Source organism: Dendrobates tinctorius, unplaced genomic scaffold (genome assembly GCF_039654945.1).
Source record: "Dendrobates tinctorius isolate UK_male_01 unplaced genomic scaffold, ASM3965494v1 ptg000197l, whole genome shotgun sequence".
In the NCBI taxonomy this organism is placed as follows: domain Eukaryota; kingdom Metazoa; phylum Chordata; class Amphibia; order Anura; family Dendrobatidae; genus Dendrobates; species Dendrobates tinctorius.
Window position 1 is genome coordinate 1,554,596 of NW_027361864.1, and position 72,089 is coordinate 1,626,684.

General features: G+C 47.2%; 1 long non-coding RNA gene across 1 annotated transcript; it reads right to left on the minus strand.

Annotated features, from left to right (window-relative positions):
- Nucleotides 1-2,675: 2,675 nt before the first annotated feature.
- LOC141056353 (uncharacterized) lies at nucleotides 2,676-53,908 on the minus strand. Its single transcript, XR_012221622.1, has 3 exons — nucleotides 53,565-53,908; nucleotides 20,291-20,356; nucleotides 2,676-4,052 (listed from the first exon to the last, which is right to left on the minus strand). It is a non-coding gene; the product is annotated as an uncharacterized lncRNA (long non-coding RNA).
- Between the last annotated feature and the right edge of the window lie 18,181 nt (nucleotides 53,909-72,089).

The window sequence follows — 72,089 nt, forward strand, 5'->3', positions numbered from 1 at the left end:
ACGGGGTGTAAGGAGCGGAGCCGTGTGTGTACGAGGTGTACGGAGCGGAGCCGCGCGTGTACGATGTGTACAGAGCAGATCCGCGAGTGTACGATGTGTACAGAGTGGAGCCGTGTATGTAAGAGGCATAGAAAGCGTGTATGAGGTGTGCAGAGCTATGCGTGTACAAGGTGTATGGTGGGGAGCATTCATACCTCCCAATCGTCTTGATTTTGAGAGAGAGTCTGCCCGGGTCGGGAGCTTACTTTTCCCGCGGACACAGGAGTACATGGCAGAGCCCCGAGGAGCACTTTAAAATTTTCTCGTGACGTTCCACCGGAAGTGACGTGCTGGAAGCTGACCGGAAATGTCGGAAATGACTCGGAGATGTCGGAGATGTCAGCCATGTGAGCGGATCATGATATGACCTTCACGGGAGGCTCAGGTGGGCACTACAATGGGAGCCGGGCTGCCATAGTATCCTCATAGAATCTTTCTTTCTCTCTCTGTTCTTTCTTTCTCTCTGTTTCTTTCTCTCTCTCTCTGTGTTCTTTTTTCCTCTCTGTTCTTTCCCCTCTTTCTTTCTCTTTCTGTTCTCTTTCTTTCTAATCTTTCTTTCTCTCTCTAATCTTTCTCTCTCTCTCTGTTCTTTCTTTCTTTCTCTCTCTCTGTTATTTCTCTCCCTCTTTGTTCTTCCTTTCTCTCTCTCTGTTCTTTCAATCTCTCTGTTCTTTCTTTCCTCTCTTTCTCTCTCTCTGTTCTTTCTTTCTCTCTGTTCTTTCTCTCTCTCTGTTCTTTCTTTCTCTATAATGTAGCCCCGTTCATATGGTATAATACAGCCCCCCCCAAAGAATATAATGTAGCCCCTTCAGAATATAATGCAGCCCCTCTCATAGGGTGTCATGCTGCCCTCCCTTATATGGGGTAGCATGCTGCCCCCCAATGCAGGGTATCATACTACCCCCCTCATATGGGGTATCATGCTGCCCCCATCATACGGTGTATCATGCTGCCCCTTTCTCATATGGGATATGTCATGCTGCTCCCTCATACGGGTATCATGCTGCCGCCCCCCCATACCGGGTATCATAATCATGCAACCAGGACTCACTATATAAATTTTAAAAAAACACACTATACTCACCTCTCCTCCTCGCTCCCACTCTGATTTCGGCGGCGGCTCTGCTCTGATGTCACTAGCTGCGCTGCAGTCACACCGGCACACAGCAGGGATGTGATGAAGTAACGTCATCGCGCACCCGCTGTGTGTCAGAGGAAGAGGGTAATGATGGGAGAGGGAGCGTCATGTGACGTTCTCTCTTCCATTATTGCGGCGCACACTGAGGGGCCACGCTGACGCTGCAATAATGGAATATATATTATTTTTGGCAACAGCGCGGTCATCTGCTGAGGTTCTCTGGTTAGGGGCCCACTCAGAAGTTTCGCCCCCCTTGAACCAAAACCCTAGCTACGCCTCTGATTCAACTTTTAAATAATGACCACAGAACAAAAACCCGTTAGGTGTGGCTGAATAGGTGGTCCAAGGGGGAGACCAGCTATGTCTTGCAGCCCACCCAAGACCAATATTTGACGTTTGGAGCGGGTCCTCCACATTGCACTAAGGACACAAGAAGATACCCCGGCTGAGAGAGTATCAAAGAGACTACCTCGACTAATCTTGATTGTATTTAACAAAATTGTTCTTATTAGTGTTGAGCATTCCGATACCGCAAGTATCGGGTATCGGCCGATATTAGCTGTATCGGAATTCCGATACTTAGTTCCGATACTTTTTTCATATCGAATACCGGAATCGGAACTTCCCATAATGCTAGGAGCCCGCTCAATTTGATTCAGCCAATGGGGATCCTCAGAAGTGTGGGCATATCCTGTTAGGCATGTAGGCATGTTAACTACTGGCATGGCTGTGATTGGCTGCTGAAATGATGTCATGATGCACTATAAAAAGCGCTGCAGCCGCCATTTCTGGTCACTCTGCTGTGAATTCAGTTAGGGACAGGCTGCTGTTGAAGACTGTGAGGGACAGTTAGAAATAGCGATTCCACAAAACATATAGTGCTTTAACCAGGCTACATAAACCACCACTGTAGCTTGCTTTTCCCTAACAGCGCTGTTTTCACAGCTGTCTGCAAGGGCTGTGTGAGTGCAGACCCACGCTGTGTAGTGTGTCCTGCAGGCACGTCTGCTTGTAGGCCGGCCAGCGTGTGTCTCTGCCTCATACACATTTTTCTTTTATTGCTGCTTTTTTTTTCTCCTGTATAGTGTGCTTCCATACGTATCCATATACGTTAGTTGCAAACACTAAAGGAGTGGACAGCGGAGCCTTTCAGCAGCCTTTCAGTGCTATAGCCCATTTCTCTGCACTGTTTTTGGCTGTCTGATAGGTCTCTCTGTGTGTGAGTGCAGCTCACGTTGCAGTGTGTTCTACAGCCACCGCTAGCTGTAGTCCGCTCAGCGTGCGTCACTGCCTCATACATAGTCCTTTTTTTACCATATGCACTTCATGGAAAAAATCTCTTACTCACATAAATACAGCTAAAATCAAGATACAATCACTTGGTAGCATTGTAAAGCTGGAGCAAAGAGATATATGTAAAATGGGACAATATTGAGAAAGTCGCACAAGAAATTAAATATAAGAAAAAACAAACGACCAAAAATCTCACTAGAGAATATAATAATACAAAATATAATTTATTGGACAATCAATAATACCAGAATATGTCAAAAAACACAGTAACAAGGAAAATCCAAGTCTAATTGTACATGCAGAAAAACACCAAAGGACACACACATGTAGTGGAAGGGGGAAAGAGAAAAATATAAGGCACATATAATGCCTAACAGCAAAGATAGATATAATTACACTTGCTCATAGCAAAATTGCACATCCCCAAATAAGCCTCATAAAGTCCACATCACCAGACATGTGTCCATGATGGGTGACAAAACATAATAAAATTGTAGAATGTTAAAGTCATACCTGATAGAGATAGGAGGCAAACCGCCGTAGTGTGTGTCCCCCCCGACGCGCATTTCGGCGTGAAATGCCTTTCTCAAGGGGTGGTGGGAAAGGGGAAGTGAAGGGATTTAAAAACGCTAAGTCCACCAATCACAGGCAAGTATGACAGTCATGTGACTCAATTGACCAATCAAAGCCACGTAATAGCGTCTATGTGGATAAGAATCCCGGTTACCATGGAAATAACAATGTGTCCCAATGTATCCACGTCATAGCCAGGCCGCCTCTACTGACGCATGCGACACCATAGCAACCGCAGACGCCAGGCGGCGTCGGCGTCAGCTGACCGGCGACGTCACAGAAGGTGTGACTATCACCAGATCAACAAAGACGCCGAGAGACGCCGGGCGCCACGGAAGCACAGGGCGCATGCTTACCGGCGGTCGGCATGAGATGGCATAATGATTAATGATAGCTCAAGACGGGGAAATCATTGTTAGTATTAAATGCTAGATACATTATCTTTTAGATGTATATATGTAAATACCACCTAGTTTGTATAAAATAAAAAAATTATAATCTTGTGACAGAGATGAGAATACATAATCAAAGATATTGGCAATAAAACATGCAAGATAAAAAACATAAATACGGCACTCGCAATAAGATACTCATAGTACTATTCAAGATTTCAATAGATTAAGATGGGATAGACACAATTATGACTAAAAATGCATGGATACACAAAAGAGTGAATAGATGGATAATAGCAGATGATAGTCTAATGTATACACAGTATATTGAGAGATACTTATAGAAGGAAATAAAATTATTTCCATAGTAAATGTCATTATTTACCACCATGAACATAATAATCGTAATACCACATACATAGAGTTCCCATATGTCAGAATATTACAATGTGCTCACAAATGTATTTAATATCACTTGCATGAGATATCATGTATCATAGAATAATACAATACAAAAGAAAAATAAGACACACAGCATAGCAAAGATCTTGATATCACATGGCGTATCCAAATCCACCGACGATTCATGCCTCGTGAATTGCAGATGGTGAGCAGAGCTGAATAATAAAAAGTTAAAATATAAACATAAGAAATAAAAACACCACATAACTGCAATATAACAAGAGACTATACATGTGAAAGCCAGTCAAGATGTTATAAAAATGGAACAAAGCTGTTTGATTCATTTAGGCCCTTAGGGTGAACAGTATCTAGTGCCCAGATCCATCTTGTCTCGGATTGAGATAATTTTTGGCTAATTTTTCCCCCACGGATACTTGGCTCAATAATATCAATGCCTCTAATCTTGAGTAATGAGCCATCACATCCATGGTATAATTTAAAATGACGGGGAAGTGTCCTAAGCGTGGTTGGATCGTCATGGTCGGCTGCCGCCTGGATGCCCAGAATATGTTCACGGGTACGTACTTTTAACTGACGAGTCGTCATACCTATATAGATTAAATTGCATGGGCACAAAGCAAAATAAATCATATAACGTGAAGTACAGGAGATATGTCCCCTGATGTTGTATGTCCTAGTGCCGCTGGAATTGAAAAAGGAATCAGTACGTTCAATGTTTGGACAGGCAACACACCAACCACAAGGAAAACAACCACGCCTAGGACCACCACTACCAAAAATGTTGGGCTTCGGTTCACCATAATAGTGACTGTGTACTAGATAATCTCTGAGGTTTTTAGACCTCCTAATGGTTATACTAGGTGCCTCAGGGAGAATTTGCTTCAAAACCAAATCGGTTTGGAGGATAGGCCAGGCCTTCTGAATACAATATCTCATTCGTGCAAATTGAGAATGGCAACTAGTGATGAATCTAATTTTCTGAGATGATCTTGGTACTTTTTGGCTATACAATAAAGAATGTCTTGTGGAATATTTTGCTCTATTATAAGCACGCTTTATGGATCGTCTGCTATAACCTCTCTCACGGAATCGAGTTGAGAGATCTAGAGCCTGTTTTTCAAAATCATAATCATCAGAACAGATTCTGCGTAGACGCAAAAACTGTCCAATAGGGATGGAATTAATAAGTGACCTTGGATGTGCAGAAGACGCATGAAGTAACATGTTGGTTGATGTTTGTTTCCTAAAGATAGTAGTCTGAAGGACATCATCAGAATTGCGCCATATCGTAACATCCAAGAAGTCAATTCTGTCAGTATGTACTTGATAAGTAACATGGATGTTGCGATCATTGGAATTGATGCCATCCATAAATTCACTAAGCTGTAAAGAGTTTCCCTGCCAGATTAGGAAAATGTCGTCAATGTACCGCACCCAGAAGGGGATGCGGTCCATTGACGACCCCCAATCAGACAGGGGGGAGGTCCCTCTCCCACAGCCCCAGGAACAGGTTGGCATATGATGGGGCAAAGGATGCCCCCATAGCTGTACCCTGGAGCTGTAGGTAGAAGGACCCCTTAAAAATAAAAAAATTATGTGTGAGTGAAAATTCTAGGAGTTCCAGAATTAGGTCGATGATCCCCACAGGCAAATTGGACATGTTCAAAAAATATTTGGTAGCTACTAGAGTTGAGCGATACCAGCCGATACTTGAAAATATCGGATCGGAATGGATCGGCCGATCTTAAAAAAAAGTATCGGTATCGCCGATTCCGATACCGGGAACCAATGCAAGTCAATGGGGCCAAAATATCGGAATTAAAAAAAAACCTTTCTTTCCTTGTAGGTTAATTCTACATGAAGAAAAACAACTAAGAATAATGTAGAATGTATTGTGGGAGGTGGAGGAGACATTAAAGCCATAGAGGTTTAGCCCAATCAAATGGAATAGCAGGAATTAAACTTTTTTTTTAAAGATGTTAGGAGTTACAAAGATATTGACTATGTTAGCCTCATTTATATTTTGCCAGACATGTATGTCTTCTTCTTCTTTCTTCTTCTTTCTTATTCTTCTTCCTTTTTTTTACCTTCTTCTTCTTCTTATTCCTTTTTTTACATTCTTCTTCTTCTTCTTCCTCCTTTTTTTACATTCTTCTACTTCCTTTTTTTACATTCTTCTTCTTCCTTTTTTTACATTCTTCTTCTTATTCCTTTTTTTACATTCTTCTTCTTCTTCCTTTTTTAAATTCTTCTACTTCCTTTTTTTACATTCTTCTTCTTCTTCTTCCTTTTCTTACATTCTTCATATTCTTCTTATTCAACAATTATTATTCTACATATTCAACTTCTTCATCTTCTTCCTATTCTTCTTCATCATATTCTTGTTTGTGTCAGGCATTCCTGTAGTTGTTATCTGGAAAAGTTAGAAGTTTACACCTTCCGTTCTGCCTGTCACAAAAGATTTACAACAGGATTTGTCCGCGTTCAGTTTGGCCTGCAGCAACAGGCCTTTTCCAGGGGTACCACGAGGAGGAACGGACTCACCCCCATACACTGCTTAGTCTTCTTCTGCTTATAAATAAGATAATATCATTTGCTCAGAGTATTAGTCTTATGCTTAATGTTCTTCTGCTTTGTTTTTTTTATGCTTCTTGGTCTTCTCTCTCTTGTTGTTCTGCATCTTGGTGGTTGTCTTCCTGTTCTTTGTCCTCTTGAACCAGCTGACGGTACTGGCACCGGGAGGGGCAGCAGAAGGAACAAGAGCCAATGGCACTACCGAGGACCAGCTGACGGTGCTGGAACCCGGTTACTAAGCAGGAGGTACCTGTGCTACAAAGCACTACCAAGGACCAGCAGACGTTGCCGGAACTCGGATACCGAGATGGAGGCACCTAGGCCAAAGGCTCTGACGAGAACCAGCTGACGGTGCTGGAACCCGGAGGGGTAGCATAAGCTGCAAGAGCAAATGGAAATAGCGAGGACCAGCTGACAGTGCTGGCACCCGGAGGGGCAGCAGAAGGAATAAGAGCCAATGGCACAACCAAGGACCAGCTGACGGTGCTGGAACCCGGTTACTAAGCAGGAGGTACCTGTGCTACAAAGCACTACCAAGGACCAGCAGACGTTGCCGGAACTCGGATACCGAGATGGAGGCACCTAGGCCAAAGGCTCTGCCGAGAACCAGCTGACGGTGCAGGAACCCGGAGGGGTAGCATAAGCTGCAAGAGCAAATGGAAATAGCGAGGACCAGCTGACAGTGCTGGCACCCGGAGGGGCAGCAGAAGGAATAAGAGCCAATGGCACAACCGAGGACCAGCTGACGGTGCTGGAACACGGTTACTAAGCAGGAGGTACCTGTGCTACAAAGCACTACCAAGGACCAGCAGACGTTGCCGGAACTCGGATACCGAGATGGAGGCACCTAGGCCAAAGGCTCTGACGAGAACCAGCTGACGGTGCTGGAACACGGAGGGGTATCAGAAGTTACCCCTGAAAAGCAAAGTTGGCATGCCGCAAGCTGGCCGCAGTTACCGAATCACACAGTCCTACAGGGGGTGCTTGTCCTACTGGCACTATGGAACAAGCCTTTCTTACCAGAACCCGCAGTCCACATAGGAAGCACCTAAACTGCTGGCACCCTAGCCTCGGCTAACCCAACCGCAACACGACATGGCAACTTGGGGTGGCAAACTGACATTGACACTTCCCGGAAACAGCAGGCAGGGCTGGAACCAAGCTGGGCAGGAGGGAGTACCCGTGCCAAAGTCAGTTATGAGCAGCAACTGGCGATGTTGGAGCCCAGGACAAGCACTTAGCAGGCTGAGGCCTGATGTGCTGTCAATTGGGAGGCAGCAGGACAGATTGCCATCAAAACAGCAGGGGAACAGCTGACGTTACTGAACCCCACAAACACAGGAGCTAGTGTTTTACTCTGTGAAGACGGCACTTCCGAGCAACAACTGGCTGTGTTGAAGCCCAGGGACAAGCACGGAGCAGGCTGAGGCTGCATTGAAGAAATTTTAAGATCGGTTGTAGACTACTAATTTGAACCAAGCTCCACTTAGGCCTGTGGCTTCACTGATTTTCGTATTTCCCCTGTCCTCCAACCCCGCCAGTTACAGCTCCGAAGTGGCGTCTGCACAATCCACACTTGTTCCTGTGTTACAGGTGTTCAGTCCGGTCAGTTAATCCCCTGATGTGTGTCCGGCAATGTCGCCTGCTCTGTCCACATTCCCATAATGGGAATGTGGACAGAGCAGGCGACATTGCCGGACACACATCAGGGGATTAACTGACCGGACTGAACACCTGTAACACAGGAACAAGTGTGGATTGTGCAGACGCCACTTCGGAGCTGTAACTGGCGGGGTTGGAGGACAGGGGAAATACGAGAGACAGTGGAGCCACAGGTCTAATTGGAGCACGGTTAAAAATCAGTAGTGGTATGACTGTGTAGGCAGCAGGAGACTTTGCCATCTACACAGCAGGGGATCAGCTGACGTTACTGAACCCCACTGAGACACGGGAGCAAGTGTCTCTTTCCGTGTGGACGGCACTTCCGAACTACAACTGGCTGTGTTGAAGCCCAGGAAATAGGAGGGTGTAGGCAGAGGCCTACTGTATTTTGAAAGAGGTGACAGCAGGAGAGACTGCCATCCACAAAGCAGGGGATCAGCTGACGTTACTGAACCCACTGAGACACGGGAGCAAGTGTCTCTTTCCGTGTGGACGGCACTTCCGAACTACAACTGGCTGTGTTGAAGCCCAGGAAATAGGAGGGTGTAGGCAGAGGCCTACTGTATTTTGAAAGAGGTGACAGCAGGAGAGACTGCCATCCACACAGCAGGGGATCAGCTGACGTTACTGAACCCCACTGAGACACGGGAGCAAGTGTCTCTTTCCGTGTGGACGGCACTTCCGAACTACAACTGGCTGTGTTGAAGCCCAGGAAATAGGAGGGTGTAGGCAGAGGCCTACTGTATTTTGAATAAGGTGACAGCAGGAGAGACTGCCATCCACACAGCAGGGGATCAGCTGACGTTACTGAACCCCACTGAGACACGGGAGCAAGTGTCTCTTTCCGTGTGGACGGCACTTCCGAACTACAACTGGCTGTGTTGAAGCCCAGGAAATAGGAGGGTGTAGGCAGAGGCCTACTGTATTTTGAATAAGGTGACAGCAGGAGAGACTGCCATCCACACAGCAGGGGATCAGCTGACGTTACTGAACCCCACTGAGACACGGGAGCAAGTGTCTCTTTCCGTGTGGACGGCACTTCCGAACTACAACTGGCTGTGTTGAAGCCCAGGAAATGGGAGGGTGTAGGCAGAGGCCTACTGTATTTTGAAAGAGGTGACAGCAGGAGAGACTGCCATCCACACAGCAGGGGATCAGCTGACGTTACTGAACCCCACTGAGACACGGGAGCAAGTGTCTCTTTCCGTGTGGACGGCACTTCCGAACTACAACTGGCTGTGTTGAAGCCCAGGAAATAGGAGGGTGTAGGCAGAGGCCTACTGTATTTTGAAAGAGGTGACAGCAGGAGAGACTGCCATCCACAAAGCAGGGGATCAGCTGACGTTACTGAACCCCACTGAGACACGGGAGCAAGTGTCTCTTTCCGTGTGGACGGCACTTCCGAACTACAACTGGCTGTGTTGAAGCCCAGGAAATAGGAGGGTGTAGGCAGAGGCCTACTGTATTTTGAATGAGGTGACAGCAGGAGAGACTGCCATCCACAAAGCAGGGGATCAGCTGACGTTACTGAACCCCACTGAGACACGGGAGCAAGTGTCTCTTTCCGTGTGGACGGCACTTCCGAACTACAACTGGCTGTGTTGAAGCCCAGGAAATAGGAGGGTGTAGGCAGAGGCCTACTGTATTTTGAAAGAGGTGACAGCAGGAGAGACTGCCATCCACAAAGCAGGGGATCAGCTGACGTTACTGAACCCCACTGAGACACGGGAGCAAGTGTCTCTTTCCGTGTGGACGGCACTTCCGAACTACAACTGGCTGTGTTGAAGCCCAGGAAATAGGATGGTGTAGGCAGAGGCCTACTGTATTTTGAATGAGGTGACAGCAGGAGAGACTGCCATCCACACAGCAGGGGATCAGCTGACGTTACTGAACCCCACTGAGACACGGGAGCAAGTGTCTCTTTCCGTGTGGACGGCACTTCCGAACTACAACTGGCTGTGTTGAAGCCCAGGAAATAGGTGGGTGTAGGCAGAGGCCTACTGTATTTTGAAAGAGGTGACAGCAGGAGAGACTGCCATCCACACAGCAGGGGATCAGCTGACGTTACTGAACCCCACTGAGACACGGGAGCAAGTGTCTCTTTCCGTGTGGACGGCACTTCCGAACTACAACTGGCTGTGTTGAAGCCCAGGAAATAGGAGGGTGTAGGCAGAGGCCTACTGTATTTTGAAAGAAGTGACAGCAGGAGAGACTGCCATCCACAAAGCAGGGGATCAGCTGACGTTACTGAACCCCACTGAGACACGGGAGCAAGTGTCTCTTTCCGTGTGGACGGCACTTCCGAACTACAACTGGCTGTGTTGAAGCCCAGGAAATAGGAGGGTGTAGGCAGAGGCCTACTGTATTTTGAATGAGGTGACAGCAGGAGAGACTGCCATCCACAAAGCAGGGGATCAGCTGACGTTACTGAACCCCACTGAGACACGGGAGCAAGTGTCTCTTTCCGTGTGGACGGCACTTCCGAACTACAACTGGCTGTGTTGAAGCCCAGGAAATAGGATGGTGTAGGCAGAGGCCTACTGTATTTTGAATGAGGTGACAGCAGGAGAGACTGCCATCCACACAGCAGGGGATCAGCTGACGTTACTGAACCCCACTGAGACACGGGAGCAAGTGTCTCTTTCCGTGTGGACGGCACTTCCGAACTACAACTGGCTGTGTTGAAGCCCAGGAAATAGGAGGGTGTAGGCAGAGGCCTACTGTATTTTGAAAGAGGTGACAGCAGGAGAGACTGCCATCCACAAAGCAGGGGATCAGCTGACGTTACTGAACCCCACTGAGACACGGGAGCAAGTGTCTCTTTCCGTGTGGACGGCACTTCCGAACTACAACTGGCTGTGTTGAAGCCCAGGAAATAGGAGGGTGTAGGCAGAGGCCTACTGTATTTTGAAAGAGGTGACAGCAGGAGAGACTGCCATCCACAAAGCAGGGGATCAGCTGACGTTACTGAACCCCACTGAGACACGGGAGCAAGTGTCTCTTTCCGTGTGGACGGCACTTCCGAACTACAACTGGCTGTGTTGAAGCCCAGGAAATAGGATGGTGTAGGCAGAGGCCTACTGTATTTTGAATGAGGTGACAGCAGGAGAGACTGCCATCCACACAGCAGGGGATCAGCTGACGTTACTGAACCCCACTGAGACACGGGAGCAAGTGTCTCTTTCCGTGTGGACGGCACTTCCGAACTACAACTGGCTGTGTTGAAGCCCAGGAAATAGGAGGGTGTAGGCAGAGGCCTAGTGTATTTTGAAAGAGGTGACAGCAGGAGAGACTGCCATCCACAAAGCAGGGGATCAGCTGACGTTACTGAACCCCACTGAGACACGGGAGCAAGTGTCTCTTTCCGTGTGGACGGCACTTCCGAGCTACAACTGGCTGTGTTGAAGCCCAGGAAATAGGAGGGTGTAGGCAGAGGCCTACTGTCTTTGTAATGCGGAGACAGCAGGAGAGACTGCCATCTCCACAGCAGGGGAACAGCTGACAGTGCTGAACCCCACTAACACTTGAACGAATGTGTTTGGCTCTGTGGAGACGACACTTCTGAACACCAACTGACGTTGTTGGAGCCCAGGATTAGGCGAGGAGCAGGCTGGGGCCTACTTGATTTTGGCAGGTGAATGCAGCAGGAGACTTGCCATCTCCACAGCAGGGGAACAGCTGACAGTGCTGAACCCCACTAACACTTGAACGAATGTGTTTGGCTCTGTGGAGACGACACTTCTGAACACCAACTGACGTTGTTGGAGCCCAGGATTAGGCGAGGAGCAGGCTGGGGCCTACTTGATTTTGGCAGGTGAATGCAGCAGGAGACTTGCCATCTCCACAGCAGGGGAACAGCTGACAGTGCTGAACCCCACTAACACTTGAACGAATGTGTTTGGCTCTGTGGAGACGACACTTCTGAACACCAACTGACGCTGTTGGAGCCCAGGATTAGGCGAGGAGCAGGCTGGGGCCTACTGGATTTTGGCAGGTGAATGCAGCAGGAGACTTGCCATCTCCACAGCAGGGGAACAGCTGACAGTGCTGAACCCCACTAACACTTGAACGAATGTGTTTGGCTCTGTGGAGACGACACTTCTGAACACCAACTGACGTTGTTGGAGCCCAGGATTAGGCGAGGAGCAGGCTGGGGCCTACTTGATTTTGGCAGGTGAATGCAGCAGGAGACTTGCCATCTCCACAGCAGGGGAACAGCTGACAGTGCTGAACCCCACTAACACTTGAACGAATGTGTTTGGCTCTGTGGAGACGACACTTCTGAACACCAACTGACGCTGTTGGAGCCCAGGATTAGGCGAGGAGCAGGCTGGGGCCTACTGGATTTTGGCAGGTGAATGCAGCAGGAGACTTGCCATCTCCACAGCAGGGGAACAGCTGACAGTGCTGAACCCCACTAACACTTGAACGAATGTGTTTGGCTCTGTGGAGACGACACTTCTGAACACCAACTGACGTTGTTGGAGCCCAGGATTAGGCGAGGAGCAGGCTGGGGCCTACTTGATTTTGGCAGGTGAATGCAGCAGGAGACTTGCCATCTCCACAGCAGGGGAACAGCTGACAGTGCTGAACCCCACTAACACTTGAACGAATGTGTTTGGCTCTGTGGAGACGACACTTCTGAACACCAACTGACGCTGTTGGAGCCCAGGATTAGGCGAGGAGCAGGCTGGGGCCTACTGGATTTTGGCAGGTGAATGCAGCAGGAGACTTGCCATCTCCACAGCAGGGGAACAGCTGACAGTGCTGAACCCCACTAACACTTGAACGAATGTGTTTGGCTCTGTGGAGACGACACTTCTGAACACCAACTGACGTTGTTGGAGCCCAGGATTAGGCGAGGAGCAGGCTGGGGCCTACTGGATTTTGGCAGGTGAATGCAGCAGGAGACTTGCCATCTCCACAGCAGGGGAACAGCTGACAGTGCTGAACCCCACTAACACTTGAACGAATGTGTTTGGCTCTGTGGAGACGACACTTCTGAACACCAACTGACGTTGTTGGAGCCCAGGATTAGGCGAGGAGCAGGCTGGGGCCTACTGGATTTTGGCAGGTGAATGCAGCAGGAGACTTGCCATCTCCACAGCAGGGGAACAGCTGACAGTGCTGAACCCCACTAACACTTGAACGAATGTGTTTGGCTCTGTGGAGACGACACTTCTGAACACCAACTGACGCTGTTGGAGCCCAGGATTAGGCGAGGAGCAGGCTGGGGCCTACTGGATTTTGGCAGGTGAATGCAGCAGGAGACTTGCCATCTCCACAGCAGGGGAACAGCTGACAGTGCTGAACCCCACTAACACTTGAACGAATGTGTTTGGCTCTGTGGAGACGACACTTCTGAACACCAACTGACGCTGTTGGAGCCCAGGATTAGGCGAGGAGCAGGCTGGGGCCTACTGGATTTTGCCAGGTGAAGGCAGCAGGAGACTTGCCATCTCCACAGCAGGGGAACAGCTGACAGTGCTGAACCCCACTAACACTTGAACGAATGTGTTTGGCTCTGTGGAGACGACACTTCTGAACACCAACTGACGCTGTTGGAGCCCAGGATTAGGCGAGGAGCAGGCTGGGGCCTACTGGATTTTGGCAGGTGAAGGCAGCAGGAGACTTGCCATCTCCACAGCAGGGGAACAGCTGACAGTGCTGAACCCCACTAACACTTGAATGAATGTGTTTGGCTCTGTGGAGACGACACTTCTGAACACCAACTGACGCTGTTGGAGCCCAGGATTAGGCGAGGAGCAGGCTGGGGCCTACTGGATTTTGGCAGGTGAATGCAGCAGGAGACTTGCCATCTCCACAGCAGGGGAACAGCTGACAGTGCTGAACCCCACTAACACGTGAACGAATGTGTTTGGCTCTGTGGAGACGACACTTCTGAACACCAACTGACGCTGTTGGAGCCCAGGATTACGCATGCCGCATGCAGAGGCCAATGGGCATCGGTTTTTATGGAGGTTGTGGACTACTACTGATTCTAACCATGCTCCACTTAGGCCTCTGGCTCCACTGTCTCTACTATTTACCCTGGCCTCCAACCCCGCCAGCTACATCTCTGAAGTGGCGTCAGCACAATCTACACTTGTTCCTGTGTTACTGGTGCTCAGTCCCATCAGTTGATCCCCTGATGTTTGTCCGGCAAGTTCGCCAGCTCTGTCCTCATTCCCACTACTGGTTATGGGAATGTGGACAGAGCAGGAGACCTTGCCGGACACACATCAGGGGATAAACTGATGGGACTGAGCCACAGGAACACAGGAACAAGTGTAGATTGTGCTGACGCCACTTCAGAGATGTAGATGGCGGGGTTGGAGGTCAGGGGAAATAGTAGAGACAGTGGAGCCAGAGACCTAAGTTGGGCACGGTTAAAAATCAGTAGTGGTTTGAATGTTGATGGAGCTGGTGACTCTGCCGTCCACACAGCAGGGGATCAGCTGGCATTACTGAACCCCAGTAACACAGGAGCTAGTGTGTTTCTCTGTGCAGACGACACATCTGAGCGACAACTGGCTGTGTTGAAGCACAGGGATTATAGTTCAGGTGGTAGAAAAATGAACACACCAGCAGACCTGGATACAGTTGCCAACCACTAATTTAGTCTGTAAGAGGAATGGCAAAGTCTTTGGAGATCCAGGCCTTGTTCATTTTCAGAAAAGTCAGCCGGTCAACATTATCGGAAGATAGTCGCGTGCGACGGTCTGTTAGTACACCACCTGCGGCACTAAAGACACGTTCCGATAATACACTGGCAGCAGGGCAAGCCAGCACCTCCAATGCATACTGGCTAAGCTCTGGCCATGTATCCAGCTTAGAGACCCAAAACTTGAAGGGGGAAGAGCCATCTGGGAGTACAGCGACAGGGCAAGACATGTAGTCTGACACCATCTGACGGAAGCGTTGCCTCCTGCTGACTCGAGGCGTCGCTGATGGTGTAGACAATTGTGGTGGACACACAAAACTTTGCCACATTTGGGCCATAGTGGTCTTGCCTTGTGCTGCGGCACTGCCTCTGCTCCCTCTTTGTGCAGAGTTTCCTCCACTGCCTCGACGCACAGAGCTGCTTTGTAAAGCACTAGCAACAATGCTGTCGGGTGGAATGGAAAACATTATGGACTGCACCAGTGACTCTTCGTACTCCCGCATTTTACGCTCCCGGTTCAACGTTGGTATGAGCCTTTGTACGCTGTCCCGGTAGCGAGGATCTAGGAGGGTGTACACCCAATAATCAGCCGAGACGAGAATGTGGGCGATGCGGCGGTCGTTTCTCAGGCACTGCAGCATGAAATCAACCATGTGCTGCAGACTCCCAACTGCCAAAGAACCGCTGTCCCCTGTTTGAGGCGTGACCTCGACCTGCTCTGCATCACCCCACCCTCGCTGTACATACTGAGTAGAGGTTTGTGTACCTCCCTCCTCTGGAGAGATGTCTTCCTCCTCCATCGACTCCTCCTCATCCTCCTCACAAAGTGTCCCCTGCCTAGGCCTTTGTGAGGAAACACGTAGCGCAGACTGTCCAGAAGCAGATGGCATTTGGGACTCCTCATCCTCCACCTCTTCTGAAACCTCATCCCTTAGTGCTTGCAGTGTTTGTTGAAGCAGGCAGATAAGGGGGACAGTCATGCTGACTAGTGCATCATCTGCACTCGCCATCCGCGTGGATTCATCGAAGGCACGCAAAACGAGGCAGATGTCCTTCATAGAGGCCCACTCAATGGTGCTGAAGTGTGAACGGCGCACAGTGCGACTTGTTTGCGCCTGATGCAGCTGGTACTCCATGACTGCTGCCTGCTGCTCACACAACCGCTCCAACATATGTAACGTTGAATTCCACCGGGTGGGTAGGTCACATATGATGCGATGTTCCGGAAGGCCAAATCGTCGCTGCAGAGCAGCGAGGCGCGATCTTGCCGTGCTGGAACGTCGCAAGTGAGCGCACTCTATGCGGACCTTGTGCAACAGTGCATCAAGATCCGGATAGTCCCTCAGAAAGCTCTGCACGACCAAGTTAAGAACATGTGCCAGACATGGGATGTGTGTGAGGTTGCCTAGGCCAAGAGCTGCCACCAGATTTCGGCCATTGTCACACACTACCAAGCCCGGCTGGAGATTCGCTGGCCCAAACCACACATCGCTCTCCAGCTTGATAGCATTCCAGAGCTCCTGCGCTGTGTGGCTTCGATTCCCCAAAGAAATTAATTTGAGTACAGCCTGTTGACGTTTGGCCACGGCTGTGCTCATATCGGTCGTAACAGGCTCCTGCTCTGCTGTTTCTGAGGAACTTGAGTAGGAGGAGGAGTCTATGTGTACAGACTGGAGTCCTGCAATCCGTGGCGTTGGAAGAACACGTACAGCGCCACTCTCCAGATCCGTACCCGGCTCCACAACATTGACCCAGTGGGCAGTGAGGGAAAGGTATCGTCCCTGTCCATGGTTACTGGTCCACGCATCGGTGGTCAGGTGGACCTTGCTACTAACGGCGTTTAGTAGCGCATGTTTTATTTTGCCCTCAACATGTTTCTGCAGGGCAGGGACGGCTCGCCTGCTGAAATAAAAGCGGCTGGGCACGTTGTATTGGGGGACTGCCAATGCCATTAAGTCCCGGAAGGTGTCAGTGTCCACCAGCCTGAATGACAGCATTTCAACTGCCAGAAGTTTGGCAATGCCAGCATTCAGAGACTGTGCTCGGGGATGGTTTGCCGAGTAAGGGCGCCTTTTATCCCATGCCTGTGCTACCGATGGCTGTGATGGATGGGAACGTGCTGTTATGGGTGGAATCTGACAGGGTCTCCGGACAACAGTGGCAGAGGTTCTTCCTTGGCGATCCTGTGAGGAAGCCGAACCAGCAGTGTGTGAGCTGGAGGAAGAGGGCCCAACACGAACTGAAGAGGTGGTAGGTGGTGCTGTACGTTGGCCTACGTCTTCAGGGTGTCTCTGCAACTCCAACTCGTGCTTGGTGCGCACATGTTTCCACATATTTGTGGTATTGAGGTTGCTGACATTTCTCCCTCTTTTGACTCTCTGATGACACAGCTTGCATTTGACAAAGCAAATGTCATCTGCAACTGTGTCAAAAAAGGACCACGCACTGCAACTCTTGTGAGCGCCCGGTTTGCCTTTGGAAGGAGGAATGCTCCTAACGGGTGCCGAAGTGGAGGGTACAGGCAACCAAGTCTTCCCCCTCCCTCTGCCTCCTGTTTTGGCCGGTAGGGGAATCTCTTCCTCCGAGCTGCTCCCACCACCTTCCTGTTGCTCACGCCATGATGGGTCAAGGACCTCATCATCTTCCCTCCCCTCTTCAAACAGCTGCTTCTCCGGGGTTGTCTCGCCAGCACCGTACGCACCAGAAAGTGGCAACTGAGTCTCGTCATCATCTGATGCGTACTGAGGTGTGCTGACCATAGGCACTGGCCCACTCGCCTCTTCATATTCAGAGGGACAAAGAAGTTGCGCATCACTGCATACTCCCTCTTCTTCACATTCAGGAATGCTGCTTGGCTGGCCCCCTCTTTCCAAGCCAACAGATTCCGAGAACAGAAGTAGAGACTGTGATGGCTCCTGTCCATGTCTCTCTGACTGCCTGGGCACTTTGGCAGGTGGTGAAGAGACAGATGGTTGCTCTTCGGTGCTCTGACCCTGAGAGGATGCGGAAGTAATTGAAGTCGATGCGTTAGCTGCCATCCATCCGACAACGGCTTCAATTTGTTCCTCCCGCAGCAGTGGGGTACGTTGAGGTCCTACAAAACTGCGCATAAAGGACTGTTGCCTGCTAAAACTGGGGGATGCTGATCCACTGGTGCCCGCAGCAGGCCCAGAATCCCCACATCCTCTACCTGTAGAATCCCCACGTCCTCTCCCTGCAGAATCCCCACGTCCTCTCCCTGCTGAAACTCCACGCCCACGCCCACGCCCCCGCGCCTTACTCCCTGCCTTCTTCATCTTGCAAGACTGCTTAAGATAGGCAAAAAAGTACAAAGGGGGGCCTTAGTGTGCTTATTCCTGAACAGCTGGTTACAGGTACAAGAAACACTAATTTTATGAAGTGTGTGTGTGTGGACTAGACTTTAATAGGAGCTGATGTGGCCTACACAAGTTCAAAATGTAGTGTTTGGTGAACTTTTTATGTGGTTTCTTTGTTTGAAACAAACTCAAAGTATGAGAACAAAGAATTGAAACTGATAGTATCACCAACTTTTTGGAGCTATTACAATGCAGGCAGGTAACCTACAATGCAAAAGATGAGGCTCCCAAAAAATTGGGTAATACTAATCTGGCTGCGCCGGCAGGGCACAAGCCAGAAAAAAAGGCTCCTCTATCTACTCCTATATAGTGTTTGCAACCAACCAATGTTGATGGATACGGATGGATGCACACTAATAGGAGAAGAAAAAATGAGCTGCACTCAAAGACAAATATGTGTGAGGCAGTGACGCACGTTGAGCGTCCTACAACCAGACGTAGCTGCAGGACACTCTACTCAGCGTGAGCTGCACTCACACACAGTCAGAGACCTCTCAGACAGCCGTCAACAGTGCAGCTAAGTGGGCACTGGCACTGACAGGCTGCAGAAAGGCTCCACTGTGTACTCCTATATAGTGTTTGCAACCACCGTAGATGGAGACGGATGGATGCACACTAATAGAAGAAAAAATGAGCTGCACTCAAATAAAAATATGTGTGAGGCAGTGACGCACGCTGAGCGTCCTACAGCCAGACGTAGCTGCAGGACACACTACTCAGCGTGAGCTGCACTCACACACAGTCAGAGACCTCTCAGACAGCCGTGAACAGTGCAGCAAAGTGGACACTAGCACTGAAAGGCTGCAGAAAGGCTCCGCTGTCTACTACTAGTGTTTGCAACCAACGTATATGGATACGGATGGAAGCACACTAGATTGAAATTATTTAAAAAATGCAGCTCAAAAAATAAAAGATGTATGAGGCAGCAGTGATCACACTGGGTGGCCTACAGCCTGACGTGGCTGCAGGACCCACTCCACAGCGTGAGCTGCACTCACACAGCCCTTGCAGATAGCTGTGAACACTGCTGCTAGGGCAAAGAAGGCTACAGTGGTGGTTTATGTAGCCTGGGTAAAGCACTAGATGTTTGGTGGAATCGCTATTTCTAACTGTCCCTCACAGTCTTCTACAGCAGCCTGTCCCTAACTGAATTCACAGCAGAGTGACCAGAAATGGCGGCTGCGGTGGCTTTTATAGTGCATCATGACATCATTTCGGCAGCCAATCACAGCCATGCCAATAGTTAACATGCCTACATGCCTAACAGGATGTGCCCACACTTCGGAGGATTCCCATTGGCTTAATCAAAGCAAGCAGGCTCATAGCATGATTGGAACTTCCTATTCCGATTCCGATCCCGGAATCCGATATGAAAAAAGTATCGGAATTAAGTATCGGAATTCCGATACCGCTAATATCGGCCGATACCCGATACTTGCGGTATCGGAATGCTCAACACTAGTAGCTACCAAACCGTCCGTATGCCTGATATTGGTGTAAAGGGATTCAACATCACCCGTTACAAGCATAGTATCTCCTCCAATATGGAGACCATCAATCCTTTTCAGAAACTCACCAGTGTCAAGAAGAAAAGAAGGAAGACTCTCCACAATCGGCTGTAATTTGGAATCGATCCAGCAATTGACTTTCTCTAAATAATTGCCTGAACCCGAGATGATAGGACGCCCCGGAGGAGACTCCACACTCTTATGCACCTTAGGTAAAAGGTACAGTGTTGAGATAGTTGGTTCCTGAACCTGTAGTGCCGAAGCCAGCTCTTTAGTGATAGTACCAGTTTGTACCGCTCTATTCAAAATTTGTAGTAACTGTGCCACAAATGAGGACAAGGGATTAAAAGTAAGGCGTCTGTAACAGATTTTATTGCCTAGTTGTCTGAAAGCCTCTTTTTCATACAGAGACTTGGGCCAAATTACAATATTCCCGCCCTTATCGGCTGGCTTCAACACTACATCAGGAAGAGCCTTCAAGAAATCTAACCTCTCTCGTTCCTCGGGACTTAAATTATCTATACCAATGCCTCTAGGAATCTTCATAAAGTCATTGGTAACCACCTGTACAAAGAGATCAATCTGTGCACAGGTGGAAAGGGGAGGAAATTTTTTGGATTTAACTCTTATTGATGTTGGAATCTTACCTCCCTCACCCAGTTCATGTTCGGTAGATAGTTCTTCTAATTCCTGCAAGGCTATTTGTTCCTCCTCTGCGGGGAATAAAATTTGTAAGTCAGGATTAAAAAAATGTCTTTTGAATATTAGGGATCTTGCAAAGAGGTGTAAATCCTTAATAGCCGTGAATGTGTTGAAATTGGATTTAGGAGAAAAGGAAAGTCCCCTACTTAATAACGATAAATCAGTATTGGATAGAACATGGGTACTTAGGTTAATTACCTTATTATTATTCTTTGGCTGTTTCCGTTCAGGGGATGCAAATTGCATCCGCTTATATGGATGGAATCCTGTATCTCTCAGTCTCTTTGATCTCGGTCCAGACCGTGTGGTTATGGAGGAAGCAGACCACTCAGATACATCACTCATGGCAGAGAGCGAACTCTCAGAAGAGGCACCCGTCAATCGGGAAATTTGGAGATTAGATTTCCTCCAGTGATAAATGTTTTTGGTTACAAAGTCCTTGGTATCTCTTCGTAATTTAGAAGCCTGTTTGTCATGTATTTTTTGGACACACGTGTCCAATTTTTTGTCAATCCTAGATTCATAGCCAGAGACTGTATCAGCTTGACATTTGATTTTAAAGTTACGTTCAGCCTCATCTAATGACTTATCAAGACTCAAGATCAACTTAGAATTATGATCCACCAATAATTTCATAAAAACGGAGGAGCATGAATTACATGCTTCCTCCCATCGAAAAATAAATTCATTGTCTTCAACTTGCCTGTGATTGGTGGACTTAGCGTTTTTAAATCCCTTCACTTCCCCTTTCCCACCACCCCTTGAGAAAGGCATTTCACGCCGAAACGCGCGTCGGGGGGACACACACTACGGCGGTTTGCCTCCTATCTCTATCAGGTATGACTTTAACATTCTACAATTTTATTATGTTTTGTCACCCATCATGGACACATGTCTGGTGATGTGGACTTTAAGAGGCTTATTTGGGGATGTGCAATTTTGCTATGAGCAAGTGTAATTATATCTATCTTTGCTGTTAGGCATTATATGTGCCTTATATTTTTCTCTTTCCCCCTTCCGCTACATGTGTGTGTCCTTTGGTGTTTTTCTGCATGTACAATTAGACTTGGATTTTCCTTGTTACTGTGTTTTTTGACATATTCTGGTATTATTGATTGTCCAATAAATTATATTTTGTATTATTATATTCTCTAGTGAGATTTTTGGTCGTTTGTTTTTTCTTATATTTAATAGTCCTTTTTTGCAGCTAATTTAGCCAGATTTTTGCTCCTATATTAGTGTGCTTCCAACCGCATCCATTGTCATTGGTTGGTTGCAAACACTATATAGGATTAGATAGAGGAGCCTTTTTGCTGGCTTGTGCCCTTCAGGGCCAGCCAGGCTAGTATCACCCTATTTTTTGGAGCCTCATCAATTGCATTGTAGGTTAGCTTCCTGCATTGTAATCGCTCCAAAAAGTTTGTGATACTATAGCTTTCAAACTTTGGTCACATCCTTTCCTTTCCCCCCACCCAAAAAAAAGGAAATAAAGTTCACCAAACACTCCACTTTACAGTTGTCTAGGCCAGGGTTTCCCAACTCCAGTCCTCAAGGCACACCAACAGATCATGTTTTCAGGATTTCCTTAGTATTGCTCAGGTGATAATTGCTTCACCTGTGCAATACAAAGGAAATCCTGAAAACATGATCTGTTGGTGTGCCTTGAGGACTGGAGTTGGGAAACCCTGGTCTAGGCCACATTAGATCATATTAAAGTGTAGTACACACACTCTTAGCCAAATTAGTGTTTCTTATACTGGTTAGCAGGTGTTCAGGAATAAGAACACTAAGCCACCCCTTTTTTACTTTTCTGCCTATCTTTATCAGTCTACCAAGATGAAGAAGGCAGGGAGTAAGGCACGTGGTCGTGGCCGTGGAGTTTCAGCAGGGAGAGGACGGGGGGATTCAGCAGGGAGAGGACATGGGGATTCGGTATCTGCTGCGGCCACCAGTAACCCGGCATCCCCCACTTTTACCAGGCAACAGTCCTTCATGCGCAGCTTTGTAGGACATCGCCGTATCCCACTGCTGCGTGACGAACAAATTGAAGCCGTTGTCGGATGGATGGCAGCTAACGCATCCACTTCAATGACTTCCGCATCCTCCCAAGGCCAGAGCACTGAAGAGCAACCATCTGTCTCTTCACCACCTGCCAAATTGCCCAGGCAGTCTGAGAGCCCTGGACAGGAGCCATCTCAATCTTTACTTCTGTTCTCAGAATCTGTTGGCTTGGAAAGAGGTGGCCAGCCAAGCAGCATTCTAGAGCGTGAAGAAGAGGGAGTATGCAGTGATGCGCAACTGCTTTGTCCCTCTGAATCTGAAGAGGCGGGTGGGCCAGTGCCTATGGTCAGCACACCTCAGTATGCATCAGATGATGATGAGACTCAGTTGCCAATTTCTGGTGCGTACAGTGCTGGCGAGACAACCCAGGACCAGCCGGTGCTTGAAGAGGGGAGTGGAGATGATGAGGTCCTTGACCCATCATGGCGTCAGCCACAGGAAGGTGGTGGGAGCAGCTCTGAGGAAGAGATTCCCCGAACGGCCAAAAGAGGAGGGAGAGGGCGGGGGCAGACTTGGTTGCCTGTAGCCTCCACTTTGGCACCCGTGAGGAGCAATCCTCTTCCAAAACACAAAACGGGCACTCCCAGGACTTGCAGTGCGTGGTCTTTTTTTGACACAGTTGCAGATGACATTTGCTTTGTCAAATGCAAGCTGTGTCATCAGAAAGTGAAACGAGGGAAAAATGTGACCAACCTCAATACCACAAATATGTGGAAACATGTGCGTACCAAGCACGAGGTGGAGTTACACAGACACACTGAAGATGTAGGCCAACCTTCAGCAGCACCTACCACCTCTTCAGCTCGTGTTGGGGCCTCTTCCTCCAGCTCACACACAGCTGGTTCGGCTTCCTCACTGGAACGCCATGGAAGAACCACTGCCACTGTTGTCCAGAGACCCAGTGAAATTCCACCCACTGAACCACGTTCGCAGTCATCAGCACACTCCCAGGCCACTCACCAGCAATCGGTAGCACAGGCATGGGAGAAAAAGCGGCCATACTCGGCAAACCATCCCCGAGCACTGGCTCTGAATGCCGGCATTGCCATACTACTGGCCCTTGAGATGCTGTCATTCAGGCTGGTGGAGACTGACACCTTCCGGAACTTTATGTCATTGGCAGTTCCACAATACAATGTGCCCAGCCGCTTTTATTTCAGCAGGCAAGCTGTCCCTGCCCTGCAAAAGCATGTGGAGGGAAAAATTAAAAATGCGCTACTAAATGCCGTCAGTAGCAAGGTCCACCTGACCACCGATGCGTGGACCAGTAGCCATGGACAGGGACGATACCTTTCCCTCACTGCCCATTGGGTCAATGTTGTGGAGCCGGGTACAGATCTGGAGAGTGGCTCTGTACGTATTCTGCCAACTCCAAGGATTGCAGGAATGCAGTCTGTACATATTGAGTCCTCCTCCTAGTCTAGTTCCTCGGAATCAGCACTGCGTGAGCCTGTTAGGCCAGATATGAGCACAGATGTGGCCAAACGTCAACAGGCCGTCCTTAAATTAATTTCTTTGGGGAATCGGAGCCACACAGCACAGGAGCTCTGGAATGCCATCAAGCAGGAGAGCGATGTGTGGTTTGTGCCAGCGAATCTCCAGCCAGGTTTGGTAGTGAGTGACAATGGCCGAAATCTAGTGGCAGCTCTGGGCCTAGGCAACCTCACTCACATACCATGTCTGGCACATGTGCTCAATTTGGTCGTGCAGAGCTTTCTGAGGGACTATCCGGATCTTGATGCACTGCTGCACAAGGTTCGCCTAGAGTGTGCTCACTTGCGGCGTTCCAGCATGGCAAGATCGCGCATTGCATCTCTGCAACGCCGATTCCGCCTGCCAGAACATCGCATCATATGTGACCTCCCCACCAGGTGGAATTCAACGTTACATATGTTGGAGCGGTTGTGTGAGCAGCAGGCAGCAGTAATGGAGTACCAGCTGCATCAAGCGCAAACAAGTCGCACTGTGCGCCGGACACACTTCACCACCACTGAGTGGGCCACTATGAGGGACATCTGCCAAGTTTTGCGTGCCTTCGATGACTCCACGCGGATGGCCAGTGCAGATGATGCACTAATCAGCATGACTGTCCCCCTCATCTGTCTGCTTCAAAAAACCTTACAAGCACTAAGTGAGGAGGTTTTTGAAGAGGTCGAGGATGAGCAGTCAGAAATGCCATCTGCTTCTGGCAAGTCTGCGCAACGTGCTTCCACACAAAGGCCCAGGCAGGGGACACTTAGTGAGGAGGATGACGAGGAGTCAATGGAGGAGGAGGAACACATCTCTCCAGAGGAGGGAGGTACACAAGGCTCTAGTAGTCAGTGTGTACAGCGAGGGTGGGGTGATGCTGAGCAGGCAGAGATGCTGCCTCAAGCTGGGGACAGCGTTTCCGGTCCAGTTGGCAGTCTGCAGCACATGGTTGATTTCATGCTGCAGTGCTTGTTAAATGACCGCCGCATCGCCAACATTCTCCACACGGCTGATTATTGGGTGTACACCCTCCTAGATCCTCGCTACCGGGACAACTTACAAAGCCTCATACCACAGTTGAACCGGGAGCGAAAAATGCGGGAGTACCAAGAAACACTTGTGCAGGCCATCATGTTCTCCATTCCCCCCACAAGTGTTGCTGGTAGTGCTTTTCAAAGCAGCCATGTGGGTAGAGGCAGTGGAGGAAGCTCTGCACAAAGAGGTAGCAGAGGCAGTGCCGCAGGACAAGGCAAGGCCAGTATGGCCCAAATGTGGAAAAGTTTTGTGGGACCGCCACAAACGGCTACACCATCACAGACGGCTCCAGTCAGCAGGAGGCAACGTTTCCGTCAGATGGTGACAGACTACTTGTCGTGCCCTGTTAGTGTTCTCCCAGACGGCTCTTCACCGTTCAAGTATTGGGTCTCTAAGCTGGATACATGGCCAGAGCTTAGCCAGTATGCATTGGAGGTGCTGGCTTGCCCTGCTGCCAGTGTATTATCGGAACGTGTCTTTAGTGCTGCAGGTGGTGTGGTAACAGACCGTCGCACGCGACTATCCGCCGGTAATGTTGACCGGCTTACTTTTGTGAAAATGAACAAGGCCTGGATCTCACCTGAATTTGCCAGTCCTCTTCCAGAATAAATAATTGGCTGGCAACAGGATCCATGTCTCCTGTTGTGTTCATGTTTCTATGACCTGAACTTTATTTCCTGGGCTACAGCAACGCCCGTTGTTGCTCAGAAGTGCTGTCCGCACAGACAAAACACTCGCTCATGTGTAAGTGGGGTTCGGTAACGTCAGCTGATCCCCTGCTGTGTGTACGGCAAACTCTCCTGCTGCCTACAACTTCTGACTACCTCTGATTTAATATGTTCTCTGATTTGCCCTCTGTCTCCACTCTGTTTTGAGTATTTCCTCCGGCCTACAACACCGCCTGTTTCTGCTCTCAAGTGCCGTCTGCACAATCCACACTTGTTCCTGTGGTACCTGGGTCCTGTAACATCTGCTCATCTCCAGAGTTGAGCACGGCAATGTCTCCTGCTTTGTCTACATTCCCACTACTTGTAGTGGAAATGTGGACAGAGCAGGAGACATTGCCTGACTCACCTCTAGGGAGAAGCTGCTGTTACAGAACCCCAGTAACACAGGAACAAGTGTGGGTTGTGCAGACGGCATTTCAGAGCAGCAACTGGTGTGGTTGGAAGCCAGAGGAAATACTCGAAACAGAGTGAAGACAGAGGCCTAATTGGAGTACGTTGACAGTTAGTAGTAGTCTAGAAACAATCGCAAACTGCCACCAAGTAGGCCTTGGCCTACTACCTGATTTTCCCTGGGCTCCGACACCGCCAGTTGGTGCTCAGAAGTGCTGTCTGCACAGACAAAACACTCGATCATGTGTAAGTGGGGTTCGGTAACGTCAGCTGATCCCCTGCTGTGTGTATGGCAAAGTGTCCTGCTCCCTCCACAGTCAAACAACCTCAGATTTACACCTGGCTCCAAGTAGGCCTCGGCCTACTACCTGATTTTCCCTGGGCTCCGACACCGCCAGTTGGTGCTCAGAAGTGCTGTCCGCACAGACAAAACACTCGCTCATGTGTAAGTGGGGTTTGGTAACGTCAGCTGATCCCCTGCTGTGTGTACGACAAAGTGTCCTGCTCCCTCCACAGTCAAACAACCTCAGATTTACACCTGGCTCCAAGTAGGCCTCGGCCTACTACCTGATTTTCCCTGGGCTCCGACACCGCCAGTTGGTGCTCAGAAGTGCTGTCCGCACAGACAAAACACTCGCTCATGTGTAAGTGGGGTTCGGTAACGTCAGCTGATCCCCTGCTGTGTGTATGGCAAAGTGTCCTGCTCCCTCCACAGTCAAACAACCTCAGATTTACACCTGGCTCCAAGTAGGCCTCGGCCTACTACCTCATTTTCCCTGGGCTCCGACAATGCCAGTTGGTGCTCGGAAGTGCTGTCCGCACAGGCAAAACACTCGCTCATGTGTAAGTGGGGTTCGGTAACGTCAGCTGATCCCCTGCTGTGTGTACGGCAAACTCTCCTGCTGCCTACAACTTCTGACTACCTCTGATTTAATATGTTCTCTGATTTGCCCTCTGTCTCCACTCTGTTTTGAGTATTTCCTCCGGCCTACAACACCGCCTGTTTCTGCTCTCAAGTGCCGTCTGCACAATCCACACTTGTTCCTGCGGTACCTGGGTCCTGTAACATCTGCTCATCTCCAGAGTTGAGCACGGCAATGTCTCCTGCTTTGTCTACATTCCCACTACTTGTAGTGGAAATGTGGACAGAGCAGGATACATTGCCTGACTCACATCTAGGGAGAAGCTGCTGTTACAGAACCCCAGTAACACAGGAACAAGTGTGGGTTGTGCAGACGGCATTTCAGAGCAGCAACTGGCGTGGTTGGAAGCCAGAGGAAATACTCGAAACAGAGTGAAGACAGAGGCCTAATTGGAGTACGTTGACAGTTAGTAGTAGTCTAGAAACAATCGCAAACTGCCACCAAGTAGGCCTCGGCCTACTACCTGATTTTCCCTGGGCTCCGACACCGCCAGTTGGTGCTCAGAAGTGCTGTCCGCACAGACAAAACACTCGCTCATGTGTAAGTGGGGTTCGGTAACGTCAGCTGATCCCCTGCTGTGTGTATGGCAAAGTGTCCTGCTCCCTCCACAGTCAAACAACCTCAGATTTACACCAGGCTCCAAGTAGGCCTCGGCCTACTACATCATTTTCCCTGGGCTCCGACAACGCCAGTTGGTGCTCGGAAGTGCTGTCCACACAGAAAAACACACTCGTTTATGTGAAAGTGGGGTTCGGTAACGTCAGCTGATCCCCTGCTGTGTGGCGGGCAAACTGCTGCTGCCTCCAAATTTTAGCTACTTCAGATTTAAACATTCTCTGATTTGGCCTCTGTCTCCACTCTGCCTCTAGTATTTCCCCTGACCTCCAACACCGCCAGTTCCTGATCACAGTTGCCGTCCACGCATTCCACATGTGTTCCTGTGTTACTGGGGTTCTGTTACGTCAGCAGATCCCCCAATGTGTGTCCGCCACTGTCTCCTGCGCTGTCCACCTTCTCACTGCAAGCGGTGGGAATGTGGACAGAGCAGGAGACAGTGGCAGACACACATCAGGGGATCTGCTGACATTACAGAATCCCAGTAACACAGGAACACGTGTGGATTTGGCAGACGGCTACTGTACGCATAAACTGGCAGTGTTGGTGGACACGTGAAATCCTGGAAACAGAGTGGAGACAGATGCCTAATTGGAGCACGTTGACAGCCTGTTGTAGCCTACAAACAATCTAAAACTGCCACCAAGTAGGCCTCGGCCTGCACCCTGGTTCTCCCTGGGCTCCAACAATGCTAGTTGGTGCTCGGAAGTGCTGTCCACACAGAAAAACACACTTGTTCATGTGAAAGTGGGGGTCAGTAATGTCAGCTGATCCCCTGCTGTGTGGAGGGCAAACTGCTGCTGCCTCCAAATTCAAACAACGTCTTATCTTAAACTGCCTCCAAGTAGGCCTCAGCCTACAAAATGACTATCCCTGGGCTCCAACATCGTCAGTTGTTGCTCGGAAGTGCCGTCCACACAGAAAAACACACTCGTTCATGTGAAAGTGGGGTTCGGTAACGTCGGTTGATCCCCTGCTGTGTGGAGGGCAAAGTGTCCTGCTCCCTCCAAAGTCAATATACCTCAGCTTTACACCTGGCTCCTAGTAGGCCTCGGCCTGCACCATGATTGTCCCTGGGCTCCAACACCGCCAGTTGGTGCTCGGAAGTGCTGTCCACACAGAAAAACACACTCGTTCATGTGAAAGTGGGGTTCAGTAACGTCAGCTGATCCCCTGCTGTGTGGAGGGCAAACTGCTGCTGCCTCCAAATTGTAACTACTTCAGATTTAAACATTCTCTGATTTGGCCTCTGTCTCCACTCTGTCTCTAGTATTTCCCCTGACCTCCAACACCGCCAGTTCCTGCTCACAGTTGCCGTCCACGCATTCCACACTTGTTCCTGTGTTCCTGGTGTTCTGTAACGTGAGCTGATCCCCCAATGTGTGTCCGGCACTGTCTCCTGCGCTGTCCACCTTCCCACTGCAAGTGGTGGGAATGTGGACAGAGCAGGAGACTTTGGCAGACAAACATCAGGGGATCTGCTGACATTACAGAACACCAGTAACACAGGAACACGTGTGGATTGGGCAGACGGCTACTGTACGCATAAACTGGCGGTGTTGGTAGTCACGTGAAATCCTGGAAACAGAGTGGAGACAGATGCCTAATTGGAGCACGTTGACAGTCTGTTGTAGCCTACAAACAATCTAAAACTGCCACCAAGTAGGCCTCGGCCTGCACCCTGGTTCACCCTGGGCTCCAACAACGCTAGTTGGTGCTCAGAAGTGCTGTCCACACAGAAAAACACACTCATTCATGTGAAAGTGGGGGTCAGTAACATCAGCTGATCCCCTGCTGTGTGGAGGGCAAAGTGTCCTGCTCCCTCCAAAGTCAAAATACCTCAGCTTTACACATGGCTCCTAGTAGGCCTCGGCCTGCACCATGATTGTCCCTGGGTTCCAACAACGCTAGTTGGTGCTCGGAAGTGCTGTCCACACAGAAAAACACACTCGTTCATGTGAAAGTGGGGTTCGGTAACGTCAGCTGATCCCCTGCTGTGTGGAGGGCAAAGTGTCCTGCTCCCTCCAAAGTCAAAATACCTCAGCTTTACACCTGGCTCCTAGTAGGCCTCGGCCTGCACCATGATTGTCCCTGGGTTCCAACAACGCTAGTTGGTGCTCGGAAGTGCTGTCCACACAGAAAAACACACTCGTTCATGTGAAAGTGGGGTTCGGTAACGTCAGCTGATCCCCTGCTGTGTGGAGGGCAAAGTGTCCTGCTCCCTCCAAAGTCAAAATACCTCAGCTTTACACCTGGCTCCTAGTAGGCCTCGGCCTGCACCATGATTGTCCCTGGGTTCCAACAACGCTAGTTGGTGCTCGGAAGTGCTGTCCACACAGAAAAACACACTCGTTCATGTGAAAGTGGGGTTCGGTAACGTCAGCTGATCCCCTGCTGTGTGGAGGGCAAACTGCTGCTGCCTCCAAATTGTAACTACTTCAGATTTAAACATTCTCTGATTTGGCCTCTGTCTCCACTCTGTCTCTAGTATTTCCCCTGACCTCCAACACCGCCAGTTCCTGCTCACAGTTGCCGTCCACGCATTCCACACTTGTTCCTGTGTTCCTGGTGTTCTGTAACATGAGCTGATCCCCCAATGTGTGTCCGGCACTGTCTCCTGCGCTGTCCACCTTCCCACTGCAAGTGGTGGGAATGTGGACAGAGCAGGAGACATTGGCAGACAAACATCAGGGGATCTGCTGACATTACAGAACACCAGTAACACAGGAACACGTGTGGATTGGGCAGACGGCTACTGTACGCATAAACTGGCGGTGTTGGTAGTCACGTGAAATCCTGGAAACAGAGTGGAGACAGATGCCTAATTGGAGCACGTTGACAGTCTGTTGTAGCCTACAAACAATCTAAAACTACCACCAAGTAGGCCTCGGCCTACACCATGATTGTCCCTGGGCTCCAACAACGCCAGTTGGTGCTCGGCAGTGTCTTTGGCACGGGGACTCCCTGTTGCCCAGCCTGGTTCCAGCACGCCTGCTGTTTCCGGGTAGTGTCAAGGTCACTATTCCACCAATCCGTTGTCCTGTCATCTTGCGGCCGGGTTAGCCGACTCTACGGTGCCTGCAGTTTAGGTGACTCCTATGTGGGCTGCGGGAACTGGCACTGAAGGCTGGATCCGTAGTGCCAATGGGACATGGACCCCCTGTAGGACTGTGGGTTTCGGTAACTGCGGCCAGCTTGCGGCCTGGCTACTTTGCTTTCAATGGGTACCTTCTGTTACCCACCCGGGTTCCAGCACTGTCTGCTGGTTCTCACCAGAGCCTTTGGCCTAGGTGCCTCCATCTCGGTATCCAAGGTCCAGCACCCTCAGCTGGTCCTTGGTAATGCTTTCTAGCACAGGTACCTCCTGCCTAGTAACCGTGGTCCAGCACCGTCAGCTGTTCCTCGGTAGTGCCATTGGCTCTTGTAGCTTTTGCTACCCATCTGGGTTCCAGCACCGTCAGCTGGTTCTCGGCAGTGTCTTTGGCACGGGGACTCCCTGTTGCCCAGCCTGGTTCCAGCACGCCTGCTGTTTCCGGGTAGTGTCAAGGTCACTATGCCACCAATCCGTTGTCCTGACGTCTTGCGGCCGGGTTAGCCAACTCTACGGTGCCTGCAGTTTAGGTGACTCCTATGTGGGCTGCGGGAACTGGCACTGAAGGCTGGATCCGTAGTGCCAATGGGACATGGACCCCCTGTAGGACTGTGGGTTTCGGTAACTGCTGCCGGCTTGCGGCCTGGCTACTTTGCTTTCAATGGGTACCTTCTGCTACCCACCCGGGTTCCAGCACTGTCTGCTGGTTCTCGCCAGAGCCTTTGGCCTAGGTGCCTCCATCTCGGTATCCGAGGTCCAGCACCGTCAGCTGGTCCTTGGTAGTGCTGTCTAGCACAGGTACCTCCTGCCTAGTAACCGTGGTCCAGCACCGTCAGTTGGTCCTCGGTAGTGCCATTGGCTCTTGTTCCTTCTGCTACCCATCCGGGTGCCAGCACTGTCTGCTGGTTCTCGCCACAGCCTTTGGCCTAGGTGCCTCCATCTCGGTATCCGTGGTCCAGCACCGTCAGCTGGTCCTTGGTAGTGCTTTTTAGCACAGGTACCTTCTGGTTAGTAACCGTGGTCCAGCACCGTCAGTTGGTCCTCGGTAGTGCCATTGGCTCTTGTTCCTTCTGCTACCCATCCGGGTGCCAGCACTGTCTGCTGGTTCTCTCCACAGCCTTTGGCCTAGGTGCCTCCATCTCGGTATCTGAGGTCCAGCACCGTCAGCTGGTCCTTGGTAGTGCTTTTTAGCACAGGTACCTTCTGCTTAGTAACCGTGGTCCAGCACCGTCAGTTGGTCCTCGGTAGTGCCATTGGCTCTTGTTCCTTCTGCTACCCATCCGGGTGCCAGCACTGTCTGCTGGTTCTCGCCACAGCCTTTGGCCTAGGTGTCTCCATCTCGGTATCCGAGGTCCAGCACCGTCAGCTGGTCCTTGGTAGTGCTTTTTAGCACAGGTACCTTCTGCTTAGTAACCGTGGTCCAGCACCGTCAGTTGGTCCTCAGTAGTGCCATTGGCTCTTGTTCCTTCTGCTACCCATCCGGGTGCCAGCACTGTCTGCTGGTTCTCGCCACAGCCTTTGGCCTAGGTGCCTCCATCTCGGTATCCGAGGTCCAGCGCCGTCAGCTGGTCCTTGGTAGTGCTTTTTAGCACAGGTACCTTCTGCTTAGTAACCGTGGTCCAGCACCGTCAGTTGGTCCTCAGTAGTGCCATTGGCTCTTGTTCCTTCTGCTACCCATCCGGGTGCCAGCACTGTCTGCTGGTTCTCGCCACAGCCTTTGGTCTAGGTGCCTCCATCTCGGTATCCGAGGTCCAGCACCGTCAGCTGGTCCTTGGTAGTGCTTTTTAGCACAGGTACCTTCTGCTTAGTAACCGTGGTCCAGCACCGTCAGTTGGTCCTCGGTAGTGCCATTGGCTCTTGTTCCTTCTGCTACCCATCCGGGTGCCAGCACTGTCTGCTGGTTCTCACCAGTTTCTCAGCCTTCTTGTACCTTCTGCTACATTTCCAAGATCAAGCTTTTTGAAATTGTCTTTGGTAATCCTTATTGATCTCCATGACGATGACCCTGATGATGACGACCCTGAAGACCACACCAAAGAAGACCAGAAATATGACCCTAAATAATAAGACCAAGAGGACAAAGAACATGAAGACAACCACCAAGATACAGAACAAAAGACAGAAGAACAAGAAGCAGAAGAAGCAAAAGCAGAAGAACAGAAAGCAGAAGAACATTAAGCATAAGACAAAAAATCAGCATAGAAGAAATCAAAATTATAAGCAGAAGAAAACTAAGCAGTAAATGGGGGTGAGTCCGTTCCTCCTCGTGGTGCCCCTGGAAAATGCCTGCTGCTGCAGGCCAAACTGAACGCGGACAAATCCTGTTGTAAATCTTTTGTGACCGGCAGAACGTAAGGTGTAATCTTATAACTTTTATAGATAAGTACTACAGGAATGCCTGTCACCATAAGAAAATGAAGAAAAAGAAGAATAGGAAGAAGATGAAGAAATAGCATATGAAAATTAATAATAGCTGAATAAGAAGAATATGAAGAATGGAAAAAAAAAATTAATGGGAAGAAGGTGAAGAAGAAGATGAATAAGGTGAAGAAAAAGTTGATAAAAAAATGCTACTGCTGCGGATCATGAAGGAGAAAGTGTGGGAGAAGTACAAAAGAAGGTGAAGAGCATGGAAGTTGCGAAACATACATATCTGACTAAATATAAAAAAGTTAACATAGTCAATATCTTTTTAACTCCGAACGTCTTGAAAAAAAAAATTGGAATTAATGCTATGCCATGTGATTTGAATAAACCACTATGCTTTTAATGTCTCCTCCACCTCCCACAATACATTCTACATGATTCTTATTTGTTTTCAATTATGTAGAATTAGCGAACAAGGAAATAAAGGCATTTTTTTAATTCCGATACCGGAAGTCCCATTGACTTGAATGGGACTTCCGGTATCGGAATCGGCGATACCCGATATTTTTTTCGTATCGGGCGATACCATCCGATACGATATTTTTGGGTATCGAACGGTATCGCTCAACACTAGTTCTTATACTTGCACTACCATATTGCACTTAAAGTATAGACAGTTGTAATAAAAAGTGTATATTAGTAATTGATAACAGTAATATTGTACAGTATTATAGGGTAAGATTGTTTTATAGGAAATAAAAGAAAAATTAACAGTGTTTTGATATTTCTACAGATGTATAGCATGAAGAAGTGTAGATTATTGTAAGTTATAGTAGCAGGTATGACTTAATGTGTGATAGTTAGTGTTGAGCATTCCGATACTGCAAATATCGGGTATTGGCCGATATTCGCTGTATCGGAATTCCGATACCGAGTACCGGAATCGGAAGTTCCCATAATGCAATGAGCCAGTGTTGTGGCTGTGATTGGCTGCTGAAATGATGTCATCATGATGCGCGGTCTGTGCGGGCCTGCCGGGGGTCTGTGCGGGCCTGCCGGGGGTCTGTGCGGGCTGCCAGGGGTCTGTGCGGGCCTGTCGGGGGTCTGTGCGGGCTGCCGGGGGTCTGCGCGGGCCTGCCGGGGGTCTGTACGGGCTGCCGGGGGTCTGTGTGGGCCTGCCAGGGGTCTGTGCGAGCCTGCCGGGGGTCTGTATGGGCCTGCCGGGGGTCTGTGCGGGCTGCTGGGGGTCTGTGCGGGCCTGCTGGGGGTTGTGTGCGTGTGCAGGCATCGTCCGATGGGACTACAAGTCCCATCGGGCTATGCCTGCTACAATGACAGTGATTGACATATTAGCCAATGATGGGACAGTAGTAGTCCCATCATCCGGCTAATGTGTTGAATGTAAAAAAAAACAAAACATACATACTCCATACATACTGCATATATACTGCATTCATACAACATACATACATACATACTACATATATACTACATTCATACAACATACATACATACTACATACATACTACATATATACTACATTCATACAACATACATACTACTACATATATACTACATTCATACAACATACTGTGATAAAACACTCCGGGATCGCCTTGGCTGGGGTCAAAGGTCACGTGCGTTCAGCATTAAACTCAGGCGTAGAGCTGGGATTCGTGTATAACTGACCCTGGGTCAGGTTTATTAATGGTGAAAGCAATGCAAAAGGAAATAAAACATAAAACAAATCCTTGCCTGTCCGGCACTAACTAAACAATGGACAACCTAACTACCAACTGGCGGGCTTCTCCCGTCCAGCCAAACCACAGTTGCAGTGGGCACTGCTTTCACTCACGTGTGTCTCTCACACAGACAGGCTCTCTGTGTTCCCAGGCTGAGACACTCACACAACCACCTGGCATCCTTTTATATCCACCTCCCATTATCCATTAGTAAGCAGGTGCGATACTGACCAGACTAGGCCACATAGGAAAGGAATCTGGGCGAGATATACCTGCCCTCATCCACTATTCCCACATGATTCTCACATATCCCCCCCCTCTGCTCAGACCACTCCGGTCGAGCAATGACACCCGCCAAACAGTGCACTCGGGACAGGGCATCTGCATTTCCCATCTGTACCCCTGGGCGGTGCTCCACCGTAAAAGTGTAGGCCTGCAGGGCAAGGAACCACCGGGTCACCCGGCTATTCCGTTCCTTGTTCAAGTGCATCCACTTGAGAGGGGCATGGTCAGTGATCAGCCTGAACCTTCGGCCCACCAGGTAATATTTGAGGGCCTCTAGAGCCCACTTAATGGCGAGGTACTCTTTTTCCACGACTGCATACCTTTGCTCGTGTTTATTCAGCTTCCTGCTGAGATAGAGGACTGGGTGTTCCACTCCGTCCCTCACTTGTGAGAGTACGGCCCCGATACCGGTATCAGAGGCATCTGTTTGTACCACAAACTCGCTGCGGAAGTCCGGAGTCACCAGTACGGGCTGAGAGCAAAGTGCCCGTTTTAGGCTATGGAAGGCTTCTTCAGCCGTTAAACTCCATTTAATCATGACGGAGTCTTTCCCTTTTGTAAGATCTGTCAGGGGGGTAGCGATGGCTGCAAAATTGGGTATGAACCGGCGATAATAGCCGGCGATCCCCAGGAAGGCTTGCACCTGCTTCTTGTTGACAGGTTGTGGCCAGTCCTGAACCGCCTGAATCTTATCAACCTGGGGTTTAACAACACCCCTCCCAATTACATACTCCAAATACCGGGCTTCTTCTAGCCCGATGTGACATTTCTTGGGGTTCGCGGTTAGACCTGCCTCCCACAGGTCGTCAATCACAGCTTGTACTTTTTGGAGATGAGTCTCCCAGTCCAAGCTGTAAATGACAATGTCGTCCAAATAGGCCGAAGCGTACTGCCTATGTGGCCTCAGGACTCGATCCATCAGTCTCTGGAAGGTCGCCGGTGCTCCGTGCAGTCCAAACGGCATATACACATACTGAAATAAACCTTCCGGCGTAGCAAATGCCGTCTTTTCTCTGGCAGCCTCCGCCAGAGGGATCTGCCAATACCCCTTTGTTAGGTCTAGGGTCGTAATATACCGGGCTTTTCCTAACCGATCTATCAACTCGTCGACCCGGGGCATGGGGTAGGCATCAAATTTTGAGACCGCATTCAGTTTCCTGAAGTCATTGCAGAACCGGATGGTGCCGTCCGGTTTAGGAATTAGCACAATCAGGCTGGACCAAGCACTGTGCGATTCCTCAATGACACCTAACTCTAACATTGCCTTCACTTCTCGGGAAACGGCTTCACGGCGCGCTTCCGGGATTCGGTAGGGCTTTACGTGAACTGTGACACCAGGTTCCGTTACGATTAGAGTTGAGCGACTTTTGGTTTTTTAGGGTCGCGTTTCGTTTCGTGAAACCCGACTTTTCCAAAAGTCGGGTCGAGCAAGATCGTCCGATTATAGGGAAAAGTCGGGGTCGTCCCGAAACACGAAACCCAATGTAAGTCAATGGGGAATAAAAGTCGGCAGTGAGAGGAGGACAGGAAACACACCAACAGTGCCCATTTGAATGCCAAAAGCATCAATTGTTCTTACTTAAGCTTGTCAACCTTAATTAACTTCATAATACAAGTTACGCACTGAAAAATGGGGGTTATTTGGCTACAGTTGTGGGGGGGGAGGGCTGGCTCCAGGTTTTCATGTGCCCTGGGCGAAAGAGCGCCCCTTTAACACATACCACAACTCATCATGCTCCGATACGGCAGAGAAATAGCGGTATAGTACAATGAAAAATACCTCACTTTTTACATCTCATGACGAGGCCCATCTATTTCTCCATACAAAATCATTGGTCCCATATAATGTTTGAAACAGTATATGATGAGCTCCACATAATGCTACAGTATATGTTGGTCCCCATGGATGAAGCTCCACTGTCTTATGGGCCCAAATAATGCTCCAAACATAATGGGCCCCATTTCTAATGCTCTAGTGTATAATGGGCCCTGTAAATGCTGCTCCAGTGTCTGATGTCCACCTTTGGAATGTTCCAGTGTATGGTGGGCCCCATCTATCATTCTCCAGAGTATAGTGCTCCCCAAAAATTGCTGTCCCAACATAGAAAACAATCAAATAATTCTCCTCGCTAGGGAATCCCTGTACTTGTCTGGACAGGTGCTGTAGCTTGCTTAACAGCTCGCCAGCCGTTCTCACGCCCAGTATGGATTGCACGTGATTGCACAAAGGTTAGAAAGGGTACCGTATCCCCGGATAACATGTATGGATAGCGTACACATTCAAAATATATGTCTATACAGCATGAGGCAGGCTCAGACGGTGTTAGGCCCAGTATGGATTGCATGTCATTGCACAAAGGTTAGAAGGGGTACCGTATCCCCGGATAACATGTATGGATAGCGTACACATTCAAAATATATGTCTATACAGCATGAGGCAGGCTCAGACGGTGTTAGGCCCAGTATGGATTGCACGTCATTGCACAAAGGTTAGAAGGGGTACCGTATCCCCGGATAACATGTATGGATAGCGTACACATTCAAAATATATGTCTATACAGCATGAGGCAGGCTCAGACGGTGTTAGGCCCAGTATGGATTGCACGTCATTGCACAAAGGTTAGAAAGGGTACCGTATCCCCGGATAACATGTATGGATAGCGTACACATTCAAAATATATGTCTATACAGCATGAGGCAGGCTCAGACGGTGTTAGGCCCAGTATGGATTGCACGTCATTGCACAAAGGTTAGAAAGGGTACCGTATCCCTGGATAACATGTATGGATAGCGTACACATTCAAAATATATGTCTCAGGAGGCAGGCTCAGACGGTGTCAGGCACAGTATGGATTTGACGGCCCAGATTACACAGCGGAGAAGCAGGGAGAGGTAAAGATTGCAAATGCTGGGGCCCTGGCCAAGCAAGGGGGGCCCACTCGTGGGCGTTGGTACTGGCACTGGGCCCCTCATAGTACAGTGGTGTGTCTAACGGCGGGTGTGCACCACCACCGTCAGAGACACTTGATTGCACTATGAGGGACCCTGTGCCAGTGCCCGCGCCCAAGAGTCGGCCTACCCACCTGTCCAGGGCAACGGCACTCGCACGGTGTCGTGCGGTAGGTGGTGACCCCGGCCATGGGGGGGGAGGCAGCACAGTTAGGGAGTTTTAGAAAGTGGCATATGTTGATGTTGGACATTCAGCTGATGCAAAAGGCGAAATAGGTGAAGTACCAGGAAGAGGTGGACCAAAGCAAGCCATTTTTCTGTCACCCTATGTGTCATCAGGGGAAGGTGGGACAAAATCCTTGGAAACCCATGAGTGGTTCATTTTAATGAAGGTTAGATCATCCACATTTTGGGTTGACAGACGGGTCCTTTTTTCTGTCAGGATTGATCCAGCTGCACTGAAGACTCTTTCCGATAGCACACTTGCAGCTGGGCAAGCGAGCTCCTGTAAGGCATATTGGGCCAATTCAGGCCAGGTGTCCAGTTTAGCGGCCCAATAGTCAAAGGGGAATGACCTGTGTGGGAGAACATCGATATGAGAGGAAAAGTAGTTTGTAACCATAGTTGACAACTGCTGTCTCCTGTCACTTTCCATCGATGCAGTATTACCAGTTGTGTGAGCGGTATTTGAAAAATCAGTCCACAACATTGTCATGAAACCCCTGTCTCCAACGCCACTTCTGCTGTGTGCACCACGAACACCTCTGCCAAGCTGCCCCCGGCCCGTACGGCTCGTGTGAGAACCATCACCGCTGCTGTGTGCTGGGAATGCCTCAAGCAACCGATTTACCAGAGTTGCTTGTTTATTAGCCAATATTAGGTCAAGGTTCTCCTGTGGCATGATGTTTTGTAATTTGCCTTTATAGCGTGGATCCAGGATGCTGGCCAACCAGTAGTCGTCATCGTTCATCATTTTGGCAATGCGGGGGTCCCTTTTTAGGATCCGCAAGGCATAATCTGACATGTGGGCCAATGTTCCCGGTGTCAATGATGCACTGCGAGTGCTGGGTGGAGGAGCACTTTCTGGCAAATCCACATCCCTCCAGTCACGCACAAACCCTGTACCAGACCTTGCCACGCCAACATTTTCACTTGCCCCACGAGATGCATCCTCCTCCCCTAAGTAATCATCCCCATCATCCTCCTCCTCCTCCTCTTCTTCCTCCACCTCGTCCAGGAGAGGTCCCTGAGCAGACAATGGCTGAATGTCATCAAGGATTCCCTCCTCCTCTTCCTCCTCATCAACATTGGCTGCAGACGCCTGCTCCTTAAGGTGCGTCAAAGTTTGCATGAGCAGACGCATAAGTGGGATGCTCATGCTTAGGATGGCGTCGTCTGCGCTTACCAGCCGTGTGCATTCCTCAAAACACTGAAGGACTTTACAAAGGTCTTTCAGCTTTGACCACTGCACGCCTGTCAACTCCATGTCTGCTCTCAAAGTGCCTGGCCGTGTATCCTCCCACAAATGCATTATGGCCTGCCTCTGCTCGCACAGCCGCTCCACCATGTGCAGGGTGGAGTTCCACCTTGTTGCAATGTCGATAATGAGGCGGTGGTTGGGAAGGTGGAGCAATCGCTGCAGCTTCTGCATACGAACGGAGTGTACAGGCGACCGGCGGATGTGCGCGCACAGTCTTCGCACCTTCTGGAGCAGGGCTGTTAACTCCGGATAATTTTTGAGGAAGCACTGCACCACCAGGTTCAAGGTGTGAGCCAAGCAAGGTATGTGGCTGAGTTTTGAAAGGGCTATGGCTGCCACAAAATTACGGCCGTTATCACTAACTACCTTGCCTGCCTCAAGATGTACACTGCCCAGCCATGACTCAGTTTGTCGCTTCAAGTACTCGGCCAGCACCTCGGCGGTGTGTCTGTCTCCCAAACACATCATCTGCAACACAGCCTGCTGACGCTTTCCACTAGCTGCTCGATAGGGGGACACATCGTGTGCAACAGTGGCAGCTGCAGATGGAGTGCTCGTACGACTGCGCTCTGTGGACGAGCTGTCGCTTCTGGAGGAGGAGGAGGAGGAGGAGGGTCCAACGCCTACAGCCAACTGTTTCCTATACCGTGGGCTAGGCAGCACTGTCCCACCACCGCTGTCCCCTGTGGACCCTGCATCCACCACATTAACCCAGTGCGCAGTGATGGACACGTAACGGCCCTGGCCATGCCGACTCGACCATGCATCAGTTGTGAGGTGCACCTTTCCGCTCACTGACTGCTTGAGTGCATGGACAATGCGGTCTTTCACATGATGGTGGAGGGCTGGGATGGCTTTGCGAGAGAAGAAGTGGCGACTGGGTAGGTCATAGCGTGGTACTGCATAGGCCATGAGTTCGCGGAAAGCTGTGCTTTCCACCAACCGAAAGGGCATCATCTCAAACGAGATTAGTTTGGCAATGTGGGCGTTCAAACCCAGTGTACGCGGATGAGAGACTGAGTACTTTCTTGACCTACTCATAGTGTCTGGGAGGGTGAGCTGGACTTGAGAGCTGCATATGGTGGAAGTAGCGGTGGACAGGGCGGACTGAGAGAGGGTTGATGATGGTGATGGAGTTGGTGTTCTTTCTGATGGCCTAGAATCAGTCTTTCGTTGATATAACAGTGGAATTCCCTGACTGCTGTGGCCTTGCAACGACACCTCAACATTTGCTGCTGTGCTAACCGGTGGGCTTACAGTGGGGGAAACAATGTAGCGTTGCTGACTACCTTCGTTGTGATCAGTTGCACATGTGGCACTTGAGGTTTGGTGTTGTGTCCACGCTTGCAAGTGCATGCTGGTTAAATGTCTAAGCATGCAACTGGTATTCAAATTTTTCAGATTTTTCCCTCGGCTAAAGGTCTTTGCGCACTTCTTACAGATAACCTTGGCCTGATCATGAGGATTTTGGTCAAAAAAGTGCCACACTGCACTCTTCCTACTTTGGCAGACATTTTGCGGCCTAGCACGCTGTGATCTTTTGACCCTCTGGACAAGCTGTCCAGCAACTCTTTTGATGTTTGGAACCTGTCTTTGGAGTGCTCCGGGCCTGCCAGATAACAGCTGTTGCGATGTCGATGTCTGCTGTGGATGCTCCTCATCTGAGCTATTGGAAGCAGCACCCTCTTCCCCCAATGGATGCCAATCTGGGTCAACAGCTGGGTCATCCATCACCTCCTCTTCTATGTCATGTGCACCTTTCTCTGTGTCACCGTGTATGGTGGTATAGTGTGCGGGAAGGGGCACCTGAGTCTCATCAGGGTCAAAATCTGGCTCTGTACACTGCGAGGACAATGTAGTGCTCTGAGTGAATGTACCAGCAGAATCATCCATCAGCGGCTGTGCATCAGTGCACTCCATGTCAGATTCATCTTGGCCTGGGTAATTCACCATTTCACTTGATAATCCAGGCATGGTATGTGAAAACAGCTCCATGGAGTAATCAGTAGTATGGCCTGCGTCATCCTTCAATCTTGGTTGGGGTGAAGGACACAAGGAAAGGTGTGGTTCATGAACATGAGCCTCCAATGACGACTCAGTGCTTTTACTTTTTACAACTGAAGAAGAGGAGGCGATAGAGCTGGAGGCTGAGTCAGCAATGTAAGACAAAACTTTTTCCTGATGCTCTGCCTTTAAAAGCGGTTTGCCAACTCCTAGAAAACTAAGCGTTCGAGTCCTTATGTAGCCAGACGATGACGCAGGGTCAGCACCTCCTGCATTCGGTCCTATTTTGCTCTTGCCACTACCATCAGATCCACCACCAACACCATCATTACCAGCTGCCAACCCCCGCCCAATTCCACGGCCTCTTCCACCAGCCTTCCTCATTTTTGGTAGAAATGTAGACAAAATCCAACAAACTATATAGTAATGTAAAACAAGGTACAAGGTGTCTATAGGACAGGGGAGTTTTAGAATTTCTGCACACACTTGTGGACAGTGGACACTTGTGGATTGTGTGCGGCCCACTGATATCTGAGCGCTATGTGACACGCTCGATGGCACAGCTGCCTGTGACCAAAGTGACGAGAGGATAATGGAGATTTTGAATCTCTGCGTACACTTGTGGACAGTGGACACTTGTGGATTGTGTGCGACCAACTGATATCTGAGCGCTATGTGACACGCTCGATGGCACAGCTGCCTGTGACCAAAGTGACGAGAGGATAATGGAGATTTTGAATCTCTGCGTACACTTTTGGACAGTGGACACTTGTGGATTGTGTGCGGCCCACTGATATCTGAGCGCTATGTGACACGCTCGATGGCACAGCTGCCTGTGACCAAAGTGACGAGAGGATAATGGAGATTTTGAATCTCTGCGTACACTTTTGGACACTGGACACTTGTGGATTGTGTGCGGCCCACTGATATCTGAGCGCTATGTGACACGCTCGATGGCACAGCTGCCTGTGACCAAAGTGACGAGAGGATAATGGAGATTTTGAATCTCTGCGTACACTTTTGGACAGTGGACACTTGTGGATTGTGTGTGGCCCACTGATATCTGAGCGCTATGTGACACGCTCGATGGCACAGCTGCCTGTGACCAAAGTGACGAGAGGATAATGGAGATTTTGAATCTCTGCGTACACTTTTGGACACTGGACACTTGTGGATTGTGTGCGGCCCACTGATATCTGAGCGCTATGTGACACGCTCGATGGCACAGCTGCCTGTGACCAAAGTGACGAAAGGATAATGGAGATTTTGAATCTCTGCGTACACTTTTGGACACTGGACACTTGTGGATTGTGTGCGGCCCACTGATATCTGAGCGCTATGTGACACGCTCGATGGCACAGCTGCCTGTGACCAAATTGACGAGAGGATAATGGAGATTTTGAATCTCTGCGTACACTTGTGGACAGTGGACACTTGTGGATTGTGTGCGGCCCACTGATATCTGAGCGCTATGTGACACGCTCGATGGCACAGCTGCCTGTGACCAAAGTGATGAGAGGATAATGGAGATTTTGAATCTCTGCGTACACTTTTGGACACTGGACACTTGTGGATTGTGTGCGGCCCACTGATATCTGAGCGCTATGTGACACGCTCGATGGCACAGCTGCCTGTGACCAAAGTGACGAGAGGATAATGGAGATTTTGAATCTCTGCGTACACTTTTGGACAGTGGACACTTGTGGATTGTGTGCGGCCCACTGATATCTGAGCGCTATGTGACACGCTCGATGGCACAGCTGCCTGTGACCAAAGTGACGAGAGGATAATGGAGATTTTGAATCTCTGCGTACACTTTTGGACACTGGACACTTGTGGATTGTGTGCGGCTCACTGATATCTGAGCGCTATGTGACACGCTCGATGGCACAGCTGCCTGTGACCAAAGTGACGAGAGGATAATGGAGATTTTGAATCTCTGCGTACACTTTTGGACACTGGACACTTGTGGATTGTGTGCGGCCCACTGATATCTGAGCGCTATATGACACGCTCGATGGCACAGCTGTCTGTTACCAAAGTGACGAGAGGATAATGGAGATTTTGAATCTCTGCGTACGCTTTTGGACACTGGACACTTGTGGATTGTGTGCGGCCCACTGATATCTGAGCGCTATGTGACACGCTCGATGGCACAGCTGCCTGTGACCAAAGTGACGAGAGGATAATGGAGATTTTGAATCTCTGCGTACACTTTTGGACAGTGGACACTTGTGGATTGTGTGCGGCCCACTGATATCTGAGCGCTATGTGACACGCTCGATGGCACAGCTGCCTGTGACCAAAGTGACGAGAGGATAATGGAGATTTTGAATCTCTGCGTACACTTTTGGACACTGGACACTTGTGGATTGTGTGCGGCCCACTGATATCTGAGCGCTATGTGACATGCTCGATGGCACAGCTGCCTGTGACCAAAGTGGCGAGAGGATAATGGAGATTTTGAATCTCTGCGTACACTTTTGGACAGTGGACACTTGTGGATTGTGTGCGGCCCACTGATATCTGAGCGCTATGTGACATGCTCGATGGCACAGCTGCCTGTGACCAAAGTGGCGAGAGGATAATGGAGATTTTGAATCTCTGCGTACACTTTTGGACACTGGACACTTGTGGATTGTGTGCGGCCCACTGATATCTGAGCGCTATGTGACACGCTCGATGGCACAGCTGCCTGTGACCAAAGTGACGAGAGGATAATGGAGATTTTGAATCTCTGCGTACATTTTTTGACACTGGACACTTGTGGATTGTGTGCGGCCCACTGATATCTGAGCGCTATGTGACACGCTCGATGGCACAGCTGCCTGTGACCAAAGTGACGAGAGGATAATGGAGATTTTGAATCTCTGCGTACACTTTTGGACAGTGGACACTTGTGGATTGTGTGCGGCCCACTGATATCTGAGCGCTATGTGACACGCTCGATGGCACAGCTGCCTGTGACCAAAGTGACGAGAGGATAATGGAGATTTTGAATCTCTGCGTACACTTGTGGACAGTGGACACTTGTGGATTGTGTGCGGCCCACTGATATCTGAGCGCTATGTGACACACTCGATGGCACAGCTGCCTGTGACCAAAGTGACGAGAGGATAATGGAGATTTTGAATCTCTGCGTACACTTGTGGACAGTGGACACTTGTGGATTGTGTGCGGCCCACTGATATCTGAGCGCTATGTGACACGCTCGATGGCACAGCTGCCTGTGACCAAAGTGACGAGAGGATAATGGAGATTTTGAATCTCTGTGTACACTTTTGGACACTGGACACTTGTGGATTGTGTGCGGCCCACTGATATCTGAGCGCTATGTGACACGCTCGATGGCACAGCTGCCTGTGACCAAAGTGACGAGAGGATAATGGAGATTTTGAATCAATGGGTACACTTTTGGACACTGGACACTTGTGGATTGTGTGAGGCCCACTGATATCTGAGCGCTATGTGACACGCTCGATGGCACAGCTGCCTGTGACCAAAGTGATGAGAGGATAATGGAGATTTTGAATCTCTGCGTACACTTTTGGACACTGGACACTTGTGGATTGTGTGCGGCCCACTGATATCTGAGCGCTATGTGACACGCTCGATGGCACAGCTGCCTGTGACCAAAGTGACGAGAGGATAATGGAGATTGGATTGCTTTTAAAAAAGCAGTTTGCGGAGCAGTGGGTAAACAGCAATGCCAGCGTGTCAGGAAGCCTTAAAAGGCAGCCCAACAACCAACACCACTGATACACCACAATATAGCCTCCCCTTGCACTGCACACACAGTGACTTGTGTGTTGTGCAGGCCAAATCGCTAGCAGCAGAAGCAGTTTTTTTGTCTTCTTCCCTGCCTAACGCTCTCCCTACAGAATCAGCAGCAACCTCTCCCTATACTAAGATCGGCAGAAGTAAGATGGCGGTCGGCGTGCACGCCCTTTTATACCCCCTGTGACGCCCACCAAAGCAAGCCAATCACTTGCATGCCCTTCTGAAAGATCGTGGTGACCCGTGCCTATGTCATCACGTTGCCCACAGTGTCCGTGGATCCTGATTGGCTGAAAAAGAGCGCAAAACAAACTTTTGAAACGCGACTTTGGCGCGTAAGTCGCCGACCTCGTGGCCGACCTCATCCTAGGGTCGGGTTTCGTTTCATGAAACCCGACTTTGCCAAAAGTCGGCGACTTTTGAATTTTTTCGACCCGTTTCGCTCAACTCTAGTTACGATGTCATGTTTTATTAGCGTACATGAAGAGAGAAGGAAGATCCGGCACTGGAGACTTGATAAAATCCACGATAAGTTTTATTCACATAATTTCATGATAAAACCATAAAGGGGAAAACAGACCCCCCCACGCCTGACGCGTTTCGAACCTTACACCAGGTTCTTCCTCAGAGACATGAAACAAAACAGTTCACAAAATGATTATAAACATTCCTAATCAGCAGAGGGACTCCACACATGTGTATAATCAAAGAGGCAGACAACTAAGCCCTCAAATCACTGGTGGAGTCACTCCCTTGCAAGAAGAAAGAAAAAAAAAAAGGAAAAGACCTATACAACAATGGACAAGACATAGAATAAATAAAAACATGTGCAATACACACGTATAAATGCATAAATACATAGCAACTATCAAATGACAAACAACAAAAAAAAAAAAAAAAACCCCCCCAAAAAAATAAAAAAATAAAAAACACCAAAAATCTCAGCACTCAATAGAAATACATAAGATCATTTCTATAATTTAGACCTTGCGGATATCGTGCATCAAGCGCAAGTATCCAGAAGGCTTCCCGACAGTGTAGTAAATGTTCCCAGTCACCCCCTCTGGGGGGTTTCAATACCCGTTCTATTCCCTTAACTTTAAGACTGCATAAATTACCCTTGTGTATTTCAAGGAAATGTTTGGACAAGCCAGACACATTCCTACGACTGGACATAGACTCTGGATTAGAAGCGGTGATGTGCTCACTTAGTCTCCTCTTCAGGCTGCGTGTAGTACAGCCAATGTAATATAAACTGCACAATGTGCACTCTGCCATATACACTAAGTGTGTGGTGTTACAATTCATGTAGGTTTTAATTTTGTAGGTTTGTTGTGTACTAAAATTAACAAATTTATCTGTAATATCCATATAGCGGCACAAACCACACAATTTTTCACCACACTTATAATTGCCCAAGTAATTTAACCACGTAGGTTTAGTGCAATCAGACAAATACAATGAGGGGGACAAAAAATGACTCAAATTTTTAGCTCTCTTTGGAACACACCTATGTCCACCAGCCAATATCTGCGATAAGACTGGATCTTGATGCAGTAAGGGAAGATGTTTATTTATGATTTTAATAACACCCTTGTAATCTGAACTGAAAGCGGTAGAAAAAGTGGGAATATTTTTATTTTGATTAGTGTGTACCATGTCATTCTGCAATAAACTACTCCTAGTTTTGTTATCCACTTTCTTAATAGCCCTATTTAACATCCAGTTCTTATAACCCCTTTTTGATAGCCTGGTGCAAATTTTACGACGCTCGGATTCATAAAGAGCGTCATTAGAGCATGATCTTTTGGCACGGATTAATTCACCCAACGGTAAATTTCGTATCACATGTGGCGGGTGACAACTATCCGCATGCAATATGGCATTACCACTGGTATCTTTTCTATATAGGGAAGTATATATATTCCCCGTTTTGACATCTCCCATAATTTTAACATCCAGATATGTGGCACAAATGCCATGTATTTCGTGGGTGAATTTAATATTCAAAGAATTAGTCCCAATATACTCAAAAAACTTATGCATGCCAGGAGAGGGAGATACATCACAACGATCAAACCACAATAGGATCACGTCATCAATGTATCTCCCCCACCACAATACATTGTCTAAATAGGGATTATCCATAGTATATATATATTTGTTCTCCCAAAAGGACATATATAAGTTGGCCAGAGTAGGAGAGAATTTTGACCCCATCGGGCAGCCACACACCTGAAGATAGTACTTAGTGTCAAATTTGAAAAAATTGGTGTTCAAAAGATGTTGTAACGCCATAATGATAAATTTTTTAAGATCAGAACTGAAATTACTTTCTTCAGTCAAAATGGTGGAAACAGCAGATAATGCCAAATCATGAGGTATACATGAATATAGAGCAACAACATCACATGTTATCCATGTGTGGTGAGGCCCCATGCAACCTCCTGAAGTGCCTGCAGAAGCTGTTTGGTGTCTCTAATGTGACCTGGTGTTTTCAAAACCAAAGGTTGTAATTTTCTGTCTATCCACTCGGAGAGTTTTTCATTAACCCCTCCAATACCGGCCACTATGGGCCTGAAAGGTGGAGGAAACACGCCTTTATGAATTTTGGGTAAGGCGTGAAATACAGGACACACTGGTTTATCCACATATAAAAAATCAGCCATGCGCTTGTCCAATACTCCCAAAGCAAGACCCTCCTGCAAAATCACAGATAAACCCTGCTGAATACAGCTTGTAGGATCATTGTTGAGAGGATGATATGTATTAATATCAGATAACATGGATAAAATTTCATTGCGATATAGTAGTGAGTCTAGAATCACCACTGACCCCCCCTTGTCTGATTGGCGGACTACTATATGTTGGTTCTTACTTAGTAGATGAAGCGCATGCTGCTCAATTGCAGATAAATTCATACAAGACTGCACATCTGAATCCAACAGAGATTTAACATCACGTTCTATTGCCCTCTGGAAAGTATCCATAATGGGCACTCTAGATATCAGGGGATAAAAAGTGGGGTTAGATATCTGTACATTTGTGTCACATTGTACTGCTGTATGTTGATTTGTGTTCTCCAAACTAGACAACATGTCAAACAAAATTTGATCTCTAACAGGAGCAGCAAGTGGCAACAAATCAACATTGTTTGAACTCAAGGATGATATATCAGAAAATTGATTACCAATACCAGAATCAGGAGTAAAGAAATGTCTCTTAACTGTTAATAATCGCACGAATCGATTGACATCACATAATGTTTGAAACAAATCCCCTCTACATGTAGGAACAAAGGAAAGTCCTCTCTTCAAAACGCTCAGCTGAGCTTCACTCAGTATGGTAGCTGAAATGTTTATAACTGTAAACTCATCAGTAGAGTTGAGCGATACCGTCCGATACTTCAAAGTATCGTATCGGATGGTATCGGCCGATCTTTAAAAAAAGTATCGGTATCGCCGATTCCGATACCGGAAGTCCCATTCAAGTCTATGGGACTTCCGGTATCGGAATAAGAAAAACCCTTTCCTGCCCTTGTACAGCCTCTCTGGGGTCTGTACGGGCCTTTCGGGGGGCTGTGCCGGCCTGCCAGGGGGTCTGTGCAGGCTCCGGTGGTCTGTGCCGGCCTGCCGGGGGGCTGTGCCGGCCTGCCGGTGGTCTGTGCAGGCTCCGGTGGGCTGTGCCGGCCTGCCGGGGGGCTGTGCCGGCCTGCCGGGGGGCTGTGCAGGCTCCGGGGGGCTGTGCCGGCCTGCCGGGGGGCTGTGCCGGCCTGCCGGTGGTCTGTGCAGGCTCCGGGGGGCTGTGCCGGCCTGCCGGGGGGCTGTGCCGGCCTGCCGGTGGTCTGTGCAGGCTTCGGGGGTCTGTGCAGGCATCGTCCGATGGGACTACAAGTCCCATCGGGCGATGCCTGCTACCATGACAGTGATTGACACATTAGCCAATGATGGGACAGTAATAGTCCTATCATCCGGCTAATGTGTTGAATGTAAAAAAAAAAAAAAAAAATTACATGCTACATACATACAACATGCATACTACATACATGCTACATTCATACTACATACATGCTACATACATGCTACATTCATACTACATAAATACTACATGCAACATACATACTACATATATACTACATACATACTACATATATACTACATGCATGCTACATACATACTGCATGCTACATACATACTACATGCTACATACATACTACATGCTACATACATACCACATATATACTACATACATACTACATACATACTACATGCATGCTACATGCATCATACATAACACATATATACTACATGCATGCTACATACATAGTACATGCTACATGCATGCTACATACATACTACATGCTACATACTACATATATACTACATGCATGCTACATACATACTACATGCTACATACTACATATATACTACATGCATGCTACATACATACTGCATGCTACATACATACTACATGCTACATACATACTACATGCTACATACATACTACATATATACTACATGCATGCTACATACATACTACATGCTACATACATACTACATATATACTACATGCATGCTACATACATACTACATGCTACATACATACTACGTATATACTACATGCATGCTACATACATACTACATGCTACATACATACCACATACATACTACATACATGCTACATGCTACATATATACTACATATATACTACATGCATGCTACATGCTACATACATACTACATATATACTACATACATACTACATACATACTACATGCTACATACATACTACATATATACTACATGCATGCTACATACATACTACATGCTACATACATACCACATACATACTACATACATGCTACATGCTACATATATACTACATATATACTACATGCATGCTACATACATACTACATGCTACATACATACTACATATATACTACATACATACTACATACATACTACATACATACTACATGCATGCTACATACATACCACATACATACTACATGCTACATACATACCACATACATACTACATACATACTACATGCTACATACATTCATACATATATACTACATGCATGCTACATACATACTACATATATACTACATGCATGCTACATACATACTGCATGCTACATGCATGCTACATACATACTACATACATACTACATGCTACATACATACCACATATATACTACATACATACAATACATTCATACAATACATACATAGACATACAGTACATATAACATAGAGTAACATACTTACCAATACTTGTCACATTGTTCCCCGAAGCAATTGTCTTTTCCGGAATAAATATTAACATAACAAACCACAAAAATACTCACCCACGATCCGAAGCAGTCCACGAGTGTGTCCCACGACGATCTTGGGTAGAGAACTGCAGCATCAGTTCCCACACAGCAATGGCATAAAGTGAGACTAGGGACTTTTTTTTTTTTAAGTGGCGGAGGAATACAGTGCGGAAGGATACCTACCTTCCGTCATTGGATTCCTGCAGCCCGTAGAGAACGGCAGCATCAGCTGATGCTGCAGTTCTCTACCCAAGATCGTCGTGGGACACACTCGTGGACTGCTTCGGATCGTGGGTGAGTATTTTTGTGGTTTGTTATGTTAATATTTATTCCGGAAAAGACAATGGCTTCGGGGAACAATGTGACAAGTATTGGTAAGTATGTTACTCTATGTTATATGTACTGTATGTCTATGTATGTATTGTATGAATGTATTGTATGTATGTAGTATATATGTGGTATGTATGTAGCATGTAGTATGTATGTAGTATGTATGTAGCATGCATGTAGCATGCAGTATGTATGTAGCATGCATGTAGTATATATGTAGTATGTATGTAGCATGCATGTAGTATATATGTAGTATGTATGTAGCATGTATGTAGTATGTATGTGGTATGTATGTAGCATGTAGTATGTATGTAGCATGCATGTAGTATATATGTAGTATGTATGTAGCATGTAGTATGTATGTAGTATGTATGTAGCATGTAGTATGTATGTAGCATGCATGTAGTATGTATGTAGTATGCATGTAGTATGCATGTAGTATGTATGTAGCATGTATGTGGTATGTATGTGGTATGTATGTAGCATGTAGTATGTATGTAGCATGCATGTAGTATATATGTAGTATGTATGTAGCATGTAGTATGTATGTAGTATGTATGTAGTATGTATGTGGTATGTATGTAGCATGTAGTATGTATGTAGCATGCATGTAGTATGTATGTAGTATGTATGTAGTATATATGTAGTATGTATGTAGCATGTATGTGGTATGTATGTAGCATGTAGTATGTATGTAGCATGTAGTATGTATGTAGCATGCATGTAGTATATATGTAGTATGTAGTATGTATGTAGTATGTATGTGGTATGTATGTAGCATGTAGTATGTATGTAGCATGCATGTAGTATGTATGTAGCATGCATGTAGTATGCATGTAGTATGTATGTAGTATGTATGTAGTATATATGTAGTATGTATGTAGCATGTATGTGGTATGTATGTAGCATGTAGTATGTATGTAGCATGCATGTAGTATATATGTAGTATGTATGTAGTATGTATGTGGTATGTATGTAGCATGTAGTATGTATGTAGCATGCATGTAGTATGTATGTAGCATGCATGTAGTATGTATGTAGCATGCATGTATGTATGTAGCATGCATGTAGTATGTATGTAGTATGTATGTAGCATGCAGCATGTATGTAGCATGTATGTAGTATGTATGTAGTATATATGTAGTATGTAGCATGTAGTATGTATGTAGCATGTAGTATGTATGTAGCATGTAGTATGTATGTAGTATTTTTTTTTTTTAACATTTAACACATTAGCCGGATGATGGGACTACTACTGTCCCATCATTGGCTAATGTGTCAATCACTGTCATGGTAGCAGGCATCGCCAGATGGGACTTGTAGTCCCATCGGACGATGCTTGCACAGACCCCCGGACATCAGCACAGCCCCCCGACAGGCCGGCACAGCCCCCCGGCAGGCCGGTACAGACCACCGGCAGGCCGGCACAGCCCCCCGGCAGGCCGGTACAGACCCCCACAGGGTGCACAGACCACCGGCAGGCCGGCACAGCCCCCCGGCAGGCCGGTACAGACCCCGGGCAGTCCACACAGCCCCCCGGCAGGCCGGCAGAGACCCCCGGAAGGCCCGAAATGACGGCGCATCATGATGCGCACACACCGCGCATCATGATGACGTCAGGCTGTCAATCAACTGAACTTCCGATTCCGAATTCCGATATTGAAAAAATATCGGAAGTCGGTATCGGAATTCCGATACAGCAAGTATCGGCCGATACCCGATACTTGCGGTATCGGAATGCTCAACACTACTCATCAGACGCAGCAATGTTACCGTTTATTTCCTCCAATGATTCACATTCCGCAGACCATATTGATGCTTTCTTCTTACGTCGGCGTCCACCTCGCCTTGTTTTCTTTGACCGTTTTTTGCATGTGATGTTAAAGGTAACACCCGATTAGAGTCCATTGAACCCTCAGAAGTAGTAGGTGAATTAAAAGACTGTTCACATGAGGAAAAACTGACGTTGTTACTACGGAATGATTGATTCCTCTTGAGAATAGATCTAGGCTTATACGGAGTGACTTGTTTCCAAGCATAAACCATATTAGAGTCATAGTCCCTGCGATCACGCAGGAACTTATTTTTCTTGGACTTGGTAATGCCGCTTTCCAAATTATCAATATTAGCATGTAATCGTTCATAGCTCTTAGAAAATGTCATATGATCAGAAAATACATCCAACTTAGACTCCAAATCTTTGATGGAAGCTTCAATGTTGGTCAATTTGACAGATTCTTCCTCCACAATAAGAGACATTAGTTTCAAAGAGCATTCACTCAAAATATCATTCCACTTCTGTAGAAAGGTATCATTATAAATCACAGTCGGTACCTTTTTTAATCTCAAACCTCGCGGTATCATCTTATGACTAACGTATTTCTCAAGAGTCACTGAGTCCCCCCAGGTTTTAAGGTGAGAAGTCATCTTTCTCTCCAACTCAGAGAAAAGTGAATGCATGTCCATACTAATCTTATCCTCATTATCAGAGGAAATGCCAAATAATTCATCAGCTTTTTTTCTTCTTAACAAGCAAGTTGCTGTAATATTTTTAGTCCCGGCTTGCATGTTAACAAATGTGCGGCTTGATGGGAGCACAGTTAGTCAGTATATTTAGAAAACTAGGAAGGGGAAAGGGAAATTTGTGCTCACCAAAATAGTCCTGTAAGCCGGTCGTGCCTAGGGATCAAATGGCTGACCACCATGTGTTGCAAACATGAAGAGAGAAGGAAGATCCGGCACTGGAGACTTGATAAAATCCACGATAAGTTTTATTCACATAATTTCATGATAAAACCATAAAGGGGAAAACAGACCCCCCCACGCCTGACGCGTTTCGAACCTTACACCAGGTTCTTCCTCAGAGACATGAAACAAAACAGTTCACAAAATGATTATAAACATTCCTAATCAGCAGAGGGACTCCACACATGTGTATAATCAAAGAGGCAGACAACTAAGCCCTCAAATCACTGGTGGAGTCACTCCCTTGCAAGAAGAAAGAAAAAAAAAAAAAAAAAAAAAAGGAAAAGACCTATACAACAATGGACAAGACATAGAATAAATAAAAACATGTGCAATACACACGTATAAATGCATAAATACATAGCAACTATCAAATGACAAACAACAAAAAAAAAAAAAACCCCAAAAAAAAAAAAAAAAAAAAATAAAAAACACCAAAAATCTCAGCACTCAATAGAAATACATAAGATCATTTCTATAATTTAGACCTTGCGGATATCGTGCAACAGTGACTCCACCAGTGATTTGAGGGCTTAGTTGTCTGCCTCTTTGATTATACACATGTGTGGAGTCCCTCTGCTGATTACATATAGAAGGTCACCGAATCTAAGAGATGGTATAGTGAAGAGTCATTATGTTGGAGAACAAAACAAGACATTTCTCAATAGATTTAAATCTCCACTGGGTTGTAGACCATGTGGACATTGCGTAGCATGCCCCAATATTATTAATATACAGAGTTTTACTAATGCGAATGGATCACAATCTTTTGAGATCAAACATTCGATTAATTGCCTGTCGAAAGCGGTCATATACTATGCAACATGTCCCTGTTCTCTTATTTATGTGGGTATGACGACCCGGCACCTCAAAGTTAGAGTGCGTGAACATGTTCTGGGTATTCTAGCAGCAAGAGACATTCAGGATGTTTCATTGCTGAAGACTTTGCCCAAACACTTTAAGCTGCATCACAAGTGTGATGCTTCATTGTTGAAAGTCAGAGGGATCGACATGATTAGACCCACAATAAGAGGAGGGAATGTTAGTGTGTCCCTAGCCAAACTTGAGACCAAATGGATTTGGACATTGAATTCTATGTCCCCATGTGGTCTCAATGAGCATTTGTCTTTTGTCCCATTTTTATAATTTTTATAATTTTTATATTCTTTTCTTTTCTTTTGTGTGTATTCTCTCCTTTTTTTTGGAGTGTATCTTCTCAAATGGTGTTTGCATACGTGGTATTTTATGTTTCTTATGTATTGCTTTTTAAATATATTGTTTTAATATATTTTGTATTTTATTTTATTTTATTTAGTGGTATATGTGATCGAGATTCTGCTTGTGTACTGTTTGAAAAATCGTGGGATGATTTTGGAAGGATCGAGATGTGCCAACAATATTGACAAAAGTGTTATTTGATTATGATACTTTGTATATGCTGGTAATATATCATGCACTATCTTGAAGTTTTTGATAAGTGTGTCTGTGTTTTTTTGTTTATATTGTTTGATATATGATCCCTGATATAATGTAATATGTAGATCAATAAGGGGGTTTAGATATAGTGATATATTGTTATCATAGTTATTTTTCCCCCCTTCTCTTGTGCTTGTTATTATGTTGTATATGCACATGTATTTTATTCACTGTCACATTTATTTATTTTTCCTTTTCGGTGTCATCTCTTTGTATTTTTTTGTTATCACAATTTTATTTTGTTTTCATTTATACTATATTGTCAGTCTCCAGTGCTATTTTCTCATCGATACCTGGTCATGAAGTGATCAATGTGGATGCCTTTGTGGTCGGACGTGTGCGCATGCGCTGTATGTGTTCCCGGTGCCATGACAGTGGGCGTCTTTATGTGCATGACGCGCCGGGTCTCCCTGACGCGCCTGATCACATGACGCCTTTCTGTGCATGTCTTCCGGGTTGCTCCTGCCGCGCATGCGCCAGCAGCGTTCGGTCATTAACCATCCACCTGGTATCTTCTTATTTAAACCGGGGCATTAAGCAATACGTCACCCCCCTGACGAAGGACGCTGGTTCCGAAACGCGCGTCGGGGAGTGCCGGGCATTACCTTGAGGCTGTCTCCACACTACGGGTATGCAACATTTATATTGGTTCACACAGTTTTGAGTATTATTATATGGTTATACACTGTGTTATAGGTTTGTTCACCACCATGGCATATTAGTAACATTGACTTTTTTACAACCTAATTGTGGGTAGAATCACTCTGCTGTGGTATGTGTTAATCGGTTACATATAATTTTTAGTTCACATATTGTTTATACCTTTATGCACTTAATCCCTTTTAAATATCTGTGTGTGATATGGAGATATACTATTACATTGCTATACATCTTATTTGACAGTCCTCATGAATGATTATATTCATGTATATTGTGATTGTATAATTCTTTTTCGGTATGCCATTGGCACTTGTTTTTACATAATTTTATGATTGCCTAAATTGGATTTATTAAAGATTAAATAAATTTTTATACATATTCTAGTCCCATTGTCTTTATATATTCTTTGGATTGTCCACACATAGTGGTTTGTTCTTACTTAATCTCAAAGGGGCCCTGCCACTTTGCCAGGAACTTACTGTCCACCGTGGGGACCAGGATCAACACCCTATCTCCGGGTGCAAACGTACGGATCTTGGCGCCCCTATCATAGATTCTTTTTTGGGCTCCTTGAGCCTGTATCATGTGTTCTTTGACGATAGGCATAACAGCCGCAATACGGTCCTGCATTTGTGTGACGTGATCTATCACTGTTTTAAACGGAGTGACCTGACCCTCCCAGGTTTCCTTTGCAACGTCTAACAGTCCGCGAGGACGTCGGGCGTACAATAACTCGAAAGGCGAGAATCCCGTGGAAGACTGGGGTACTTCCCTGATGGCAAAAAGCAAATACGGAAGTAAATAGTCCCAGTTCTTCCCATCCTTGTCTATCACCTTTCTCAGCATCTGCTTCAGAGTTTTATTGAACCGTTCGACCAACCCGTCTGTTTGAGTGTGATACACGGATGTGCGTAACGGTTCGATTTGTAACAATCGGCAGAGCTCCTTCATTACCCTGGACATAAAGGGGGTCCCCTGGTCGGTGAGTATCTGTTTTGGTATACCGACCCGACTAAACACATGCACCAGTTCCTTGGCAATCGTCTTGGTGGCCGTGATACGCAAAGGGATGGCCTCCGGGTAACGAGTGGCATAATCTAAGATGACCAGGATATGTTGGTGTCCACGTGCAGACCGTGGAAGGGGCCCAACTAAATCCATCCCAATCCTCTCAAACGGGACTTCAATAATAGGTAGGGGTACCAAAGGGCTACAGAACCGGGGCTTAGGTGCAGAGGCTTGGCAGTCAGGACAAGACTCACAATATTCACGGATATCGTGATGCATGCCTGGTCAAACAAAACAGTGTAATATCCTTTCGGTGGTTTTCTGGACTCCCAGGTGACCTCCCATCACATGTCCGTGGGCCAGGTCCAGCACCTGCCGCCGGTAGGGTTTTGGCACGACTAATAGTTGCACCGTATCTTCCCCCTTTTTCTCTATCTGATAGAGTAAATCATTCTCCAGAACCATGTAAGGATATGCCAGCCTAGAGCCAGGTTCTACGGGTACCCCATTTATCACTTTTACATTTGTCCTAGCCTGAGAAAGGGTAGGATCCTTTATTTGCTCGCTTTGGAAGTCATCTTTCTGAACTTCTAAATCCAGCAAACGGGGAGGTGGACGGCTGTCAGCCTCCTCCTCTTCCCCGGTCTCCTCCGTATCACCCGCCATGACTGAAAACGGGAACTGCAGGTCATTTCCCACAGACTCTTCCCCCGAGTCTTCCGGGGAGACCTCTTCCCGGGGTTCGGGACCCACACGCGCCCTGGGAGAAGAATCATGTACACTATTACCCGAAGGCATCAACTGATTCTCCCACAATTGCCAGAAGTGGGGAAAATCCCGGCCCAGGATAACATCATGCAATAACGCCGGGACGAGTCCCACTTTATGTTGCACAGACCCATAGGAAGTTGTAATGCATATGACCGTGGTGAGGTACGAACAGGTGTCTCCATGCACACACGTTACAGAAAATTTGTCTGATGGTCCAGTCGGGGCTGACACCAGACTGGCCTTCACCAGAGTCACCACACTTCCCGAGTCTAACAATGCCACCACATTTTTGCCAGCAACAGTTAAATCACACAAGTGTCTTTCCACATCCTTTTGACCGGCATTCACACTCACTACCCGTGCAACCATAGACATGCGGTTTTTAGAGTCTGTGACGTCGCACTGCATGGGTTCAGTAGTGACCGGACAGTTCGCAGCAATATGTCCCATCTCTTGGCAGCGGAAACACCTAACGGGCCCCTTGCTTAGACCATAGTTCGTTACTCTCGGCCTCGCAGTGCGGGCAGTCCCGTTTTCCTCCCCCACTGTCTTAGGGATTTTTCCATCTCCCCTACTCCCTGGAACAGTCTTACCAGTTCCACGTGGAGATGATGAAGAACGAGGTGGGGTAGCGTCGTCTCGGAGTCCTTCCTCCACGGAGTAACGTTCAACCAGATCCACCAGTTGATCTGCCGTCGTAGGATTTCCATGGCTTACCCACTTCCTCAGGGCTGGCGGTAGAGCTCTCAGGTACTTGTCCATGACGACTCTCTGGATTATCTCTGGCGCTGTCAGCACCTCGGGTTGTAGCCACTTCTTCGTCACGTGGATCAGGTCGAACATCTGTGACCGCGGTGGTTTATCCGGCTGATAAGTCCATTGATGCACTCTCTGTGCACGGACAGCGGTCGTCACTCCCAGCCGGGCCAAGATCTCGGCTTTCAATTTGTCAAAGTCCTGCGCGGCTTCAGGCTCTAAGTCATAATAAGCCTTTTGGGCCTCACCGGAAAGAAACGGGGCAATCAGGCCGGCCCATCGTGCCTTCGGCCATTTTTCTCGCACCGCCGTCCGTTCAAACGTGGTCAGGTATGCCTCGACGTCATCTTCGGTCGTCATTTTCTGCCAGTACCGACTCACGTGAATCACTCTCGACTCGGCTTCCAGGTTAAGCTCAGGTAAGCTTGCCAAGCGCTGCGCCACCTGCTGGAGAAGCGAACGATCGGTAACTGTCATGTCCACCAACTCCTTCAGCTGGGCCATCATCACCCGATTAGCTTCTTGCTGGACGGTGGTGGACTGTACCAGCGCTTTCACCACATCCTCCATGCTCATGCTTGCAACGTGATGCCCACGTTCTCCACCACAATGTGATAAAACACTCCGGGATCGCCTTGGCTGGGGTCAAAGGTCACGTGCGTTCAGCATTAAACTCAGGCGCAGAGCTGGGATTCGTGTATAACTGACCCTGGGTCAGGTTTATTAACGGTGAAAGCAATGCAAAAGGAAATAAAACATAAAACAAATCCTTGCCTGTCCGGCACTAACTAAACAATGGACAACCTAACTACCAACTGGCGGGCTTCTCCCGTCCAGCCAAACCACAGTTGCAGTGGGCACTGCTTCCACTCACGTGTGTCTCTCACACAGACAGGCTCTCTGTGTTCCCAGGCGGAGACACTCACACAACCACCTGGCATCCTTTTATATCCACCTCCCATTATCCATTAGTAAGCAGGTGCGATACTGACCAGACTAGGCCACATAGGAAAGGAATCTGGGCGAGATATACCTGCCCTCATCCACTATTCCCACATTATTCTCACAATACATACATACTACATACTACATATATACTACATTCATACAACATACATACATACATATATACTACATTCATACAACATACATACATACATACTACATACAACCTACATATATACTACATTCATACAACATACATACATACTACATACATACTACATATATACTACATTCATACAATATACATACATACTACATATATACTACATTCATACAACATACATACATACATACTACATTCATACAACATACAATACATTCATACAATACATACATACATATAGACATACAGTACATATAACATAGAGTACATACTCACCATCACTTGTCACTTTGATCCCCGAAGCCAGTGTCATCTCACTGTAAAAAAATATTAAAATAACAAACAAGCAATATACTCCTTGATCCGCAGAAATCCACGAGTGTCCCACGGCGATCTCCTGCCGTGCATCACTGAGAGGTTACTATAGTTCACTGGTCTCACTTTATGGCAAAAGCTGCGTGGGAAGTTTCTCACACAGCAATGCCAAAAGTGAGACTAGGGACTATTTTTTTACAGTGGCGGAGGAATACAGTGCGGAAGGATACCTACCTCCCGTCATTGTATTCCTGGGGCCCCTAGAGAGCGGTGGCATCAGCTGAGATCGTCGTGGGACACTCGTGGATTTCTGTGGATCAGGGAGTATATCGGCTGTTTGTTATTTTAATATTTTTTAAAGATGACACTGGCTTTGGGGATCAAAGTGACAAGTGATAGTGAGTATGTACTCTATGTTATATGTACTGTATGTCTATATGTATGTATTGTATGAGTGTATGAATATATTGTATGTAGTATGTATGTTATATGTCTGTAGCATATTTTATGTATGTTGTATGTATGTAGTATGTACTATGTATGTATGTTGTATGAATGTAGTATATATGTAGTATGTATGTTGTATGTATGTTGTATGAATGTAGTATATATGTAGTATGTATGTAGCATGTAGTATGTATGTTGTATGAATGTAGTATATATGTAGTATGTATGTAGTATGTATGTATGTTGTATGAATGTAGTATATATGTAGTATGTATGTAGTATGTATGGTTTTTTTTTGTTTATTTTTTTTTACATTCAACACATTAGCCGGATGATGGGACTACTACTGTCTCATCATTGGCTAATGTGTCAATCACTGTCATTGTAGCAGGCATAACCCGATGGGACTTGTAGTCCCATCGGACGATGCCTGCACACACACACAACCCCCGGAAGGCCCGCACAGACCCCCGGCAGCCAGCACAGACCCCCGGCAGGCCCGCACAGACCCCCGGCAGGCCCGCACAGACCCCCGGCAGGCCCGTACAGACCCCCGGCAGGCCCGCACAGATCCCTGACAGGCCTACACAGACCCCCAAGAGGCCCGCACAGACCCCCGAGAGGTCCTTACAAACCCCGCCCGCACACACAGACACACACAGTATCCGCCCATGCACCGCCCACACTCTTCCCCCCTCCCGAACTGGATGTACAAGTAAAGAAAGGGGTTTTATTAATTCGATATTTCTGTCCCATTGACTTGAATGGGGTTTCCGGTATCGGAATCAGCGATACCCGATACTTTTTGGGTATCAGCCGATCCAATCTGATCTGATACTTCATGGTGTGATAGGGTTACAATAGATAGTACTTTGGATATAGGATAGTATTAGCATAATATAGAAAATGTAAGGTATTTTATAGGAAAATTATTGGTAATTTCTAGTATGTAACGTTAAAGGAGACAGTACCTCTCATTAGGAGAAGATGCTTTATATATTGTTAGCTGCTGGAAGTATTGTTAAACTTTTTGTATGTTCCAGTAACATGTTTTTCTTGCTTTGTTTCAGCCCACGGAAGTGCTGTCTAACGGTGGGTATGTGGCTCCCCTGAAGATTCAGTCGCCACAGAGGTATTGCACCTCAACCAGAGGTTTAATATCCCACTACCCAGGTGAGGGGGAGGCACCTGACCGCACGCTTACACCTGAATCCAACACTCACATATAGCAGCAGGACACCCTGGATGGACCCTAAGGGAGGATGATATCATCCCTGCTGAATAGGAAAGGCTATTGGGAGGTGGGTGGAGCTTAAGGGTTCAAAGCGGGAGAGCTGAAATGAAGTCAGGATCAGTTCTCCCCTAGGCGGAGAAATGGAAGGATGTAGACAGAGCAGCTCCTGGTTGGGAGGAGCTGTTGGACTGAGGATATATTGAAGGAAGCTCCCTGAAGAGAGAAGGGATCCCAGAGGCACGGGCAGAGTGTAGGCCACCCGTGGGGCTTGTTCCACGCTGGCGGCCAGCAGGTGGAGGGATCAGGTTGCAGAAGAGTCTCAGCCCCTAGCTTAGTGGAGTGGACAACAGGACTCATCTAGGAAGATGACAGCTGTGGCAACTTTAGGGGTCACAGCCACTAACTGCAGTTATCTTCACCGGAAAGGCAGCCATAAGGGAGCAAGGAAATGAACTGTGCACGTTATCCGATAAGGTCCGCGGCTGCTGGCCTGGGACACTGACTGTGAGGCGTTGTGTGGGAAGAGGCAGCAAGAGGCCAATAATACCCCAGCAGCAGGCACGCTATCTGGGTGTTATGTTTGACACCAATCTTGCCTTCACATCCCATATGCAATCTCTTGCCCGCTCTTGCCACTTACACCTAAAGAACATCTCTAGAATCCGCCCGTTTCTCACCATGGAAACAACAAAAACCCTCACTGTGGCATTGATCCACTCCTGCCTGGATTACAGCAACATTTTATTAATTAGCCTCCCCGTTACTCGACTATCCCCTCTCCAGTCCATACTTAATGCTGGGGCCAGGATGGCCAACTGGCTAATCGGTACTCGGACACGTCCACTCTTTGCCAGTCCTTACATTGGCTTCCCATTCATTATAGGATCCAATTCAAAGTTCTTGTTCTCACCCACAAAGCTCTCCACAATGCAGCACCCCCTACATCTCCCTCATTTCTGTCTATCGGCCTAATTGACCGCTGCGCTTTGCAAACGACTTTCGACTAACCTCTGCACTAATCCTTACCTCCCACTCCTGACTCCAAGACTTCTCCCGCGCTGCGCCAATCCTCTGGAATGCTCTACCCCAAGAAATTAGGACTATCCACAATTTGCATAGCTTCAGGCGCTACCTCAAAACACATTTGTTCAGAGTGGCCTATCACGTTCACTAATCACAGTTATTCTATGTGTAAAGCCCCCATCACACACAGCGATCTCGAGATCACTGCTGAGTCACAAGTTTTGTGACGCAACAGCGATCTCACCAGCGAGATCGCTGTGTGTGACACTTACCAGCGACCGGCCCCCCTGCCGGGTATCACTGATCGTCCTGGAATGGCCAGGACATTTTTTTGATCGCTGGTCTCCCGCTGGCCAGCACGCATCGCTGCGTGTGACAGGCGGGAGACCAGCGATCAACGAGCTGGCTCTGGTAACTAAGGTACACATCGGGTTTCTAAGTGGCACGCGGCGCTTAGAAACCTAATGTGTACCTTAGTTACCAGCACGCTGGTGCAGGGAGCTGGTAACCAAGGTACACATCGGGTTTCTAAGTTCTGCGCGCCGCTTAGAAACCCCATGTGTACCTTGGTTACCAGCTCCCTGCACCAGCACGCTGGTAACTAAGGTACATAGTGGGTAACTAAGCGACGTGTGTCGCTTGTTACCCGCGTGTCACTGGTGCTGATCGCACCTGTGTGGCAGCTCACCAGCGATCATGTAGCGACACACCAGCGATCCTGACAAGGTCATATCGTTCACTATTTCCATCCATCCCTCACTCCCTCAAGATGGCTGGACCATCATTGTAAATACATCATTGTAAATACACACCTGTACTTTGTATCTCCCCCACCTCATTGTAGATTGTAAGCTCTCACAAGCAGGGTCGTCTTATGTTGCTTTAATTACTGTATTGTTAACGTTGTTACTTATAACTTATATTTGGAACTGTTAAACTGTAAAGTGCTGCGGAATATGTTGGCGCTATATAAATAAAGATTATTATTATTATTATTATTATTTTGAGGCGAGAAAGCAACACAGTGAGACGGCCAGGAAAGGCATATACTGAAGGGAGTGCTGGAAAAGTGTTCTCCATTTGCCTGGGAGCTGACTGAGCCCCTCACCTGAAGGACACGGCACCAAGCAGGCATCTGTACTGCAGACAGAACTGTGAGTAAAGCTTTGGAACTGCACCCAGCTGTGTCCTTTGAATTCTTTCTTCAACACTCACTCAGCTCTGCTACATCTACTAACATCAAATATAACATTTTTAAAAACTACTACTGTCCTGGGACAACAGCTCTGCCTGTGGAGAGCTATACCAACTCTGCTGCAACACACAATCAGTCCCAGAGGATCTGCACTGCAGCGCTGGTCACTTCTGACTAGATACCACAGGTGGCATCACGAACACTTATTAGAAAAACTCTTTATTTTTCATCTCTTGTAAATATACCCCTTTTATTGGACGCCCAGGGCCAGGCACAGGGTCACCACCGCTGTGACACTGCCACTTTAAGGAGCGGCCCAGTACCGAGTACCCCACGGCAATGGCAGGAGCTCCACTTAGAGAATGGCGACAAAAGCAAACTTTTTTTTTCATACAAATTTCAAAATCTTTTTTCATCACGTAAATAAAAAAAAAATTATACCTGTATGGTATTTTCGTACTCGTACTGACCTGGAGAATCAAATTGCGAGGTTAACTTTACCGTATAGTGAACATGATAAATAAAAAACCCCAAAAAACAACTGTGGAATTAAACCTTTTTTGAAATTTCACTGCACTATGATTTTTTTTTCTGCTTTCCACTACACTATGTGGTAAAATCAATGGTGTCATTCAAAAGTACAACTCGCCAACAAAACACAAGTCCTCAAACAGCTTTATTGACAGAAAAATTATAAAGTTATGGCTCTTTGAAGAAGGGGAGGAAAAAACAAAAACATAGAAAATGTCCCGGTGGTGAAAGGGTTTTGTTACTGTTATCTTAAATACTGCCCTGTAAAATAAAAAACCTGACACTACTGCACTAAGAAGTGTGACACCGATAGGCTAGTCATTGACTACTATATTTTTCGGACTATAAGTAGCACTGGACCACAAGACGTACCTAGGAAAATAGAAAAAAAGAATTGAAGAAATAAATGTGGTCATGACGCACTGCTATGGGGGGGTCTGCTGCTGACACTGTCATAGCGGTAATGTCCCCCAATTCTTTACTAATATCCCCCATCCTGATATACAGTATATGGCTCCCAATCCTGATATACTGTATATGTCCCTATCCAGATATACAGTATATACCCCCAATGCAGGTGTACATGGCCCTCCATCCAGGTATACATGGCCACCATCCTGGTATACATGGCCCCCATCCTGGTATACATGGTCCCCATCCTGGTATACATGGTTCCCATCCCCATCTTGGTATACATGGCCGCCTTCTTGGTATACATGGCACTCCATCATAGTATACATGGCCCCTATTTCCATCCTGATAGACATGATACCCATCCCCATCCTGGTATACATGATCCCACATCCTGATATACATGGCCCTGATTGCCTTCCTGGTATACATGGTACCCCAAGCTGGTATACATGGCCCCCCATCCTGGTATACATGGTACCCATCCCCATAATGGTATACATGGCCCCCATCCCCATCTTGGTATACATGGCCTCCTTCCTGGTATACATGGCACTCCATCATGGTATACATAGCCCCCATTTCCATCCTGGTAGACACGATAACCATCCCCATCCTGGTATACATGATCCCACAACCTGATATACATGGCCCTGATTGCCTTCCTGGTATACATGGTCCCCCAAGCTGGTACACATGGCCCCCCAACCCCATCATAGTTTATGTGGCCCTCATCCCCATTCTGGTATACATAGCCCCCATCCTTATCCTGGCACACATGCCCCCCCATCATGCTGCACACATAAAGAAATAAACAATTTTACTCACATTCCTTTCGATCCCTCGCAGCATGCTGTCCTTTTCTTATACCAGCAGCTGATTTCAGCATGTAAGCAGTGCATGACATTACTGCTATGCGCCCTCACATGCCGAGGTCAGCTACCGGAATATTCACTGCTCCCCACACCCGGGACTATGGGAGTGGGGAGCAGTGAATATTAATTTTATTGAACAGTGTGTGCACATGTTAGCTGCAGCCGCTGGCTTCTGCCTCCTCTGACCTGCTACTCTGCAGCTGTCGCTCCCCCCCACCCACAGCCCCAGCCAGACTAAAATGCACATCTATAAGATGCAACCCTGACAGGTGAAGTGCTCGTACATTGGGATATCTACAGCTGCCTGACATACAGCACCAGGACAATGTAAACTACACTTCAAAACAGTTTTTTGTTCAAAGTATATTCAGGAAAGTGCATAGTGCCTCTAAGGCAGGGGTCCCCAACCACCGGTCCGTGACCCAGGACCGGGCCGTTGGGGTTCTTTTGCCGGTCAGCGGAGCCGCAGCGCACACTGTCAGTGTTTACTGAAGGTCTGCGGCGGCTCCGCTGACCGGCAAAAGAAGCGGCTCAGAGTACACTGCAGGTGCCTGCACTGGCTGTTCATGATCACCGCGGCGAGTCGCGCGTAGAGGTGGGAACACACTGACATTGTTAATGTGCCAGCGGCAGCGCTGTCTGTGGGCAGGGAGCAAGTCCTGTGCTTTCCCGCCTGTGGCCATAGTAACCCTGCAGCCGTGGCTCGACTGAAGCAGCAGGGAATGAAGAGAGGTATTTTTTTTTATATATGTATATGTGTGTATCTGTGTGTATGTATGTGTGTGTATATTTGTATCTGTGTATGTGTTTATCTGTGTGTGTATATTTGTATCTGTGTATGTGTTTATCTGTGTGTGTATCTGTGCATGTATGTGTATGTATGTGTGTGTATGGATGTGTGTATGTATGTGTGTGTATCTGTGTGTGTATACTGTATGTATATATGTATCTGTGTGTTTATCCGTGTGTACGTATGTGTGTGCATCTGTGTGTGTATCTGTGTTTATCTGTGTATGTGTGTGTGTATGTATGTGTGTTTATGTGTGTGTATATATATATATATATATATATACTGTATATATATATATATATAGCGCCCCCCGCCCCACCTCCACCCCGCTGGGCCATGGAAGAATGGTCTTGCTGGAAGCCGGTCCCTAGAGTGAAAAACGTTGGGGACCACTGCTCTCAGGTGCTGCAGGTATACACCCCCTCCCCCCGGGTCAAAAAGAGACTAAACGGCAGAAGTAAGAGTACATTAGTAAATAATAATTTCCAAAGGTCTCAGACCTAGGGGAGATTTGTTATTTACAGATCTCTGATCTGGACCACAATTGGTGGATAGCATAAAAATTAAAATACATGAAAGTTGAGTGCTGACACCTCCTATGAAAATGTAAAAGGCCACTTTGACCACTGCATGGTTATTGTTCCCCTAAATAACATAGTCACTGTGTCCCCAAAATAGCATATATACTCAATTTATCCTAGAGATTTAAAAAAATCACTAGCCTTCCTTTTGACATTCTACTCTCTAGGCCTATTCTGAATAACAAAGGAGGCAAAATAATATCATTCGATCCAGCTGTCTGTCATAGAAAAGGCGCCGAGTGGAAAGGTAGGAAGGCTGCCGTGGGTCCTTGAAGTATCACTGATATATAGACGGGCATCCTTAAGGCCATGGATGCAACTGAATGAGTCAGTAGCACCGTAATAAATCATAGCTAACTCCTTTGCTCACAGTCTGGTGGCAAGAATAAAAGACGGCAGACCGGTCAAACTCCAGACATGTGTAGGCCTGCACAAAACAGAAAGGAAAACACGCATACATGCACCAACATTAATCTTATATACAGTAGGTATATTCCTTTATGCACACTCACTTTATACTAAATAAACTCATTAAATGTCAGTGCTGTCACAATTCTACCACTCACTGTGTTCTAAGGATGCTGTAAGTGACTGCTCAGCCGCCCTATAGAATTAAGGGCATGTATTGTGAATGAAGAGTACAACTGTCCAATCTGGCCGGGCCTGAGGAGTTTCCTCCAGGTGTCACCAGTTCAGTGTGATTACCTGGCTATTTAGCTGGCTGGCAGTGATTAGAACATTGCCAGTTGCAGCCTTGCTCTATGGTGTGTTTGCTCTGTGTTATGATCTTTGTTGCCAGACCTTGAATTTGCTGTTTGCCTACTTGTTTATATTATCAGTTTTGCCTTTGACGTATTCTAATCTTAGTTACCAGATCTCGGCCTTTGACTCTGACTATCCATTTGTCTTTTTCCTTTGTCTCAGCGTCACAAATGCACTGTTATTCACCTGACCCAGATCCAGAGTGAATGGATGGTCTCTTCTCTTCTCCTGTGCATCATGGTAATATAAAAACAAGACCCAAATGAGATGTAACACACAAACACCTTTTATACTCTCATGTATAGTGTTCATGTACACTGTTCCCCAACGTTTGCAGAAAAACAATAATTACACTCATTACGGTGCTGATCTCTGAATTATGCTACCTTGATATTCCCCTTCAGTGCCTAATGGCAAATGTGGCCCTTATTGTTCTAAATACTCTTATCCCTGCAGGTTGACCTGAATAAACTGACCAATAAAATGAAAAATAAGGGGTTAGTTTTAACTGAAGTATTTAGGGACAAAAAATATATATGCTATTTATGTGCTGAGGACATTCGCTTGCCACTTGCTACAGTACATCTGTACATCATCAGCGGGACATCCATAAAGTGTCTGAGCTACGAGCCAACAAAGCTAAGCCCTTCATGCTGCCACAAGATTTGGCTATGTCTAAAAGTATGAATCAGCTTAAGAAAGGGTAAGATGTGTTCCTTTTCAAACTCAATACTCAGGTATAATGTTATTAATTTGTTTTTTGTAATCGAATGTTAATTCTAGGCAGCTGTCGGATTATGTTTTTGCTATTTAAATGGTTTTTGTATATATGAAAAGTTGCTTTTGATGGACTTAGGCGCTTTTTCAAGTAAACTAATACAGGTGCTTCTCACAAAATTAGAAAATCATCAAAAAGTTAATTTATTTCAGTTCTTCAATACAAAAAGTGAAACTCATATATTATATAGAGTCATTACAGAGTGATCTATTTCAAGTGTTTATTTCTGTTAATGTTGATGATTATGGCTTACAGCCAATTACAACTCAAAAGTCATTATCACAGTAAATTAGAAGAATTAACAAAAAACACCTGCAAAGGCTTACTAAGCATTTAAAAGGGTCCTTAGTCTGATTCAGTAGGCTCCACAATCATGGGGAAGACTGCTGACTTTACAGATGTCAAGAAGGCAGTCAATGACACAGTCCACAAGGAGGGTAAGCCACAAAAGGTCATTGCTAAAGAAGCTGGCTGCTCACAAAGTGCTGTATCCAAGCATATTAATAGAAAGTTAAGTGGAAGGAAAAAATGTGTTAGAAAAAGGTGCACAAGCAACCGGGATAACCGCAGCCTTGAAAGGATAGTTAAGAAAAGGTCATTCAAAAAATTGGGGGAGATTCACAAGGCGTGGACTGCTGCTGGAGTCATTGCTTCAAGAGCCACCACACACAGAGGTATGCAGGACATGGGCTACAAGTGTCGCATTCCTTGTGTCAAGCCACTCATGACCAATAGATAATGCCAGAAGCGTCCTACCTGGGCCAAGGAGAAAAAGAACTAGACTGTTGCTCAGTGGTCCAAGGTGTTGTTGTCAGATGAAAGTAAATTTTGCAATTAATTTGGAAATCAAGGTCCCAGAGTCTGGAGGAAGAGTGGAGAGGCCACAATCCAAGCTCCTGGAAGTCTAGTGTGAAGTTTCCATCATCAGTGATGGTTTGGGGAGCCATGTCATCTGCTGGTGTAAGTCCACTATGCTTTATCAAGACCAAAGTCAGCGCAGCCGTCTACCAGGAAATTTTAGAGCACTTCATGCTTCCCACTGCCAATAAGCTTTTTGGAGATGGAAATTTCATTCTCCAGGAGGAATTGGCACCTGTCCACACTGACAAAAGTACAAATACCTAATTTACAAACAACAGTATCACTGTGCTTGATTGGCAGCAAACTCGCCTAACCTTAACCCCATAGAGAATCTATAAAATATGTGAATTAAACTTTTTATATTGAAGTTAAATAAATTAACTTTTTGATAATCTTCTAATTTTGTGAGAAGCACCTGTATTTAAAAAATATTTTGGAAGTGTCGGAGGTCTGAGCTCCAAGAAATGACAGTACAACTCATGGGAGATTCACACAAATGTTTCCTTGGTGGATGGTGTGCCACATTCTGGACAACATCACTAGAAGCATCGTTAATTTTAGAGAAAATGAACAAGTAAAATAAGGCTCCAGGAGTGCAATTTTACATAGTTTTTTCCCTTAATTTTGTCTCGTATAATAATATAAATAAATGTTGTTTATATAGCTTTCCGCGGACAGGTGGCTGAACAGTCGGGACCCAGGTCCTACTCTGCCCTTGTCTATTTTTATGTCTGCTGACACATAGAGAGGTGAACTACAAGAGTTAGCTACCGTCACCTTGTCATGGTGAGATGGCTTTTACAGTACTTTTATAAGTAAAACAATGTTAACTAAGTGTCCTCAGTTATTTACATGTACTATAACTATTTATTTAGTTAATACAGGGTATTTGCACATATAAAAAGAGACCTGTCAGTCTGGCATAGATATGTGTGCACCACATACAGCAACTAGCGTCACACTACCCATGACTCTACTCAAATCTTTCTACCATTCCACTCCATGCAATCCGCCTCATTCTGATGAAGGTCTACATATAGGATCAAAATGTTAATATCATTTTAATCAATACTGCAGAGAAAAAAGTCCCACACCGCTGCAACACCAGAGCCCAAATAACCACTACGTGTGATCACCTTGTCAAATTCACCGCCCTTATGGATTCACGGGTGCCAGCCTGTTATGAATGAGTCACCGGAGGAGGAGAAAACAAAAAAACAAGCTAAGTCCAGAAAACCGGAGAGGTTGGTAGCTATCGGATTGCAGACCCCTGATCCTATTCACCACAACTAACAGTAGCTGTGGGGGGTTCCTACCGTGCCCTAGACCCCTCGTCACAGCCGGAGAACTACATAAGCCTAAAGAAGGAAAGGGGAAATCTAAACTGCCCCAGAGCAGACCCCAAAGCAATAGACAGCCCCCAACATGTATTGTCGGTGAAAAACAGATGAAAACACAAACAGAAAGACAGGCTGAGCAAATGATGGGGTCCAACTAACTAGATAGGACAGGACAGAAAAGATGCTGGCTGCAATCCGCAAAAAACCCTACAAAAATGTCCCAACCGTCTGATAGGAAAAAAGGCCCTGAAGTCGCTAGACTTCAAAATCACTATATCAGCACTCAGGTATATTCTGAAAACAGAGCAAAGAGATCAACTGATCAGAGACAAAAATAGAATTCAGCGAGTCCCAACCAGGACTGGCTGAATACAAACACTAATTAAACCAGACAAAATCTCATGGAATAATAGTAAGGCAAAAACTTAGCTTTTAGTAGACAAGAACTAAAACTGGATGCCAGAGATCAGAGCAGAAAGGATCACCAGCAAACCCTGCAGGGCGTCGGCTGCCTTATATCCACTCAGAAATTCCAAATGTCCAATCACACGCCGCCTGTTCAGATAACAGGTTCTTCCCATCCCAATCAATTTCACTACCTCTCTTCACTAGCAGAGGGAGTTCATCAGACATCAAAGGTGAAGGGGAAAATGAACTCAAAACAGTACCTCCCCCTTGAGGAGGGGTCACCGAACCCTCATCCACGCCACCAGGGCGATCAGGATGGGCCCGATGAAAAGCACGAACCAATCTTTCGGCATGAATATCGGATGCAGGGACCCAAGAATTATTCTCCTGGCTATAACCCTTCCATTTAACCAAATACTGGAGTCTCTGTCTAACCAGACGAGAATCCAGTATCTTCTCAACCTCATATTCCACATTACCTTCAACCAATACAGGGTCAGGAGGTGCCACCACAGGAACTACTGGCTCAACAAACCTCTTTAACAGAGACTTATGAAACACGTTATGGATCTTGAATGTAACAGGAAGAGCCAATCGAAAAGAGACCGGATTAAGAATCTCCAAAATCTTGTAAGGTCCAATAAATCTAGGTTTAAACTTTGGAGAAGCCACCTTCATAGAGATATTCTTTGATGACAACCAAACCATATCACCCACCTTAAACCAGGGACCAATGGTCCTATGCCGGTTGGAAAACCGCTGGGCCTTTTCCTGGGAGAGAGACAACTTATCCACCACTTGGTCCCAGATCTGGTGCATTCTCTCCACCACAGTGTCAACACCTGGGCAGGCAGAAGACTCCATCTGCCCTGAAGAGAATCAAGGATGAAAAAGTGGCAGAACTAGCTCTATTATTTAAAGCAAATTCGGCCAAGGGCAAAAATGAAACCCAATCATCCTGATCAGCAGAAATAAAACATCTCAAATACGACTCCAAAGTCTGGTTTGTTCTCGCCGTCTGCCCATTGGTCTGAGGGTGAAACGCAGAGGAGAAGGACAACTGAATTCCCAGCTTGGAACAGAAAGTCCTCCAAAATCTAGA